Source organism: Lolium perenne, chromosome 4, assembly GCF_019359855.2.
Source record: "Lolium perenne isolate Kyuss_39 chromosome 4, Kyuss_2.0, whole genome shotgun sequence".
NCBI lineage: Eukaryota > Viridiplantae > Streptophyta > Magnoliopsida > Poales > Poaceae > Lolium > Lolium perenne.
The window spans coordinates 280193608-280265696 of NC_067247.2; the positions used below are offsets into that span (position 1 = coordinate 280193608).

The following is a 72089-nucleotide window of genomic DNA, read 5'->3' on the forward strand; positions in this document are numbered from 1 at the left end:
TGACAGCAAAGATATCTGGAACTGTGCAGTAATCCAAATCTAGTACTTACTTTTCTATCAACGGCTTAACTTGGCACAACAAAACACAAAACTAAGATAAGGAGAGGTTGCTACAGTAGTAAACAACTTCCAAGACACAAAATAAAAACAAAGTACTGTAGGTAAAAACATGGGTTGTCTCCCATAAGCGCTTTTCTTTAACGCCTTTCAGCTAGGCGCAGAAAGTGTGTATCAAGTATTATCAAGAGACGAAATGTCAACCTTACCTTGGGCTTTACCCTTACCTTTCTTATTGTTTTTCTCTCCCATTGGTTTAGGAAATGTATGAGTTTCCCCCGGTATAGAGGTGAATTTAAGAGTGCCTTCTCCAACATCAATGACTGCTCCCAATAGTTTCAGCAGGGATCTTCCGAGTGTGAGTTTTCCTGTTTCAACAACAAGATAATCAATGGATATTGTTCTTCCAAGAATGGTTGTATGCACACCTGCGGCTATTCCTTTAGGAATTATAGTAGAGTTATCAATGAGAGTTATTTCTTCTCCTCCTTCCTCGACTCCCCAAAGTTTCAAAGATTTATAAATACTTTCAGGCATAAGGCAAAATTCATACATAATATCACAGTAGGCATGGAGAGTTCGATCACCGATGACAATTTTAACAGCAGGATCCCACAATGAGAGTTTAGAGTTCACTAAAACTTGTTCAAGACGATTACGAACGTGGCAATAATTATCATTCAAGCGAGATGTACTTATCTCAAGATTATTTAATCTACTATATATGCTAGTGAGGACTGAATCAAAGTTATTAGCAGAATCATGTGATGCAACCAACTTCTTTATGGCATTAAAAGCTTGATCCCCATTGCAATGAAGGAAATCTCCTCCCACTAAAGTATCCAAAGCATATCTATAGCGAACCATAAGACCAAAATAAAAATTACTAAGGAGCAAACTTAGAGTCATTTGAGGTTCAGTTTTACGATAAGAAGAAAAAATTCTAGACCAAGCATCCTTAAAACTCTCCTCATCCCCTTGTTTAAAAGTGAAGACTAATTCTTCAGGTGAAGAAGTAACAGGTTCAGATCTAGACATGATAACAAAAGTAACTAATTTTTTTGTATTTTTAATATAGAGTGCAAGACAATAAAGCAAACTAAATAAAGTAAATGCAAGTAAACTAATTTTTTTGTGTTTTTGATATAGCAAACAAGATAGCAAGTAAAGTAGGACTAGCAACTAATTTTTTTGTATTTTGATTTAGTGCAGCAAACAAAGTAGTAAATAAAACTAAGCAAGACAAAAACAAAGTAAAGAGATTGAGAAGTGGAGACTCCCCTTGCAGCGTGTCTTGATCTCCCCGGCAACGGCGCCAGAAAATGTGCTTGATGGCGTGTATTTCACACGTTCGTTGGGCAACCCCAAGAGGAAGGTATGATGCGCACAGCAGCAAGTTTTCCCTCAGAAAGAAACCAAGGTTTATCGAACCAGGAGGAGCCAAGAAGCACGTTGAAGGTTGATGGCGGCGGGATGTAGTGCGGCGCAACACCAGGGATTCCGGCGCCAACGTGGAACCTGCACAACACAACCAAAGTACTTTGCCCCAACGAAACAGTGAGGTTGTCAATCTCACCGGCTTGCTGTAACAAAGGATTAACCGTATTGTGTGGAAAATGATTGTTTGCAGAAAACAGTGGAACAGTATTGCAGTAGATTGTATTTCAGTAAAGAGAATTGGACCGGGGTCCACAGTTCACTAGAGGTGTCTCTCCCATAAGACGAACAGCATGTTGGGTGAACAAATTACAGTTGGGCAATTGACAAATAAAGAGAGCATGACCATGCACATACATATCATGATGAGTATAGTGAGATTTAATTGGGCATTACGACAAAGTACATAGACCGTCATCCAACTGCATCTATGCCTAAAAAGTCCACCTTCAGGTTATCATCCGAACCCCCTCCAGTATTAAGTTGCTAACAATAGACAATTGCATTAAGTATGGTGCGTAATGTAACTAGTGACTACATCCTTGAACATAGCACTAATGTTTTATCCCTAGTGGCAACAGCACAACACAACCTTAGAACTTTCATCACTTGTCCCAGGTGTCAATGCAGGCATGAACCCACTATCGAGCATAAGTACTCCCTCTTGGAGTTACAAGCATCTACTTGGCCAGAGCATCTACTAGTAACGGAGAGCATGCAAGATCATAAACAACACATAAGCATAACTTTGATAATCAACATAACAAGTATTCTCTATTCATCGGATCCCAACAAACGCAACATATAGAATTACAGATAGATGATCTTGATCATGTTAGGCAGTTCACAAGATCCGACAATGATAGCACAATGGGGAGAAGACAACCATCTAGCTACTGCTATGGACCCATAGTCCAGGGGTAGACTACTCACACATCACACCGGAGGCGACCATGGCGGCGTAGAGTCCTCCGGGAGATGATTCCCCTCTCCGGCAGGGTGCCGGAGGCGATCTCCTGGATCCCCCGAGATGGGATCGGCGGCGGCGGCGTCTCTGGAAGGTTTTCCGTATCGTGGTTCTCGGTCCTGGGGGTTTCGTCACGGAGACTTTTTATAGGCGGAAGGGCAGGTCAAGAGGCGGCACGGGGGCCCCACACCACAGGCCGGCGCGGCCAAGGGGGGGGCCGCGCCGCCCTATAGTGTGGCCCCTCCGTGGCCCCTCTTCATCTCTCCTTCGGACTTCTGGAAGCTTCGTGAGAAAATAGGCCCCTGGGCTTTGATTTCGTCCAATTCCGAGAATATTTCCTTACTAGGATTTCTGAAACCAAAAATAGCAGAAAACAGCAACTGGCACTTCGGCATCTTGTTAATAGGTTAGTTCCAGAAAATGCACGAATATGACATAAAGTGTGCATAAAACATGTAGATAACATCAATAATGTGGCATGGAACATAAGAAATTATCGATACGTCGGAGACGTATCAACAAGCAATAGCACAATAATGAATCAATCAACAATAATTTTGGGACTATGCACATTGCACTAAGAATGACAACTATGCTATCTTAATCAGTGCATAAGGTAGAAGGTGGAGACTTAACATAAAAGTAAAATAAAGGCCCTTCACAGAGGGAAGCAGGGATCACCCATGTGCTAAAGCTTTTTATTTTGAAAGCAATAAGAATGTTGAAAATATTCATTTTGAGAGGTGCTACTTATGTCAACAGTAGTGATAAATAGTATGGCTTATGCATAATTACTTCCTATAAATTTGCTTGCCTCATCCATAATATACTAATAGTGCTCACACCTTGTCCTAATTAGCTTGGACTTTCATGGATTTTCATCGCATACATATGTTTTAACCAAGTGTCACAAAGGGGTACCTCCTTGCCTCCTGTACAAAAGTCCTTAGGAGATGAATCTCATTTGATTTCTTAATTTTGATGAATCTCAAATTTTTTTGACATCCATACCGGGAAAACAAGGACAACAGATATTTGGAATTTTGCCCAGCTGAAACTTCCACCATGTGAACATGGCTTTAGTTGGCGGCTCAATGTTCCTCTCTAACAATATGCATACTCCAATCTTTGCAACTCATGGTAAATCTCCCTTACTTCAAACAAGATGAGCATGCATAGTAATTCACATGATATTCAACAAAAGCATATTGATGGTGTTCCCCATGACAGCATGGTTATCACACAACAAGCAACTTATAAGAACTAAAAATGCATAGGACATAATACCTACCACAATAGTTTTTAGACTACTTTCCCATGAGCACAAAATAGGTGATTATTTTTGAAGGTTTAAAGGTATCACACAAGCAATTTACTTTGGAGTGGCGGTGAAATATCACATATAGGTGGATATGGTGGACACAATTGGCAACTTTGGTTTTTTGGTGGTTGTATGCGCGAGTAGAGCTCATACTCAGTATAGGTGAAGACTAGCAAAAAGACTGGAAGCGACCAACTAAGAGAGCAATAATGACCATAATCATGCATAGCGATAAAACATTATCAATCAAAGCATAAAGTGATATTACAAATCAAAAATTAAATGATCATAGAGGCTTTAGTTGACTGGTTATAGTCATAACATGTTATAAGCATGCGCCAAGTCAACCCAATAGAGCATGAAAAGAGAATACCACAATACTATGCTTTTATGATAGAAACAACACATGATTCTTTAAATGACATATTATGCACTCTAAACTATTTGAAACAAGTCATGCTAAAACAATAAATACTAAGCATATGACAAGAATAACATCCAAAATGACATGCCAAAGTCTATGCCACAGTCTAGACAAGCTTCCATTTGCATCACTATAGTCATGAAATATTTTACTCGTATCCAATACCAATCAACTTATTTGAAATAACTCCCAGAGATGAAATACATTATGGACCAGAGAGGTAATAATACACAAATAAATAATACTAACATGCTCTGAACAAAATTCAAGTGAAAGAACAAGAGCTAAACGCAGTACCAGAAAACTAGAACACTCGCTGAACAATAACAGCGAAAACTAGAGCGTTCTATGCAATTAAAAAGGAGCAGGTCTTTCTCCAAAACAAACGTGCCGGGATCCAACATATGATACAGCAAACAAAACAAAACTAAACTAAAAACAAAAATAAAGACCCTCCAAGAACAACACATAGCGTATGAAGCAATAAAAATATAGCGTAGGATCAAGCCCGGGGACTTGATTCTGAGTAGGGTAACGTTGTTTTGCCATCGGCAATTAACTAGCATCGATTTATCGAGTAAAGCTGGGCACGTTACTCCAATCCCTTACGTACTATCATCTTACATGACTTCACTCGAAGTTTTGAAGGACACGATATGGAAAAATATCGGATGATTACGACAACTTGAAGAAAACACCGGCAACAGAATCTTCGAGTAGTACAACTTGATTCTACACACGGTTGCAAGCATTCGTGCCTAGAATCGGGGGCTAATCCCATCGGGAGCGCAAGACACGCACCCGATAAAAATGTGCTTTCAAATTCAAAATGGTAAAAAAGGATCAAGTCTTTTCAGCAAAATGTGGACATTCGACAGAAGGCAATTTTAGCCCATGCCCGAAGCTTTACTTCGGCCAGTCACTCGGGGGGCTACTGATGTGGGCATTACCATTCGGGTAACCAACATTATGCTACCTCCTACGGCCCAACCAGGGGCCCATGAAGATTGCCCAACAACCAAGGTGGGCCAATACGTCGGTTCCAGAAAAGGAGATCCACCCGAAGAAGGATTCTTGATGAACAAGGCAAGAAGACGTTAAAGAAGGAAAGATTAGAAGTAGAACTCTTTGTAACCTAGTCGTGATCGGATAGAACTCTCGAGACATGGCCTGCAATATAAGGGCCAGGAGAGGATCTGCCAAGGGACACAACTACAACAGATAGATTCACCGCAAGTCTAGAGCTAGGTCCTTAGAATCTTAGCCTCTCGACGATATCACAACCATAGACTTCGGTTACCCCATTGTAACCCGATATATTCGATAATCAAGATTACCCCATGGTATTCGATGTCTCATGTCAGCCTGCAGGATTCCGTCAATCCTAAGCCCCTAAAGGTGGGCATTGCCGGGGAGCACCCTCTTCAGACGCTATCAGATTTTCAATCGGTATCTCATGTCTTTTGTGTTTGAAAGTTATGGCAAAGTTCCTCCATGAAGGGGGAAATTTCGTAATAATGCATTCAGCCACAAACTTTTCAAGTAAGACACACTTAAGGAGTTCGAGCTCTTTTGAAATGCAGTATATCTCATGAGATTGTTTAACTATAGAATGGTTGTTCACCATCCTGAAGTCATGAAGGTCTCCATGATGTACATTTCACTACCTGCATCAGCTACACCGAATTTAGCATTCTGACGATCAACAAAAACACTCAGAACACATCCAACTAGTTAAAACTTTTCTAATCTTCGTAAGATATAGTTCCTCCAGGTTTCCCATTACTAACTTCGAACACTTTCAGATGAGTAAGCCAGAGTGTGGCCTTAATCACCCACCTCTTAAAGTGCACACCGGCAAACTTATCTGGCATTGGTGGTCAGCAAAACCAGACATACTTAACTCAAAAAATCCTACAATTAGATTTTTGGATTGTTGGATAATTATGCAAAATTCCCGTGATTAATTCAAAAATATAAAACATAACTACAAAAACGACTAACATATGAAAGTCAAACATACTAGACGTATTAATCAACAAGAAAAGCAGTGGTGCATATGGTACGACAACCATCGCTCAACAGATTGGATCACATGAAAAGTATCGATCTAGTGGAGGTGTAACAGTCATTGACACGACAGTAATGTTGTTGAGGACAAAGTTAGTGAAGGCAGGTCGAAATAGACAGCGTTGAAGACGAAGGTAGGTCACACCGCCCGACTTGTCTAGTAGGCGACCCGTGATGAATAACTTGAGCAGTCACGCAGAGCGCTTCCAAAAAACCTTAATCGCCCTCTCTCGTACATCATCGCAATGGCAAGCGGTTCCGGAGACCTTCTCTCCCGTTCGTCGGTGCACACCGGCGGGCGGGATGGAGTATGCTATGGTGGCGGAGCAAGCATAGAAGAGTGACAAAACCCTAACTCGTGTATCAAATTTGTTTTGAAGTCGGCCGGGCATGAGACTATATAGACTCAGGAAAAACCCTAGGCAACATGGGCTACTCCCACATCGCGCATTTCGAGTCGGTTACAGATAGCCCACAATATGGGGGCGGCGTGAACTGACTAACTGCGATGCGTTCGTCTAGGACTTTGTTTGTTTTCCTGAACAACAAAAAAGAAAGTCTTGGCTCAATCCACTCAACACGACCGCGGCGCGTGACGTGTCGAGACGAGTGAGGAGGAGGAGGGTCGCGCGTGTATCACTTCTCTTCTCACTCACTTACTAGTGGTGGAACAACCCACCTTATAAGGTGGTCTAACTTCCTCCCAACTTTTCATGTGGGACTAAACTTTTCTCCCACTCCGCTGTGAGCTGCCACCAGCTTGTGCTCAAACTCATATGGGTTGCCACATATGTGGGTTTTAGATTTAGCAAAAATCCAAAATACTACATGGGCCAAATTGTTTTAGTCCATTATTTCAACAATTCTTTCAGTGGAAGACGACGTTCCCATTGATAACGAGACGCATGTGGTGACTTCATCAATCTCAAGACCCCCATGATCAGTTTCTTTAACTCAGTCTCTCGGGGGTGGTCATACGGGTAGGGTGTGCGTGCATTCCTAAAAATAAGTGTATGTGTGAGCATATATGATGGTACCGTGTTGCGAAAAATATGCAACAGAGGGAGGAGGAGGAGCACAACACAAGAGACTACTCTTCCATTGCCTCGCCACCGATCGCTTACACAGATGACAGATGGGGAATTGGGATGCACCGATGCAGATACACCCGACTAGTTCGGCGTGTGGCCATGCCAAGGTTGTCAGTATCGAGATACTAGGTAGTATTGTTTTCTTGTCAGCAGAATCGTATCATAGTATCACAATACTATTTATTTTATTTTATTTAAAAATATGTATATGTATTAATAATATACCTCAAGTAATATTAATTTTAATCTTGAATTTGAATTTTGAGGATATTCTATATTAGAGTCTCAACGTGCAAATGATGTATTTATATATAAATATGGTGCATCATCCAAATATAACTAGTAGCGAATCCACTAAACAAAAGAATGTGTATGCTCAAACAGTAGGAACAAATGGTAGGTTACTGCTTTCTTCCAGATACAAACTCCTTTCTAAACCCATCACATTTCCCCCCTCCCCATCTCTCAGTCCTCTACAGTTCCTTGAGAGTCCCCCGTGGTTGGCCGGGCCGATCTAGGGTCCTCTCCGCCGGAATAGCCGGCCGGAGTAGGACTTGGAGAGGTGCCGGAGTAGTTAGGTTTAGGTCTAGGTCTAGGTCTAGTGTTACTCTTTGGCGTCATGCCATCGGGGGTTTGGTCACGGCGGAGCTCGAGCGGCTCCCGGTGGTCGGTGATGGTGTGGATGCTGGTCGTGGTGCTCCAATGGGTGGAGCCGAAGGCAGACGGCGGAAGCGCTTCATCGCCCCCTTCAATAAAGCTCTCTCTCTCCCCCTGGATCTGGGCGGCGCTGCCCTGCTTCTTCCTCCTCCAAGCCACCACGGTGATGGGCAAGATGAGGAGAGGTTGTAAGGTGCGGTCGTTGTTGATTCCATGGAGGGGCAATCTGGAGCTGATGTCCTTCCTTGCGCGTATTACATGACGAACATGTTCGTCGCCGTGATCCTCGGTCATAAGGGTGACCCTTCTTCAACCTTCAGTCTGGAGGCCCTCGAGTTCATCTGCCGGAGCTCGACGCCATTAGAAGGCCAAGTGGTTTGTCCCCGGCCCTCTTCTGGTTGCCAGTAGCTGGATCTACACGCCGGAGAAGAGCTTTCGAGCATTCCGCTCTCGGAGCTCGGTGGAGACGCCTGGAGCTCGCCGGCGGCTGGTGGCAGAGGCACTGTCCTTGATTGCGTTTTCCTCTGTACTTTTAGGGTGCTTTGTGTAAAGTGTGAGGCCTTATCTTCAAATAGTTGGTTCATTAGGGAAAGTGATGATAAAGGGCCTTACTGCAAATTGTATCGTGCTTTAATGAAAAAGCTCCTCTGGGATCGTAGACCCCGCCTTTTGTGCAAAAAAAAAAAACCCATCTCATCCAAACTTATCAAAATTATATTGTTTAAATACTTAGTTAGCCTTGAGACTACAAAATAACTTTTAATCTTCAACTTGCCATTACCACCGTGTCCATATTTTTTAGCATAGGCGTGGGATCGTGCGGTATCACTTTTGTATCATATGCCAAAGATATCACGATACGTATCGGACTACGACTAATATACTAACAGATTAAGATTTATGATACATGTTGTTTGGTCACAGTAGTATTGTAAATTCGTAAGATAGTACGATATGTGTCGGGGTCCAACAACCATGGCCAAGACCAATTACTATCCGGTGACGCCTCACCAGTTCTTGAACGGCCGCCGACCACTGAACCTGCCCTCGCGTATCCGCCCTCCGCCTGTCGCCGTTTCCGAATCGGGGTGATGGCGGCACCATATCCACCACACAAGCTTGGTGTGGTCAAACGACATGTGCCGACTTCTCCCGCGAATTGAGAGCCAAAGAGGTCACGAAATGTCTATTTTGATCCCCGTCACGGTCACGGCACATTCAATTGTCAACGAAATAACTGCGGTTAATTCAAGGTGGCTACGCCTACGGCCACTGTTTCCTTCGATCGAGCCACCTGCTCACCCCACATGTTCATGGCATTGGTGCCCATCCACACGTAGGTGTGCCCGGAACGTGAAAATGACTCGATCGATGATTCATCTTAATTAAGAACGGCAATGCGTAGGATATAACAGGTAGAGCAATATCATACCTATACCGTACAATTAGGAGGGATAATTTTTTACCCATACTCGTACTCACAAGTATAAAATTTTACCTATACCTGTCGGGTACTCGTACACATTGGATACCCGGCAGGTAGATCAAATAGAACACAAAAATATGAATTGTCACAACTCAATAACAAGTAGTTGAGTACATAATAATCATCGAAACATAGAAATTACAATCCCATATTCTAAGTCATAAGTCATAAGTTAATAACAGTAGATATATCACATAAAAAATGATAATAAACAGCCCGTAGGTACAAGGTTATACATGTGCCCTACTCATGACTTAACGGGAGGGTACTATGGATACTATCCATGAGAATTAAAGTGTGCCTATATTCTGCCTACCCGTGAGTAAAATTGACATCCTTAATCTTAATTATGTAGGACGCGGTGAAAGCATGCGAAGCCCTGAGGGCTCCATTTCTAAGGTGTCAATTTATACTAAAAAAAATGCACTAAAAGTGGGATTTAAATGAGATCCCACTTGACACCTACCCATTTCGACCACAAAGTGTCTGGTTTAGTCCATTTATGGTGGGTGCGTGGACATAATTGGACCGTTATACATTTAAGGTGGTCTGCGCTCACATCGGTGATTCCCATTTTAAATTTTCGAAAAAAAACGGTTCAATTTTTTTGATTTTTTTGCATAAAAGGTACACTATACTGGGCAAAAGTAATTATAATTTAAGTGCATAAAAATGATAAAATTGTACAAAATTAAGATTTGTGGGCCACATCCCATAGGCATTAAATGGTCTGTAAATATTTGTGAGGCCGGAAGCACAAACTCTATCCGCCCAGACGTAAACTGGGCCTAAATTTGCTCTCGAAATACGGTTTTGCGGACCAGAAAATAGATAGTTGCCCCCGTTGAGGCTTGGATTTAAACAACACGGATACCAATAGAGATATTCGTATGTGGTCCTTCGTTGAAAATGGAATAAGAGCATCTCCAGCCGTTTGGGCTCTTCATGCCCAAATTCGGCGCTATTTAGCGCTGGATGAATGTAAAGTTTGGTTTGGGGCCCCCGCAAAAAAAAAGTTTGGTTTGGGGAGGTCCATTTTTCCAGCGGTCAGGATGGATGAATTTTTTTGACAAATAACGGTGAATTGAAACAAAATAGGACGAAATTCATTCAAACACAGATAAAATTTAAAGATATTTAACATATATAGTCGAGTTCGTACATATAGGCCGCATTCGTAATATATTTGAATTCGGCCACAGGGAAACAAAAACTAAAATTAATAACCGCGATCTACATGCCGAAATGGCGGTAGAAGGCCGTGTAGTCCGTCGTCGTCGTCGTCGTCGCTCGAGTTGCCGACATCCTCGGCCGGCGGCGCCTCGTACCAACGGCTTGAACCCTGATCAGGGTCGCCGCGTGGGGGCGTAGGACGATAGAGCTCGTCATCGCTGCTCTCCTCGAGCTTGATGAGCGGCACGGGCACGGGCGCAACGGTCGGTACGGTGGTCGGTGCGGTGGCGCAGAAGGCACGTTGCCGCGCGGCAGCCAAGTCCAGCAGGCGCCTCTACTGCTCCGCCTCCTGCCGCTCCCAGTCCCGCCTGCACCAGTCGAGCGCGGCATCCATGGGGAGCGCGTTGTCAGTGGGGACGAGGTCGTTGAGCGACCTGGCGATTGCCTCCGCCACCCCGGCGTCCTCGGCACGCTTGGCCTCCTCCTCGGCGAGCTGGGACGCGGCGGTGGACGCTGCGGCCTCCTTCTTCGAGGTCTTCCTCTTGCGGCCGCGCGAGGGAGACGACGGCTGGTCGCGGATGACGAGGGCGCCGCTGCGGCGCCCTCTGGTCGGCGGTGGAGAGGTCGGCTCCTTCTTAACGATGGCCGACGTCGCAGGTGGAGGAGCCGATCCGCCGGACCTCGACCCAGACGACGAGGAGGACGTCGCCATCCTTCACGGCGTCTAGGAGCTACCATGCCAGTGCGACACGGTAGGCGCCACCGGCGGCGGCATCCCCAGAACGGGGGAATTGCCACCCTCGATGTGCGCAAGCATGTTCTCGAGGGTGCGGCCAGGCCCGCTCCACCATCGGCGGCGGCCGGCGGCATTGTTTCTAGCGGGAGGAGGAGGAGGGCCATTGTAACACCCCATTTTTCAGAACTTGCATTTTTCCTCCTGTCTGAAAATTTTGAACCAACAAAAACTTTTCATTTTATGTCTGCTTGAGTTTTTGATTGAGTTCATGTGTGTTCTGGTCTTGAAATTTTCATTAGGATTATTAAATTAGGGAGTTACCTTGGTTAATATTTTAGTAACCCATTTTAAAATCAGTAGGGTTTGCCCTTTTGGTGTTGACACCAATCCTTATTACTATGTTTCCCTCTCTTATTTGAATGATGCCAACTCATCACCTAGGGTTACATCACCAACACCCTTGATTGTCCTTTTATTTTTTTTCTTCCAACACTTGTGCTTATGCACTTGGTACCAAAACCTAGCACATGCATTGGCATGGCTCTCTTCTCTCTTTTCACCCCTGCCCCTTTATTTTTCTCTTCTCTCTTTTTCTCTCTTGGAGTTTGGCCGAGAGGTAAGAAGAGGGGAGACTTCCCCCTCTCTTCTCTTTTCTTTCCCCTCTCTCTTTTTCTCCCCTGGTTTGGGCCGTGGACAACCCCACCGTCCCTCTCCCTTGCCCTGGCCCAACCCTAACCCCTCCACCTCTCCCCTCTCTGGCCCAAACGCCACCGGCCCCTCTCCCCTCACACGCCCAAAAACCCTAGCCCGCGCGCCTGGTCAAGCGACATGATGGCACGGAGCCTCGCTCGACGCGCCATCACGCCTCGTCTGCAGCGCGTCGCCTCAACTCCCTCCCCCGCTGACGCCACCAGGGCAACGTCACCGCGGGCCCTACGCGTGACGCCTGCCCTCGCGCGCCCGTTGGCCATCGCCACCGCCCACGCCACTGCCTCGCCTCCCTCCGCCTATATAAACCCCACCAGAGGCACGCCTCCCCCTTCAGCTCCCACACCCACTACGCCGCAAGGCTGCTCCACTCCCTCTCTGGCTGCTCGAGCGGCAGCCGAGCCGTTGCCGTCGCCACGCCGAGACGCTCACCGCGGTCACCGCTTGGGTGACGCGCAGGAGGAACACCGCAGGACGCCGCCGCTCTCGACGCTCCGACGCCGTCCGTGACGCAGACGACGCCGAGCGAGGAGGAGCAGCAGCCCCTGGACGCCGCCAGTACACGCACGCCACGCACGCCTACGCCACCGACCCGCCTGCACCGATCCACGCCACCACCAGCCGCCGATACGAACGAGGGAGAAGTTGAAGGGGAGGACTTTGGAGAAGGATTTGAGGAGGACCAGGGACAAGCCAACCAAGGCAAGCCATCTTTGAACTCTGAATGATGTGGTGTTGGATGTCATTTGTTGATATCCCTAAGCATCTTATCTCTTTATGTGATGATCTCTCTATGTTGGTCTATGTATGGTTGTAATAGGAGTAGTTACTTGTGGTGGTTTTTCATCTTGGTTCACACGTGGGAGAGATGCATGGTGTCACTGCCGTGCTACTCCTTTGGGTCTTCATGAGTGCTCAAACCGAGCATGTACTATTCCAAATTAGAGTTTTACACCACACCCCTACTTTGTTGAGTATAGAGGTATCAAAGTCATGATGCTTGGTATATTTCTCAAATTGAGAAAATTATGCCGTGTACCCCCCCCCCCCCCCCCCTTGAATGATGGATGGGTAATAAACCTACACGACCCAAGTTGTATAGTAGCACCCCAAATCTGAAAGTTTGATCCACCCTTTGTTATCATCTTACATGCTTACCTTAAGCAAGTAGGACCCCCTTTATGCCACTCACTTATGCTCTCATGGTATGATGACCTTCATCTCGGCCATGGTACTATAGTAGTTCCTTCTCGTGAAATTATAGGTTGGGAACCCCTCAAGGTTTACCTTGTTGTAAATGTTTATAAAAACCTTGGGTGAGCTAACCCAAGTGTATGGTTTAAGAAAAACAAAGGATCTTGATAAGGATGTTTGGGAAAGTGGTGTATGGCTGTTTGTGGAACACCAAGGTGTTGTGGGAAAAAAGAAATGGTTTCAAAAGGGGCACTGCGTATATGTGTACACCAGCCCAACTTTTATTCGCGCAACCACATTATCCAATATGGGCACGGGCTTAGTCCGTAGTTCGTTGAGATTGGCATAAGCACCCTTCACAACTCTCTAGGGAGGGTCAAGATGACCTCCGACGCCGGGTTGCGCTCTGGAGGAGGCAATACACTGTCTTAACTGATAGCCGGACGATTACTGAGGGTCTTCCGACGTGGCGCCGGAGATACGCTCAAAAGGAGGTATGCTGCCGGGGTGCCGGGAAGGGGTAAGCCCGCAGGGAAGGACTTGTGCCAAAGGAGACGGGCGAAAGACTATGACTGGTTATCCGAGACTCGCATACTCTCGTATGACGATCCGGGGATGATCCCGGCGGATTTATCAGTTCTTGTGGGGAAAGTGCGCACACTCTGCAGAGTTAAATCTATTCGAATAGCCGCGTCCGCGGTCATGGACGGGTTGCAAAGGTCTACCTTTACCGGGGCTTGCGTTTTGTTTTGACAAATGCTTTGCAAAGAAAGTGTTGCGTTTTATATACCAGAAGGGTACGGAAAAAGGGTGTGTGTTGGCCATATGGAGATGGTCGTGGAAAAATTGAGACCAAGTGGGGAACACCTACCTAATGTTTCGTGAAGAGGAACTCTTCTTCAATAAAGATATATAGATGTCATAGAACCTTCCCTCGCATACCCATCAATTGAGATGGAGAAATGCAACTCTTCTTCAATAAAGATATAGAGATGTCATAGAACCTTCCCTCGCATACCCATCAATTGAGATGGAGAAATGCAACTCTTCTTCAATAAAGATATAGAGATGTCATAGGATGTCTTTTGAAGTATCTTCTTCAATAAAGATATAGAGATGCCATAGAACACCAATAGTGTTCCCTTCACTTGAGAAGCCGGGACGCTATGTCGGCACTTGATGTTGATGCATGCTATATCCACAAGAGAAACTGTTCTTCCTCTCTTGTCTCTTCTAGATAGTTTATGTTAGCACCCCTTTGTGATGGTTTGCGAGTACAATTCCAAATGTACTCACGGCTTTGTCCCTGGCTATTAACTTGGCCAGACTATGAGGAGGACTATGAAGACGATGGAGGATACCAGGACGACTATGCAACCTAGGACGATCTCCAAGTCAGACGCCTGTAGGTCTAAGGCATGACTTGGGCCCGACGACGTTGACGTGTATCCGCTGCTATGTGTGTGAACTCGCCCGTTGTGGCATTTATGTATGACTGGGTCATGTGACCCCGCTATTGTAAGACTTATTTATTCGGTATTGTAATGGATGATGTAATTCTGGATATTCAGTTCGGTTATGTGCTCACGGTGCACTGATCATGGGATCGTGAGTTGAAAGCATAACAGGGTATTTCGGACAGTTAGTCCGGGGTCCCCACAGAGCTGGTATCAGAGCCATCCTGACCATAGGAGGCCCTAGTTAGCATGGACGCTAAGATAGTGCAAAAACTATTTTCTATAATAAAAACGAGATGACTATATGCTGAAATAATGCCTAGTCTCTCCCCTACTTTCTCTTAGATATTAACTTTACTTGCATTAATTATTAATGTTTTTACTTTATGCACTTAAAATTTGGCACACTTTGATCATCATACTAATTAAGAACTTAAAATTTTTGTGTAGATGGATCCACCAATGTTCACTGAGAGCATCCAGCTTGGCTTCAAGAAGCCTCCCTACCTGTTTGAGACCGCCCTCGTCGAGGTGTCACAGGCCATTGGACGCCTGGCCCCCGAAGTGAAGGGAGGACAGATGGAGAGCACCAAGGACGGCGAGATGTCCTGGATGGTGGTTTGCACACTTCGTGGCTCTCATGTGAAGCAGCTTGAGGAGATTGAGGTCCAGGTCTTTGACCGCACATGGGAGGATGGACTTGTGAGGGTGCTCCAAGCAGCCCTCTCTCGTCTTGTCTTCCACCACCGTGTCGAGTTGGAGGCCATGGGTCTTCCTCACGCCTTCTTGGGACGCCGCAATGAGGAGGGGGTTCCTACTATGATCCCCTACTTTTGCCCCCTTGGACGCCAGGTGTGCCAGATGGAGAACTTGTTGTTCAAGACTCAGCTCAGCCTTGACTCCAACAGGATGGAGAACGAGGTGTTGAAGCATGAGCTTGAAGGGCTCAAGATGGATCTGAAGTTGGCCAAGCTCAAGCATCGCCGCCAACAGAAGAAGACCCTCCGTATCCGCGAGTCCAACTACATGCTCAAGGTCAAGGTTATGCACCTCAAGGCCGCCCTCCGTGACGCCGAGGACAAGCTCGAGAACGCCCCGGATGATGGCGAGGACATCCGCAAGGAGAACACCGCTCTTGTTAGTGATGATGAGGATTTCATGGAGGAGGAAGGACTTGATGGGCTGGATGATGAAGATGACGAGGACCGCGCCTTCATCAACGACGCGACCGAAGAACCCGCACCACTTCACACCGTGGAGGCTACTCCGGATGATGAGGAGGATCCCGAGGAGCCCCCGTTCGATGGCCCTTCCGCACCACTTGATGATTTCTAGATGTGCACCTTCGAGACTTGGTCTATGTTAGGATGTCCCGTATGATGCGATGAACTTGTTGGTCCTTATGTGACCATGTTGGATGTGAACTTGATGCTTTTGGTAGTACCAACGTTTGTGGTTGAATGTTAGTATTTGTGTTCGCTTTTGTTTCCTTTTATTTTGGAGTTTTCTTTTTTATGCATGCACATTCCTTCCCCTTATTTAACAAGCACTTGAACCCCCGAACTTTTCCATCATCTCATTTCCATGTCTGTCATCTTCACCTCCCCAGATGGTTGAGACCCGCCGTGGAGGTAACACTTCCGACAATCCACCACCACCCCCGGATCCTGACATGACACAAATCTTGCGCCTCTTGATGGAAGACCGCCAACGCGCTCGTGCGGAAAGTGAGGCAAACATCGCCGCACTTAGGCAGATTGCTCAAGCCACCGCAGGAAACCGCAACAACGAAGCAGGAGAAGGACACGGCGAGGAAGCACCAAGGTCACGCCTTAGGGACTTTCAGAATACCAACCCGCCCGTGTTCTCCAAGTGTGTCGCTCCCCTCGATGCGGATGATTGGCTCCGCACCATTGAAAACAACCTTGAAGTCGCCGCGGTAGGAGATCACGAGAAAGTTCTTCTCGCCACTCACTTTCTCTCGGGACCCGCCCGAGCATGGTGGGAGAATGTCAAGGCCATGCAAGCTCCTGATCATGTCATCAACTGGGTGGAATTCACCGCCAAGTTCCGTAAGGCTCACATTCCCACTGGTCTGATCAAGATGAAGCGTGACGAATTTTTCAACCTGATGCAGAACAACTCCAACGTGGTGGATTATCTTGAGAAGTTCAACACCCTGGCCAGGTATGCCCCGCAAGATGTTGACACTGACGAGAAGAAGCGCGACCGTTTCATGAATGGTTTGCATGAAGAAATTCAGAGTATCCTAGTGGTTGTACCTTACCCCGACTTGGAAGCGCTTGTGGATGCCGCTATTATGGTGGAGTCTAAGCGCAAGGCTGCCTATGAAACCAGGAAGCGCAAGATGCAACAGCAGCAGAGTGGACCCAACAACCCCAAGTACCGCAGTCCGCCCCCATCAAGACCCGCCAACCCACCTCAGAGGAGCTCAACACCAGCCCCAGCTTATCGCTCCAACAACTACACCCCCAACCGTTCAGCTCCACAGCACCGTTCCGGAGGAGGAGGGTATAATAACAACCCTCGCCCAAATCCGCCAGCTCGTCCTCAAGGAGATGGATGCTTCGCTTGTGGGAAGCCGGGGCACTTCTCTCGTGAGTGCCCTACCAAGATGAGGACGCCTCAGCGCGCCAACGCACCCAGACCCAATCAAGCTCAAGCTAGGACGGCGTCAGGAAAGAAACCCGTTGTCAAGAAGCAGGCAAATGCCGCCCATGGACATCTGAATCATGCCAGTGCTGAAGAAGCAGAGGAAGCTCCGGACATCGTGATGGGTACGTTCCTAGTCAACTCCACTCCTGCCCGAGTTCTTTTTGATTCCGGAGCATCTCATTCTTTCGTTACCGAACCCTTCGTTAAGAAAAGCGGGCTAAAACCAACCATTATGAAACGCCTCATGTTAGTGCAAATTCCTGGATCCACCGCTAAAACCCGCTTATCTTGCAAACAAGTTCCCATTATTATACACGGAGTACCTTTCCAGGCAGAACTCATAATCTTAGGAGCCCAAGGCTTAGAGGTAATACTTGGAATGGATTGGATGACCAAGTATAAGGGGCACATTGACTGCGTCGAAAAATCCATTACTCTCACCAATGATCAAGGCCTACCAGTAAAATACACCGCCACCGTACATTCATCCAAAGCTTTCTGTAGGAAAAGCGTCTCTGGACCCAACCTTGAACAAGTCCCTATTGTCTGTGAGTACCCTGCTGTTTTTCCGGAGGAATTGCCCGGTATGCCCCCAGACCGTGACATCGAGTTCATCATAGAACTGATCCCGGGTACCGCACCCATAGCCCAGAGACCTTACCGTATGAACCCCCAAGAACTAATCGAGTTAAAGAGACAATTGGACGACATGTTGGCCAAAGGTCTGATCCGACCTAGTGCTTCACCATGGGGATCGCCTGTAATCTTCGTAGACAAAAGAGACAGAACCATTCGCTTATGTGTGGATTACCGGAGGCTCAATGATGTGACCATTAAGAATAAGTATCCTCTGCCCAAGATCGATGATTTGTTTGATCAGATGAATGGAGCTAAATTTTTCTCCAAGATAGACCTTCGCACTGGGTATCACCAACTCAAGGTTAGAGAATCCAACATTCCCAAGACTGCCTTCACTACCCGTTACGGATTGTATGAGTACACCGTAATGTCTTTTGGACTCACCAATGCCCCCGCCTACTTCATGAATCTCATGAACAAGGTCTTCATGGAATACCTAGACAAGTTTGTTGTGGTGTTTATCGATGACATCTTGGTTTACTCCAAAACTGAGGAAGAACATGAAGAGCATCTGCGACTCGTTTTAGGTACCCTTAGGCATCATCGACTGTATGCTAAGTTCAGCAAATGCCAATTTTGGCTCAAGGAAGTTGGATTTCTTGGCCACGTATTGTCAGCCGAAGGACTCTCTGTTGACCCCTCTTTGATCAAGTCCATTGTGGACCGACAACCCCCTAAGAATGTTACAGAAGTGAGGTCTTTCCTCGGATTGGCGGGATATTACCGCAAGTTCGTTGAAGGATTCTCGAGTATCGCCAAGCCAATGACCCTCCTACTTAAAAAGGGTAAGAAGTTTGAATGGACAGAAAAGTGTGAAGAAAGTTTTCAAGAGCTTAAAAGACGACTTGTTTCAGCCCCCATCCTAACCATGCCCGACGTCACCAAGGACTTCGTGATCTATTGTGATGCTTCCAAACTTGGTCTTGGAAGTGTCTTAATGCAAGAAGGAAAGGTGATCTCTTACCTCTCCCGACAACTTAAACCTCACGAGGCCAATTACCCCACCCATGACCTGGAGTTAGCCGCCGTAGTTCACGCTCTCAAGACTTGGCGCCATTATCTCATAGGAAACAGGTGTGATATTTACACTGATCACAAAAGTCTCAAGTATATCTTTACCCAGAGGGAGTTGAACATGCGACACAGGAGATGGATTGAGCTCATCAAGGACTATGATCTTAGTATCCATTATCACCCTGGAAAAGCCAATGTAGTTGCCGACGCCCTCAGCAGAGAACCCTGTTCCCTCAACTACCGTTTGAAAGTCGAGCAACCCCTGCTTTATCGAGAGTTTGAAGAATTTGGATTAGAATTGGTTAGCCATGGATTCCTTGCTGCCATGGAAGCCAGACCTACCCTACGAGATCAGATCAAGGAAGCCCAAGTAGGACATAAGAGTATTGAAGGGATCAAACGCCGCATGGGCAAAGAAATAGTAGAAGGATTTTCAATAGATTCCAATGGAGTACTATGGTACAATGGACGTCTCTGCGTGCCAAACATTCCAGAATTGAAGAATCTTATAATGGAGGAAGCCCATAATACTCCTTATTCTATTCACCCTGGAGGATCTAAAATGTATCAAGATTTGAAGGACACCTTTTGGTGGCATGGGATGAAGAGGGATATTGCCTTCTTTATCGCTCGATGTGATGTCTGCCAGAAAGTTAAAGCTGAGCACCAACGCCCCGCCGGATTACTGCAACCTTTGAAGATACCGGTGTGGAAATGGGAAGAAGTGGGAATGGACTTTATCACCGGACTTCCCAGATCTAGCCGTGGACATGATTCCATTTGGGTGATAGTCGACCGTCTCACCAAAGTCGCTCATTTCTTACCTGTCAAGACCACCGATCGCGGAAGAGCGTTAGCCGATCTGTACATCTCAAGGATCGTCAGTCTTCATGGAGTTCCCAAGGTCATCGTATCCGATCGAGGAACCTAGTTTACCTCTCATTTCTGGAAACAGCTTCACGAAGCCATGGGCACCAAACTATCTTTCAGCACAGCCTACCATCCTCAGACCGGAGGACAGACCGAAAGGGTGAACCAGATTCTGGAAGACATGCTCCGAGCATGCGTTCTCGCTTATGGAACCAAATGGGAGGATTGCCTGCCATTCGCCGAGTTCTCTTATAACAACAGTTATCAGGCCAGTCTTCGGATGGCACCCTTTGAAGCCCTCTATGGGAGGAGATGCCGAACCCCTCTCAACTGGACCGAGACCGGAGAAAGCCAAGTGTTCGGTCCAGATATACTTCGAGAAGCAGAAGAACAAGTTCAGCTTATCCGTGACCGTCTAAAGGCTGCACAGTCCCGCCAGAAGAGTTACGCCGACAGCAAGCGTCGGGAATTAACTTTCTGCACCGGAGATTTCGCTTATCTCCGGGTAATCCCTCTCAAAGGAATGAAACGTTTCCATGTCAAGGGCAAGCTTGCGCCCAAGTATATTGGTCCTTTCAAAGTGCTAGGACGGAGAGGAGAAGTGTCCTACCAACTTGAACTGCCCCCTGAATTGTCGGAGTTCCATGACGTTTTCCATATCTCTCAACTTCGGAAATGTCTCCAAGCACCTAACAAGACGGAAGTCTTCAAGGATATCGATTATCGTGCAATCGACCTCAATCACGACTTAACCTACCGAGAGAACCCCATTCGTATTTTGGAAGAAGCCATTAGGGTTACCCGCCGAAGGAAGATTAAGTTCTTCAAGGTCCAATGGAGTAACCACTCTGAAGACGAAGCCACCTGGGAAAGAGAGGACTATCTGAGACAGGAGTTTCCCCATCTGTTCAAGCTCCTAGCCATGGAATCTCGGGACGAGATTCTTCTAAGGGGGGAAGGTCTATAACACCCCATTTTTAAGAACTTGCATTTTTCCTCCTGTCTGAAAATTTTGAACCAACAAAAACTTTTCATTTTATGTCTGCTTGAGTTTTTGATTGAGTTCATGTGTGTTCTGGTCTTGAAATTTTCATTAGGATTATTAAATTAGGGAGTTACCTTGGTTAATATTTTAGTAACCCATTTTAAAATCAGTAGGGTTTGCCCTTTTGGTGTTGACACCAATCCTTATTACTATGTTTCCCTCTCTTATTTGAATGATGCCAACTCATCACCTAGGGTTACATCACCAACACCCTTGATTGTCCTTTTATTTTTTTTCTTCCAACACTTGTGCTTATGCACTTGGTACCAAAACCTAGCACATGCATTGGCATGGCTCTCTTCTCTCTTTTCACCCCTACCCCTTTATTTTTCTCTTCTCTCTTTTTCTCTCTTGGAGTTTGGCCGAGAGGTAAGAAGAGGGGAGACTTCCCCCTCTCTTCTCTTTTCTTTCCCCTCTCTCTTTTTCTCCCCTGGTTTGGGCCGTGGACAACCCCACCGTCCCTCTCCCTTGCCCTGGCCCAACCCTAACCCCTCCACCTCTCCCCTCTCTGGCCCAAACGCCACCGGCCCCTCTCCCCTCACACGCCCAAAAACCCTAGCCCGCGCACCTGGTCAAGCGACATGATGGCACGGAGCCTCGCTCGACGCGCCATCACGCCTCGTCTGCAGCGCGTCGCCTCGACTCCCTCCCCCGCTGACGCCACCAGGGCAACGTCACCGCGGGCCCTACGCGTGACGCCTGCCCTCGCGCGCCCGTTGGCCATCGCCACCGCCCACGCCACTGCCTCGCCTCCCTCCGCCTATATAAACCCCACCAGAGGCAAGCCTCCCCCTTCAGCTCCCACACCCACTACGCCGCAAGGCTGCTCCACTCCCTCTCTGGCTGCTCGAGCGGCAGCCGAGCCGTTGCCGTCGCCACGCCGAGACGCTCACCGCGGTCACCGCTTGGGTGACGCGCAGGAGGAACACCGCAGGACGCCGCCGCTCTCGACGCTCCGACGCCGTCCGTGACACAGACGACGCCGAGCGAGGAGGAGCAGCAGCCCCTGGATGCCGCCAGTACACGCACGCCAACGCCACCGACCCGCCTGCACCGATCCACGCCACCGCCAGCCGCCGATACAAACGAGGGAGAAGTTGAAGGGGAGGACTTTGGAGAAGGATTTGAGGAGGACCAGGGACAAGCCAACCAAGGCAAGCCATCTTTGAACTCTGAATGATGTGGTGTTGGATGTCATTTGTTGATATCCCTAAGCATCTTATCTCTTTATGTGATGATCTCTCTATGTTGGTCTATGTATGGTTGTAATAGGAGTAGTTACTTGTGGTGGTTTTTCATCTTGGTTCACACGTGGGAGAGATGCATGGTGTCACTGCCGTGCTACTCCTTTGGGTCTTCATGAGTGCTCAAACCGAGCATGTACTATTCCAAATTAGAGTTTTACACCACACCCCTACTTTGTTGAGTATAGAGGTATCAAAGTCATGATGCTTGGTATATTTCTCAAATTGAGAAAATTATGCCGTGTACCCCCCCCCCCCCTTGAATGATGGATGGGTAATACACCTACACCACCCAAGTTGTATAGTAGCACCCCAAATCTGAAAGTTTGATCCACCCTTTGTTATCATCTTACATGCTTACCTTAAGCAAGTAGGACCCCCTTTATGCCACTCACTTATGCTCTCATGGTATGATGACCTTCATCTCGGCCATGGTACTATAGTAGTTCCTTCTCGTGAAATTATAGGTTGGGAACCCCTCAAGGTTTACCTTGTTGTAAATGTTTATAAAAACCTTGGGTGAGCTAACCCAAGTGTATGGTTTAAGAAAAACAAAGGATCTTGATAAGGATGATTGGGAAAGTGTTGTATGGCTGTTTGTGGAACACCAAGGTGTTGTGGGAAAAAGAAATGGTTTCAAAAGGGGCACTGCGTATATGTGTACACCAGCCCAACTTTTATTCGCGCAACCACATTATCCAATATGGGCACGGGCTTAGTCCGTAGTTCGTTGAGATTGGCATAAGCACCCTTCACAACTCTCTAGGGAGGGTCAAGATGACCTCCGACGCTGGGTTGCGCTCTGGAGGAGGCAATACACTGTCTTAACTGATAGCCGGACGATTACTGAGGGTCTTCCGACGTGGCGCCGGAGATACGCTCAAAAGGAGGTATGCTGCCGGGGTGCCGGGAAGGGGTAAGCCCGCAGGGAAGGACTTGTGCCAAAGGAGACGGGCGAAAGACTATGACTGGTTATCCGAGACTCGCATACTCTCGTATTGTAGCGACCTCACCTTTTTAGGGTGCCGATCTCTGTGTGTATCTGTGCTAGTCCCTGGATCAATCGCTAGCACACACAGTACAAGATGTAATACCAAGAAACAAAGGTCTTTATTACATCGTATGATCCATAAATTACATAATGTATTACAAATTGCATAGCACAAGGCTAGCATATCATCAGAGTTTCACAACGAACAAACATAGACAGCATGGAGTCCTTCGTCTTCATGTGCCACAGGCGAGCATGTTGAGGATAGACTCGTAACCCTAACCATCGTAACTCACTCGTCCTTTAAAACATCTGCAACATGAAACGTTACAGCCACGAATGGTCAATACTTTGAATGTATTGGCAAGATGACACTATAGTGGACTCAAATGGCAACCTAACACTTAAGTGTACATTTGGCTGGTAGAGCTCTGGCAATTTTGCGTAAAGCCAATTTTTCCCTATCATTTATCAAAACATTTTATTTCAATCTAATTAGCAGTAACATTGGTAAAACCCCAATGTACCAAATTAACAGTAGCATTGGTAAAGCCCCAATGTACCATCCTACCCTTGTTCACCCATTCAAATTTTTTTATTTAAGAAATTGGGATGAGGAGATCTTCGAACAAGGACTTGTCAGTTCGCTCAAGTTGTCCATAACCGGGGACACGGCTAAGTACTTAGATTTTACACTCTCGAGAGGTTGTACACCTTTACCCACATGGCCAGGTCAATCCTTCTACCTCGTTGCACATTTTGCTTAAGGACAGGTGTAGACCGTGGCCGAGACCTTCTGTGTGTAATCGCCCGAACCATTCTCTAAGGGCCACGCCCCCAACTACAGTATCCCTCTACCACCACCTGGCCCCTAGGATCCGGGTTCATACAACATACTTTGTCAAGCCAGAGCCATAGTAGCATGTGGTTGTACGGAAAGCTAATGAGCAAGATTTGTCTACAATCTCTTTAAGCCTGGGTGACTTTCCGCAAGTGTGCACTAGCACCAGGGTCTTGCCCCCTGATACAGCCACCCTCTCCATAACTCCACCGTTCACCCAGGTAATTCATTAAACTTAGTTGTTTTTCCTTAACCTCTATCAAAACCTTTTTGCATGGCATAGCAGGTAACAACTAAATTTAATGGCGGCTAGGGAGTCTAGGAGTGGTGTAGCTAAACTACTAGGATTTAATAGCAAGCAAAAAGCATAAACCCTAGACATGTCTACTATAAAAACACTACGGTGCAAGAATTAAAACTGGGACTTTTGGTGTGTGTCACTTGCCTTTTTGGTAGTCGAAGAACGTTCACTTCTCTTAATCAAAACATGCAGCTCTCCGTACAAACTATAAGATGAAAGATAGCACAACATAAACACACATTCCAACAACAACAAAATCAAGCAAGGCAAACAACAAGTTGTTATTTATTTTTATTTTAGTCCTTAGATATGGAAGATATGGCATGAGGGCATGGCTTGCAAGATATAGCTTTGGGAGATTGAATTGGAATGGACAAAGTCAAATACTTATATGGATCATCTAAGATATATGAGAAAGAATTGATAGGCTACAAAAGCATGAAGAATAAGTATGATCTTGGAACATGAAAAGAATGTAGGAATAGTTTTGATAGATAGGTATGGTCATAAGGATCATTTTGGAAAAAGGAACTATGTTGAAAATATTTATAGGATTAAACCTATGGTGAAAAATACTCAAATTCACATATTTTGAAATAGTTCAAAAGTCAAATTTTATCATTCCAATATGTTGTTCATATTTTTGTGAGTTCAAGGTATAATTTTTGCACGATTTGGATAAAAAGAACAAAAGATATTGATTTTACGAAACTAAACATTTCGCGGTTAAATTTTGATGACGTATGAAAAGTCGTCGGAAAAACTTGCTCTGATGGAGAGACTTTCTAAACGAAAGTTGTAGAGAATTTAGTTATAAGCTCATAGCAAAAAGAATCATCTAAAACCGAGCTATAGATTTAAAGATATAAAATTTTAAAGTTTATTTACGTGAGCTAGCTAGCACAATCAGAGTGATCGATCTGTCCCAGGGAGGCTGAACCGGTTGAGTTAGTTGGGCTATACGTGGACGCTTAGATTAAGATCTAATGGCCTAGGATGCTAATGCTCAGCTGCTATGATTAAGTATGAACTGTGTCTGGTCGATTCGAGTGAAGGAAAGCGCCGGTGACTTACATTGGTAGTCTGGCAGAAGTACGACCCTTGTGAGTCGGGCGCGAATGGCGACGGCGTTCTGGTGGTCACCGGAGATGCAGGAGTAGTAGAAGATGATCGACGTGATGATTCCGACGGTACAGTTTATGTGTTCAGGAGCTTCCTGGAACAACGACGAAGAACGACCGGAGTTCCGTGCGACGTCGGCGATGGCGCTCGGGAGTTTGCGGAGGCGGAGTTCTGGTGCTCCTTGGCGATGGAGAAACAGACAAAGGCTCTTAGCTTGACAGGATGAACTTGATGGCGAAGTCACGGACGTCGTGGTGCACTGGTTCACGCGCAGTCGCTCGCCGAAAAACCTTCTCGCGGACTGCAGTTGAATATGGCGTCGTCTCTGTGATGCGCCAAAAATTTCGAAACAAAGCCTGAGATGTGCGTACTGAAGAAATAGGAAGTTTGGAGAAAATTAGAGGCAAAAAGATGGACTGTGCTCACCGGAATCGTCCCGGGAAGTTGCCGGTACCGCGGACTTGCGAGCTCAAATTCGAGCAGCCTGGGGGCTATCGGTCTGTGTGATTTGAGGGGAAATGAAGAGGAGAGAATGGGGCTTAAATAGGAGGAAACGGTGCGTCAAATGGTGGCTTAAATCGCCTGTAATCAAATCGGGAGTAAACACGGGAAACCGACTGTATGTTCGTGCGTGTGCTGTGCGACGCTTCATGACTGGGCTTGAAGACGAGCTGAGGTGGCAGTAGGACCCACTCGTGTCAGCCAAAAGAAAAAAATGAAAATAGAAGCAACGTGACTATGTGAGGATGTGCTTGCTGGTTGATACGTGGCCTAGAGCTTGGTCTTGGCCGCTCGGCCTGTCCCGTGCGCGGCTCTGGCTGGGCAGCTCGTTGAGTTGCTTGGCTGGTGCCCCGCTTTTTTTTTTTTTTTTTTTTCTTCTATTTCGTTTTCTGATTTAGTATTTGGAAATAATTTAAAAACCAAATTTGATTAAAAGTAAGTCAAAACAAGTTAGACAAATTTAGATAAAATATCAGTGGATTCCTTATTCAATGAAGAATGCTTTGGAATCAGTTTTAAAACATTTTGAAAAGAAATCGGATTTGGCACAAAGGCCTATATAATTTTTATTTGCATTCCTTTGGGTTTAAGGTTTCTTTATAAACTTGAATTTCGCTCAAAATTCCTATGATATGCAAAGATGCCATGATGCTTATGAATGCAATGCATGTTTTTTTTTTTGAAAACTCCATTTTTGGAAAAACTTTTTAGAAAGTTTTAGTTCCTTGTCAATTTTTCAACCAAGACAAACAAACAAGCTTAGATTTTATTTTTATATCACATTCCAAAATTTGGAAAATTATGGGATGTGACAGACTACCACCCTTAAAAGAAATCTCGTCCCCGAGATTTGAAAAGGTTAGAAAGAAAATAGGTTTAGCATATGTCGAGGTGGGCTACCACCCTTAAAAGAAACTTTGGTTGCTTAGACTAGGTCTTGGGTTCATGCTGGGTTCATCCTAGGTATGACTTGGCATGGGGTCGTCTCTTGGAATACCTATGGCTTCTGACCTCCAATAGGGTTGTTTACATATAATGAACAACATATATCTTCAAGGTGAGTCGTGTAGGTTTCCATGTCGAGGTGTCGTCAATGGTCTTCCACTATTCTTCAGCTAGAGGTTGGACCTTCAAACTAAACATAGTTCTACGTTTGGCAACACTTGCCATACTATAGGGGTATTATTTTCCACCCTAAGGTTTAAGCTTATCAGCGACGTCTCTCTTGTAGGTATGTCTCTCTAGATTTACCATACCTTATAACAAGAGCAAACAATATGAGTAGTCGTCATGGGGGCCAATCCATGTCGCACCCAATCATTACCTTGTATTCAGTTTGGTATATCTCGTATTCTAACTCTTGGCAACCTCACAAGTTTGATAAAAAAAATCATGGAGAATTGAATCAATGTTTCAATCCCCATGATTGAATTGTTTTGAAAAAAATTCTACCGATCCTTAACTAGGGTTTTGCGTATCTCACATCCTATGCTTCTTCATCTTGATGGGAACCATCATGGTTGGTTTCACTACTGATGTCTTCATGGCGATTTGCCGAGAAAACATTTGATGGGTTGGGTATACATGAGAATAGATAGAAAGATTCTAAAGAAGATTCCTACCCAAACACCGCAAATCAAGGCAATTCAGCAAACAACAAACATCTAACAAGCATCAAGAAATACTAATTCAAACACACACACAAACTAGTATGGTCATACCACAATTTGGTAAGATCAATACTTTATTAGGATATCGCCGGTTCAACAAAAGAGAAGAATGGTGGTCTGGTCTATTTCTATTTTGGATGTTCAAGTTTCTATTCTACTCCATCAGTGTATCTTCGTGTGTTGTGAAGTCTACATCGAAGTCTTTATTGAAGTCCTTCATTGGTCTCCCATGCAACCCTTCTAGCAAAGTCGAAGAATGTCACATGAAGTAGCAGTCCCTCACTTCAGGCACAAGGTCATCATCTCTACTTCCTTGATGGTTTCATAAGGTAGGTCATCTAAGGTAAGAGGAAAACATTTTTGAAGATGGAGTAGATGAGAATACTAGAAGTTCACAAATCAACCGTCTTTTTAATAGAAGTAGGATTATATAGATATTTCATCCTAGGGTCTTCCTATGTTCTAATCCAAACCTAGGGTCACGAACCTATGGTCAACACAATGCTCTGATACCATCTGTAGCGACCTCACCTTTTTAGGGTGCCGATCTCTGTGTGTATCTGTGCTAGTCCCTGGATCAATCGCTAGCACACACAGTACAAGATGTAATACCAAGAAACAAAGGTCTTTATTACATCGTATGATCCATAAATTACATAATGTATTACAAATTGCATAGCACAAGGCTAGCATATCATCAGAGTTTCACAACGAACAAACATAGACAGCATGGAGTCCTTCGTCTTCATGTGCCACAGGCGAGCATGTTGAGGATAGACTCGTAACCCTAACCATCGTAACTCACTCGTCCTTTAAAACATCTGCAACATGAAACGTTACAGCCACGAATGGTCAATACTTTGAATGTATTGGCAAGATGACACTATAGTGGACTCAAATGGCAACCTAACACTTAAGTGTACATTTGGCTGGTAGAGCTCTGGCAATTTTGCGTAAAGCCAATTTTTCCCTATCATTTATCAAAACATTTTATTTCAATCTAATTAGCAGTAACATTGGTAAAACCCCAATGTACCAAATTAACAGTAGCATTGGTAAAGCCCCAATGTACCATCCTACCCTTGTTCACCCATTCAAATTTTTTTTATTTAAGAAATTGGGATGAGGAGATCTTCGAACAAGGACTTGTCAGTTCGCTCAAGTTGTCCATAACCGGGGACACGGCTAAGTACTTAGATTTTACACTCTCGAGAGGTTGTACACCTTTACCCACATGGCCAGGTCAATCCTTCTACCTCGTTGCACATTTTGCTTAAGGACAGGTGTAGACCGTGGCCGAGACCTTCGTGTAATGTGTCCTTGGGAACCATTCTCTAAGGGCCACGCCCCCAACTACAGTAACCCTCGACCACCCCCTGCCCCCTAGGATCCGGGGTCATACAACTGACTGTGTCAAGCCAGAGCCATAGTAGCAGGTGGTTGTACGGTTTGGTAATGAGCAAGATTTGTCTACAATCTCTTTAAGCACAGGTGACTTTCCGCAAGTGTGCACTAGCACCAGGGTCTTGCCCCACGATACGGCCACCCTCTCCATAACTCCACCGTTCACCCAGGTAATTCATTAAACTTAGTTGTTTTTCCTTAACCTCTATCAAAACCTTTTTGCATGGCATAGCAGGTAACAACTAAATTTAATGGCGGCTAGGGAGTCTAGGAGTGGTGTAGCTAAACTACTAGGATTTAATAGCAAGCAAAAAGCATAAACCCTAGACATGTCTACTATAAAAACACTACGGTGCAAGAATTAAAACTGGGACTTTTGGTGTGTGTCACTTGCCTTTTTGGTAGTCGAAGAACGTTCACTTCTCTTAATCAAAACATGCAGCTCTCCGTACAAACTATAAGATGAAAGATAGCACAACATAAACACACATTCCAACAACAACAAAATCAAGCAAGGCAAACAACAAGTTGTTATTTATTTTTATTTTAGTCCTTAGATATGGAAGATATGGCATGAGGGCATGGCTTGCAAGATATAGCTTTGGGAGATTGAATTGGAATGGACAAAGTCAAATACTTATATGGATCATCTAAGATATATGAGAAAGAATTGATAGGCTACAAAAGCATGAAGAATAAGTATGATCTTGGAACATGAAAAGAATGTAGGAATAGTTTTGATAGATAGGTATGGTCATAAGGATCATTTTGGAAAAAGGAACTATGTTGAAAATATTTATAGGATTAAACCTATGGTGAAAAATACTCAAATTCACATATTTTGAAATAGTTCAAAAGTCAAATTTTATCATTCCAATATGTTGTTCATATTTTTGTGAGTTCAAGGTATAATTTTTGCACGATTTGGATAAAAAGAACAAAAGATATTGATTTTACGAAACTAAACATTTCGCGGTTAAATTTTGATGACGTATGAAAAGTCGTCGGAAAAACTTGCTCTGATGGAGAGACTTTCTAAACGAAAGTTGTAGAGAATTTAGTTATAAGCTCATAGCAAAAAGAATCATCTAAAACCGAGCTATAGATTTAAAGATATAAAATTTTAAAGTTTATTTACGTGAGCTAGCTAGCACAATCAGAGTGATCGATCTGTCCCAGGGAGGCTGAACCGGTTGAGTTAGTTGGGCTATACGTGGACGCTTAGATTAAGATCTAATGGCCTAGGATGCTAATGCTCAGCTGCTATGATTAAGTATGAACTGTGTCTGGTCGATTCGAGTGAAGGAAAGCGCCGGTGACTTACATTGGTAGTCTGGCAGAAGTACGACCCTTGTGAGTCGGGCGCGAATGGCGACGGCGTTCTGGTGGTCACCGGAGATGCAGGAGTAGTAGAAGATGATCGACGTGATGATTCCGACGGTACAGTTTATGTGTTCAGGAGCTTCCTGGAACAACGACGAAGAACGACCGGAGTTCCGTGCGACGTCGGCGATGGCGCTCGGGAGTTTGCGGAGGCGGAGTTCTGGTGCTCCTTGGCGATGGAGAAACAGACAAAGGCTCTTAGCTTGACAGGATGAACTTGATGGCGAAGTCACGGACGTCGTGGTGCACTGGTTCACGCGCAGTCGCTCGCCGAAAAACCTTCTCGCGGACTGCAGTTGAATATGGCGTCGTCTCTGTGATGCGCCAAAAATTTCGAAACAAAGCCTGAGATGTGCGTACTGAAGAAATAGGAAGTTTGGAGAAAATTAGAGGCAAAAAGATGGACTGTGCTCACCGGAATCGTCCCGGGAAGTTGCCGGTACCGCGGACTTGCGAGCTCAAATTCGAGCAGCCTGGGGGCTATCGGTCTGTGTGATTTGAGGGGAAATGAAGAGGAGAGAATGGGGCTTAAATAGGAGGAAACGGTGCGTCAAATGGTGGCTTAAATCGCCTGTAATCAAATCGGGAGTAAACACGGGAAACCGACTGTATGTTCGTGCGTGTGCTGTGCGACGCTTCATGACTGGGCTTGAAGACGAGCTGAGGTGGCAGTAGGACCCACTCGTGTCAGCCAAAAGAAAAAAATGAAAATAGAAGCAACGTGACTATGTGAGGATGTGCTTGCTGGTTGATACGTGGCCTAGAGCTTGGTCTTGGCCGCTCGGCCTGTCCCGTGCGCGGCTCTGGCTGGGCAGCTCGTTGAGTTGCTTGGCTGGTGCCCCGCTTTTTTTTTTTTTTTTTTTTTTCTTCTATTTCGTTTTCTGATTTAGTATTTGGAAATAATTTAAAAACCAAATTTGATTAAAAGTAAGTCAAAACAAGTTAGACAAATTTAGATAAAATATCAGTGGATTCCTTATTCAATGAAGAATGCTTTGGAATCAGTTTTAAAACATTTTGAAAAGAAATCGGATTTGGCACAAAGGCCTATATAATTTTTATTTGCATTCCTTTGGGTTTAAGGTTTCTTTATAAACTTGAATTTCGCTCAAAATTCCTATGATATGCAAAGATGCCATGATGCTTATGAATGCAATGCATGTTTTTTTTTTTGAAAACTCCATTTTTGGAAAAACTTTTTAGAAAGTTTTAGTTCCTTGTCAAATTTTCAACCAAGACAAACAAACAAGCTTAGATTTTATTTTTATATCACATTCCAAAATTTGGAAAATTATGGGATGTGACACGTATGACGATCCGGGGATGATCCCGGCGGATTTATCAGTTCTTGTGGGGAAAGTGCGCACACTCTGCAGAGTTAAATCTATTCGAATAGCCGCATCCGCGGTCATGGACGGGTTGCAAAGGTCTACCTTTACCGGGGCTTGCGTTTTGTTTTGACAAATGCTTTGCAAAGAAAGTGTTGCGTTTTATATACCGGAAGGGTACGGAAAAAGGGTGTGTGTTGGCCATATGGAGATGGTCGTGGAAAAATTGAGACCAAGTGGGGAACACCTACCTAATGTTTCGTGAAGAGGAACTCTTCTTCAATAAAGATATAGAGATGTCATAGAACCTTCCCTCGCATACCCATCAATTGAGATGGAGAAATGCAACTCTTCTTCAATAAAGATATAGAGATGTCATAGAACGTTCCCTCGCATACCCATCAATTGAGATGGAGAAATGCAACTCTTCTTCAATAAAGATATAGAGATGTCATAGAACCTTCCCTCGCATACCCATCAATTGAGATGGAGAAATGCAACTCTTCTTCAATAAAGATATAGAGATGTCATAGGATGTCTTTTGAAGTATCTTCTTCAATAAAGATATAGAGATGCCATAGAACACCAATAGTGTTCCCTTCACTTGAGAAGCCGGGACGCTATGTCGGCACTTGATGTTGATGCATGCTATATCCACAAGAGAAACTGTTCTTCCTCTCTTGTCTCTTCTAGATAGTTTATGTTAGCACCCCTTTGTGATGGTTTGCGAGTACAATTCCAAATGTACTCACGGCTTTGTCCCTGGCTATTAACTTGGCCAGACTATGAGGAGGACTATGAAGATGATGGAGGATACCAGGACGACTATGCGACCTAGGACGATCTCCAAGTCAGACGCCTGTAGGTCTAAGGCATGACTTGGGCCCGACGACGTTGACGTGTATCCGCTGCTATGTGTGTGAACTCGCCCGTTGTGGCATTTATGTATGACTGGGTCATGTGACCCCGCTATTGTAAGACTTATTTATTCGGTATTGTAATGGATGATGTAATTCTGGATATTCAGTTCGGTTATGTGCTCATGGTGCACTGATCATGGGATCGTGAGTTGAAAGCATAACAGGGTATTTCGGACAGTTAGTCCGGGGTCCCCACAGCCATCGTACACGGCAAGTTCTCGCTCATACCTTCGCCGGAAGAACTCCGTCCAGGCGTCGTAGTTATCCGGGAAGAAGCGTTCCTTCGCGCTCTGCTCGTCAGTGAGGGTGACGAGCACCACGTCGATCTCCGCCTCCAGAGCGGTGATGACGCGTGAAGCACACGTCCGTTGGGAACCCCAAGAGGAAGGTGTGATGCGTACAGCAGCAAGTTTTCCCTCAGTAAGAAACCAAGGTTATCGAACCAGTAGGAGATGAAGGCCACGTGAAGGTTGTTGGTGAAGGAGTGTAGTGCGGCGCAACACCAGGGATTCCGGCGCCAACGTGGAACCTGCACAACACAATCAAAATACTTTGCCCCAACTTAACAGTGAGGTTGTCAATCTCACCGGCTTGCTGTAAACAAAGGATTAAACGTATGGTGTGGAGAATGATGTTAGTTTGCAAAGAACAACAGAGAACAATGATTGCAGTAGGTTGTATTTCAGATGTAAAAGAATGGACCGGGGTCCACAGTTCACTAGTGGTGTCTCTCCAATAAGATAAATAGCATGTTGGGTGAACAAATTATAGTTGGGCAATTGACAAATAGAGAGGGCATAACAATGCACATACATATCGTGATGACTACTATGAGATTTACTTAGGGCATTACGACAAAGAACATAGACCGCTATCCAGCATGCATCTATGCCTAAAAAGTCTACCTTCGGGTTAGCATCCGCACCCCTTACAATATTAAGTTGCAAACAACAGACAATTGCATTAAGTACTGTGCGTAATGTAAACAATACAAATATCCTTAGACAAAGCATTGATGTTTTATCCCTAGTGGCAACAGCACATCCACAACCTTAGAACTTTCTGTCACTGTCCCAGATTCAATGGAGGCATGAACCCACTATCGAACATAAATACTCCCTCTTGGAGTCACAAGTATCAACTTGGCCAGAGCCACTACTAGCAACGGAGAGCATGCAAGATCATAAACAACACATATATGATAGATCGATAATCAACTTGACATAGTATTCCATATTCATCGGATCCCAACAAACACAACATGTAGCATTACAAATAGATGATCTTGATCATGATAGGCATCTCACAAGATCTAAACATGATAGCACAAGAGGAGAAGACAACCATCTAGCTACTGCTATGGACCCATAGTCCAAGGATGAACTACTCACGCATCAGTCCGGAGGCGGGCATGGTGATGTAGAGCCCTTCGGTGATGATTCCCCTCTCCGGCAGGGTGCCGGAGGCGATCTTCAGAACCCCCCGAGGTAGGGTTGACGGCGGCGGCGTCTCTGGAACTTTTCTCGTATCGTGGCTCTCGGTACTAGGGTTTTCGCGATGGAAGGAATAAATTGTTGGAGATATGCCCAAGAGGCAATAATAAAAGTGGTTATTATATATCTTTATGTTTATGATAAATGTTTATATACCATGCTATAATTGTATTAACCGAAACATTGATACATGTGTGATATGTAAACAACAAAGAGTCCCTAGTAAGCCTCTTAACTAGCTTGTTAATTAATAGATGATTAGTTTCATAATCATGAACATTGGATGTTATTAATAACCAAGATTATATCATTATATGAATGATGTAATGGACACACCCAATTAAGCGTAGCATAAGATCACGTCATTAAGTTATTTGCTATAAGCTTTCGATACATAGTTACCTAGTCCTTTCGACCATGAGATCATGTAAATCACTTATACCGGAAAGGTACTTTGATTACATCAAACGCCACTACGTAAATGGGTGGTTATAAAGGTGGGATTAAGTATCTGGAAAGTATGAGTTGAGGCATATGGATCAACAGTGGGATTTGTCCATCCCGATGACGGATAGATATACTCTGGGCCCTCTCGGTGGAATGTCGTCTAATGTCTTGCAAGCATATGAATAAGTTCATAAGAGACCACATACCACGGTACGAGTAAAGAGTACTTGTCAGGAGACGAGGTTGAACAAGGTATAGAAAGATACCGATGATCAAACCTCGGACAAGTAAAATATCGCATGACAAAGGGAATTGGTATCGTATGTGAATGGTTCATTCGATCACTAAGTCATCGTTGAATATGTGGGAGCCATTATGGATCTCCAGATCCCGCTATTGGTTATTGGTCGGAGAGAGTACTCAACCATGTCCACATAGTTCACGAACCGTAGGGTGACACACTTAAGGTTTGATGTTGAAATGGTAGTATTTGAATATGGAATGGAGTTAGAAGATTTGTTCGAAGTCCCGGATGAGATCCCGGACATCACGAGGAGTTCCGGAATGGTCCGGAGAATAAGATTCATATATAGGAAGTCATTTTATGTGTTTGAAAATGATCCGGTGCATTTATGGAAGGTTCTAGAAGGTTCTAGAATATTCCGGAAGAAAGTCACTTTGGAAGGCGGAGTCCCGAAGGGACTCCACCACCATGGCTGGCCAACCCTAAGGGGTGGAGTCCCAGGTGGACTCCACCTAAGGTGGCCGGCCACCCCCTCCCAAGGGAAGGTGGGAATCCCACCTCTAGTGGGAGTCCTAGCTTGGGTAGGTTTCATGTCATATGGAAGGTTTTGGTTTGGGGTCTTATTCGAAGACTTGTAGACCAACTCTTGGGTGTTCCACCTATATAATGAGGGACAAGGGGAGGGGGCCGACCACCCCAACACAACAAGGTGGCCGCACCACCTAGATGGCCGGCGCCCCCTCTCCCCAAACCCTAGCCGCCCCACTCCTCCTTCTTCCCCGGACGCTTAGCGAAGCTCCGCCGGGATTCTCCACCGCCACCGACACCACGCCGTCGTGCTGTCGGATTCAAGAGGAGCTACTACTTCCGCTGCCCGCTGGAACGGGGAGGTGGACATCGTCTTCATCAACAACCGAACGTGTGACCGAGTACGGAGGTGCTGCCCGTTCGTGGCACCGTGATCAAGATCTTCTACGCGCTTTTGCAAGCGGCAAGTGAACGTCTACCGCAGCAACAAGAGCCTCATCTTGTAGGCTTTGGAAATCTTCAAGGGTGAGTCTCGATCATCCCCTCGTTGCTACCGTCTTCTAGATTGCATCTTGGCTTGGATTGCATGTTCGCGGTAGGAAAATTTTTGTTTTCTATGCAACGTTATCCTACAGTGGTATCAGAGCCGTGTCTATGCATAGATGGTTGCACGAGTAGAACACAATGGTTTTGTGGGCGTTGATGCTTTTGTTATCTTTAGTTTGAGTACTTTGCATCTTTGTGGCATAGTGGGATGAAGCGGCTCGGGCTAACTTTACATGACCGCGTTCATGAGATTTGCTCCACGCTCGACATGCAACTTGTATTGCATAAGTGGCTTTGCGGGTGTCTGTCTCTCCTACTATAGTGAAGATTCAATTTACTCTTCTATTGACAACACTAGTATCACCGTTGTGGTTCATGTTCGTAGGTAGATTGGATCTCACTCGAAAACCCTAAACCACGTAAAATATGCAAACCAAATTAGAGAACGTCTAACTTGTTTTTGCAGGGTTTGGTGATGTGATATGGCCATAATGTGATGATGACTATGTATGAGATGATCATTATTGTATTGTGGCAACCGGCGGGAAACCTTATGGTTGTCTTTAAATTTCATGTTGAGTAGTATTTCAAAGTAGTTGTAATAGTTGCTACATGGAGGACAATCATGAAGACGGCGCCATTGACCTTGGTGCTTCACCGACGATGATGGAGATCATGCCTGTTGATGATGAAGATCATGTCCGTGCTTTGGAGATGAAGATCAAAGGCGCAAAGACAAAAGGGCCATATCATATCACATATGAACTGCATGTGATGTTAATCCTTTATGCATCTTATTTTGCTTAGATCGCAACGGTAGCATTATAAGATGATCCCTCTCACTAAAATATCAAGATAATAAAGTGTTCATCCTTAGTAGCACCGTTGCCAAGACTTGTCGTTTCGAAGCATCTCGTGATGATCGGGTGTGATAGACTCAACAAGTGCATACAACGGGTGCAAGACAGTTTTGCACATGCGGATACTAAGGTGGCCTTGACGAGTCTAGCATGTACAGACATGGTCTCGGAACACGTGATACCGAAAGGTAGAGCATGAATCATATGATTGATATGATGAACACTTTGAGTGTTCGCCATTGAAGTTACATCTTGTCTCGTGATGATCGGACTTGGTGTGGTGGATTTGGTTCGTGTGATCACTAAAACAATGCGAGGGATATTGTTTTGAGTGGGAGTTCACCTAGTTTTTAATTATGTTGAATTAAAATTTGAACTCAATTTATCATAAACATTAGTCTAAACTATTGCAAATATATGTTGTAGATATGGCGTCCCCAATCAATTTTAACCAGTTCCTAGAGAAAGAAAAGCTTAAGAGCAATGGTAGCAACTTCACCGACTGGTTCCGTCATGTGAGGATTTTCCTCAATGGCAGAAATCTGCAATATGTGCTTGATGCACCGCTAGGTGACCCTCCTGCAGAAACTGAAACCGATGAAGTAAAGAATGTTTACGCGACTCGGAAAACTCGGTACTCTCAAGTTCAGTGTGCCATCCTGTGCAGTCTGGAAGCCGATCTTCAAAAACGTTTTGAGCACCACGATCCACATGAGTTAATCAATGAGTTAAAAACTATTTTTGAAACTCATGCGGCCGTGGAATGCTATGAAGCATCGAAACACTTCTTCAGTTGCATGATGGAAGAAGGCAGCTCCGTTAGTGAGCACATGCTCGCCATGACCGGGCATGCGAAGAAACTCAGTGATTTGGGAATAGTGATTCCTAACCGACTGGGGATTAATCGTGTCCTTCAATCATTGCCACCTAGTTACAAGAACTTTGTGATGAATTACAATATGCAGAACATGAACAAAGAGTTACCTGAACTCTTCTCCATGCTAAAATCTGCTGAGATTGAGATCAAGAAAGAGCACCAAGTGTTGATGGTCAACAAGACCACCAGTTTCAAGAAACAGGGCAAGTCTAAGGGAAAATTCAAGAAGGGTGGCAAGAAAGCTGCCACGCCTCCTGTGAAACCTAAGACTGGCCCTAAGCCTGATGCTGAGTGCTATTACCGCAAGGAGAAGGGACAACTGAAGTGTAATTGCTCCAAGTATTTGGCGGATCTGAAGAGCGGCCTTGTCAAGAAGAAGAAAGAAGGTATATCTGATATACATGTTATAGATGTTTATCTTACTGGTTCTCGCACTAGTACCTGGGTATTTGATACTGGTTCGGTTGCTCATATTTGTAACTCGAAACAGGAACTAAAGAACAAACGAAGACTACTAAAGGATGAAGTGACGATGCGCGTTGGAAATGGATCCAAAGTCGATGTGATCGCTGTCGGCACACTTCCTCTACATCTACCTTCGGGATTAGTTTTAAGCCTCAATAACGGTTATTTTGTACCCGCGTTGAGCATGAACATTATATCTGGATCTTGTTTAATGCAAGACGGTTATTCATTCAAGTCTGAGAATAATGGTTGTTCTATTTTTATGAATAATATCTTTTATGGTCGAGCACCTGAAAAGAATGGCTTATTTCTATTAGATCTCGATAGTAGTGATACACATATACATAACATTGATGCTAAACGAATTAAATTGAATGATAATTCTACTTATATGTGGCACTGTCGTCTTGGTCATATTGGAGTGAAACGCATGAAGAAACTCCATACCGATGGATTACTTGAATCACTTGACTTTGAGTCAATTGATAGATGCGAAGCATGTCTGATGGGAAAAATGACTAAGACTCCATTCTCTGGTATTATGGAGCGAGCTACTGACTTATTGGAAATCATACATACCGATGTGTGCGGACCAATGAGTGTAGCATCGCGCGGTGGTTATCGTTATGTTCTAACCTTCACAGATGATCTGAGTAGATATGGGTATATCTATTTCATGAAACATAAATCCGAAACTTTCGAGAAGTTTAAGGAATTCCAAAGTGAAGTAGAAAATCAACGTAACAAGAAGATTAAATTTCTACGATCTGATCGCGGAGGTGAATATCTGAGTTATGAGTTTGGCATGCATTTAAAGAAATGCGGAATACTTTCACAATTGACACCGCCGGGAACACCACAACGAAACGGTGTGTCCGAACGTCGTAATCGAACTCTCTTAGATATGGTTCGTTCTCTGATGTCTCTTACTGATTTACCTTTATCTTTTTGGAGTTATGCATTAGAGATAGCCGCATTCACTTTAAATAGAGCACCATCAAAATCCGTTGAAACGACACCGTATGAATTATGGTTTAATAAGAAACCTAAGCTGTCGTTCCTTAAAGTTTGGGGTTGCGAAGCCTATGTAAAAAAGTTACAACCGGACAAGCTAGAACCCAAAGCGGAGAAATGCTTCTTCATAGGATACCCTAAGGAAACTATAGGGTACACTTTCTATCACAGATCCGAAGGCAAGATCTTTGTTGCTAAGAACGGAACCTTTCTTGAGACAGAATTTCTCACTAAAGAAGTGACTGGAAGAAAAGTAGAACTCGATGAGATTGAAGAATCTTTGCTCGTTGATCAGAGTAGCGCAGTATCGGAAGAAGTTCCTGTGCCGCCTACACCGGCAACAGAGGAAGCTAATGATAATGATCATGAAACTTCAAATGAGATAGCTACTGAACCTCGCAGATCGACAAGGGAACGTGCCACTCCTGATTGGTATGATCCTTGTCTAAATGTCATGATTGTGGACAACAATGATGAAGACCCTGCGACGTATGAAGAAGCGATGATGAGCCCAGATTCCAACAAATGGCAAGAAGCCATGAAATCTGAAATGGGATCCATGTATGATAACAAAGTGTGGACTTTGGTAGACTTACCTGATAGCCGAAAGGCTGTCGAGAGTAAATGGATCTTCAAGAGAAAAACAGATGCTGATGGTAATATTACTGTCTATAAAGCTCGACTTGTCGCAAAGGGTTTCCGACAAATTCAAGGTGTTGACTACGATGAGACTTTCTCACCTGTAGCGAAGCTAAAATCTGTGAGGATTTTGTTAGCAATAGCTGCATTTTTCGATTATGAGATTTGGCAGATGGATGTCAAAACGGCGTTTCTTAATGGAGACATTGAGGAAGAGTTGTATATGGTACAACCCAAAGGTTTTGTCGATCCTAAAAATGCTGACAAAGTATGCAAACTTCAGCGTTCAATTTATGGACTGAAGCAAGCATCAAGAAGTTGGAACCGACGCTTTGATAAGGTGATCAAAGACTTCGGGTTTATACAGTGTCATGGAGAGGCCTGTATTTACAAGAAAGTGAGTGGGAGCTCTGTAGCATTCCTGATATTATATGTAGATGACATATTATTGATTGGGAATGATATAGAACTATTAAGCAGTGTAAAGGGTTATTTGAATAATAGTTTTTCAATGAAAGACCTTGGTGAAGCATCGTATATATTAGGCATCAAGATTTATAGAGATAGATCAAGACGTCTAATAGGGCTATCACAGTACATACACTGGACAAGATTCTAAAGAAGTTTAGAATGGACGAAAGTAAGAAAGGATTCTTACCTATGTTACTGTGCAAGGTCTTGAGTAAGACTCAAGGTCCGGCTACGGCAGAAGAAAGAGAAATGATGAGTCGGATCCCTATGCCTCGGCGATAGGCTCTATCATGTATGCCATGCTATGTACAAGACCAGATATAGCACATGCTTGTTAGTTTGACTAGCGAGATATCAAAGTGATCCGGGAATGGAACATTTGGACAGACGGTCAAGAATATCTGAAATACTTGAAAAGAACTAAGGATATGTTTCTTTGTTATGGAGGTGACCAAGAGCTCGTTGTAACAAGTTACACCGATGCAAGTTGGAACAACGATCCCGATGACTCTAAGTCACGGTGCGGGTACGTGTTTATATTGAATGGTGCTGCGATGGCTGGGCAAGCTCGAAGCGGTGCACGGTGGCGAAATCCTCAACAGAATCGGAGTACATAGCGGCCGGAGGCTTCATCAGAAGCGGTATGGATGAAGAGGTTCATTGTAGAGCTCGGTGTGGTTCCTAGTGCATTGGACCCATTAGTCATCTATTGTGACAACATGGGTGCCATCGCCAATGCACAAGAACCAAGGTCACACAAGAGGCTGAAGCATATCAAGCTGCGTTATCATTCGATTCGCGAGTACATCGAAGATGGAGAAGTAAAGATTTGCAAAGTACACACTGATCTGAATGTAGCAGATCCATTGACTAAAGCTCTCCCTAGGGCAAAGCATGACCAACACCAGAATGCCATGGGTGTTAGGTACCTTACAATGTAATCTAGATTATTGACTCTAGTGCAAGTGGGAGACTGTTGGAGATATGCCCAAGAGGCAATAATAAAAGTGGTTATTATATATCTTTATGTTTATGATAAATGTTTATATACCATGCTATAATTGTATTAACCGAAACATTGATACATGTGTGATATGTAAACAACAAAGAGTCCCTAGTAAGCCTCTTAACTAGCTTGTTAATTAATAGATGATTAGTTTCATAATCATGAACATTGGATGTTATTAATAAACAAGATTATATCATTATATGAATGATGTAATGGACACACCCAATTAAGCGTAGCATAAGATCACGTCATTAAGTTATTTTCTATAAGCTTTCGATACATAGTTACCTAGTCCTTTCGACCATGAGATCATGTAAATCACTTATACCGGAAAGGTACTTTGATTACATCAAACGCCACTGCGTAAATGGGAGGTTATAAAGGTGGGATTAAGTATCCGGAAAGTATGAGTTGAGGCATATGGATCAACAGTGGGATTTGTCCATCCCGATGACGGATAGCTATACTCTGGGCCCTCTCGGTGGAATGTCGTCTAATGTCTTGCAAGCATATGAATAAGTTCATAAGAGACCACATACCACGGTACGAGTAAAGAGTACTTGTCAGGAGACGAGGTTGAACAAGGTATAGAAAGATACCGATGATCAAACCTCGGACAAGTAAAATATCGCGTGACAAAGGGAATTGGTATCGTATGTGAATGGTTCATTCGATCACTAAGTCATCGTTGAATATGTGGGAGCCATTATGGATCTCCAGATCCCGCTATTGGTTATTGGTCGGAGAGAGTACTCAACCATGTCCACATAGTTCACGAACCGTAGGGTGACACACTTAAGGTTTGATGTTGAAATGGTAGTATTTGAATATGGAATGGAGTTAGAAGATTTGTTCGAAGTCCCGGATGAGATCCCGGACATCACGAGGAGTTCCGGAATGGTCCGGAGAATAAGATTCATATATAGGAAGTCATTTTATGTGTTTGAAAATGATCCGGTGCATTTATGGAAGGTTCTAGAAGGTTCTAGAATATTCCGGAAGAAAGTCACTTTGGAAGGCGGAGTCCCGAAGGGACTCCACCACTATGGCCGGCCAACCCTAAGGGGTGGAGTCCCAGGTGGACTCCACCTAAGGTGGCCGGCCACCCCCTCCCAAGGGAAGGTGGGAATCCCACCTCTAGTGGGAGTCCTAGCTTGGGTAGGTTTCATGTCATATGGAAGGTTTTGGTTTGGGGTCTTATTCGAAGACTTGTAGACCAACTCTTGGGTGTTCCACCTATATAATGAGGGACAAGGGGAGGGGGCCGACCACCCCAACACAACAAGGTGGCCGCACCACCTAGATGGCCAGCGCCCCCCTCTCCCCAAACCCTAGCCGCCCCACTCCTCCTTCTTCCCCGCATGCTTAGCGAAGCTCCGCCGGGATTCTCCACCGCCACCGACACCACGCCGTCGTGCTGTCGGATTCAAGAGGAGCTACTACTTCCGCTGCCCGCTGGAACGGGGAGGTGGACGTCGTCTTCATCAACAACCGAACGTGTGAGCGAGTACGGAGGTGCTGCCCGTTTGTGGCGTCGTGATCAAGATCTTCTACGCGCTTTTGCAAGCGGCAAGTGAACGTCTACCGCAGCAACAAGAGCCTCATCTTGTAGGCTTTGGAAATCTTCAAGGGTGAGCCTCGATCATCCCCTCGTTGCTACCGTCTTCTAGATTGCATCTTGGCTTGGATTGCATGTTCGCGGTAGAAAAATTTTTGTTTTCTATGCAACGTTATCCTTCATAAATAGGCGATGGGGCAGAGTCGGGGGGCGCCCGAGGGGCCCACCCCATATGGCGGCGCGGCCAGGGGTGGGCCCGCCCCCCCCTATGGTGTGGCCGCCTCGTGGCTCCTCTTCGTCTCCTCTTCGGTGTTCTGGAAGGCTCCGTGGAAAATAAGACCGTGGCCTTTTGTTTCGTCCAATTCCGAGAATATTTCCTGTGTAGGATTTCTGAAACCAAAAACAATGACAGCAATGGCGCTTCGGCATCTTGTTAATAGGTTAGTACCGGAAAATGCATCAAAATGATGTAAAGTGTATATAAAACATGTGAGTATTGTCATAAAACTAGCATGGAACATAAGAAATTATTGATACGTTTGAGACGTATCAAGCATCCCCAAGCTTAGTTCCTACTCGCCCTCGAGTAGGTAAACGATAACAAGGATAATTTCTGAAGTGACATGCTACTATCATAATCTTGATCAATACTATTGTAAAGCATATGAGATGAATGAAGTGATTCGAAGCAATGGTCTATAGTTTGTTAACAAATAGATAATGACTAAACAATTGAATCATATAGCAAAGACTTTTCATGAATAGTACTTTCAAGACAAGCATCAATAAGTCTTGCATAAGAGTTAACTCATAAAGTAATAGATTCTTAATAGAAGGTTTTGCAGAACACAAAGGATGATTAAAGTTTCAGCAATTGCTTTCAACTTGTAACATGTATATCTCATGGATAGTTATCAACATAATGTAATATAACAAGTGCAATAAGTAAACATGTAAGAATCAATGCACACAGTTGACACAAGTGTTTGCTTCTAAGATAGAAAGAAGTAGGTAAACTGACTCAACATAAAGTAAAAGAAAGGCCCTTCGCAGAGGGAAGCAGGGATTACTCATGTGCTAGAGCTTTTTATTTTGAAAACATGGAAGCAATTTTGTCAACGGTAGTAATAATTCATATGTGTTATACATAAAACCTCCTATAAGTTGCAAGCCTCATGCATCGAATACCAATAGTGCCCGCACCTTGTCCTAATTAGCTCGGACTTCCATGGATTATCATTGCATTACATATGTTTCAACCAAGTGTCACAAAGGGGTACCTCTATGCCACCTGTACAAAGGTCCAAGGAGATAGATCGCATTTGATTTCTCAATTTTGATAGATCTCAACTTGAGGACATCCATACCGGGACAACATAGAAAACAGATAATGGACTCCTCTTTTATGCTTTAAGCATTCAACAACATATAATATTCTCATAAGAGATTTGAGGATTAATGTCCAAGCTGAAACTTCCACCATGATACATGGCTTTGGTTGGAGGCCCAATGTTCTTCTCTAACAATATGCATACTCAAACCATTTAATCATGAGAAATCTCCCTTACTTCAGACAAGACGAACATGCATAGCAACTCACATGATATTCAACAAAGGTGTAACAGGTTGATGGCGTCCCCAGAAACATGGTTACTGATGCGTGCAATTAACACACGTCCGTTGGGAACCCCAAGAGGAAGGTGTGATGCAGACAGCAGCAAGTTTTCCTTCAGAAAGAAACCAAGGTTTATCGAACCAGGAGGAGCCAAGAAGCACGTTGAAGGTTGATGGCGGCGAAGTGTAGTGCGGCGCAACACCAGTGATTCCGGCGCCAACGTGGAACCTGCACAACACAACCAAAGTACTTTGCCCCAACATAACAGTGAGGTTGTCAATCTCACCGGCTTGCTGTGAACAAAGGATTAACCGTATTGTGTGGAAGATGATTGTTTGCGAAGAACAGTAAAGAACAAGTATTGCAGTAGATTGTATTTCAGATGTAAAGAATAGGACCGGGGTCCACAGTTCACTAGCGGTGTCTCTCCCATAAGATAATTAGCATGTTGGGTGAACAAATTACAGTTGGGCAATTGACAAATAAAGAAGGCATAACAATGCACATACATATATCATGATGAGTACTATGAGATTTAATCAGGGCATTACGACAAAGTACATAGACCGCCATCCAGCATGCATCTATGCCTAAAAAGTCCACTTTCAGGTTATCATCCGAACCCCTTCCGGTATTAAGTTGCAAGCAACAGACAATTGCATTAAGTATGGTGCGTAATGTAATCAACACAAATATCCTTAGACAAAGCATCGATGTTTTATCCCTAGTGGCAACAGCACATCCACAACCTTAGAACTTTCTGTCACTGTCCCAGATTTAATGGAGGCATGAACCCACTATCGAGCATAAATACTCCCTCTTGGAGTCACAAGTATCAACTTGGCCAGAGCCTCTACTAGCAACGGAGAGCATGCAAGAACATAAACAACACATATGATAGATTGATAATCAACTTGACATAGTATTCAATATCCATCGGATCCCAACAAACACAACATGTAGGATTACAAAGAAACGATCTTGATCATGATAGGCAGCTCACAAGATCGAGCATGATAGCACAATTAGGAGAAGACGACCATCTAGCTACTGCTATGGACCCATGGTCCAGGGGTGAACTACTCACACATCAATCCGGAGGCGATCATGGCGATGAAGAGTCCTCCGGGAGATGATTCCCCTCTCCGACAGGGTGCCGGAGGCGATCTCCTGAATCCCCCGAGATGGGATTGGCGGCGGTGGCGTCTCTGGAAGGTTTTCCGTATCGTGACTCTCGGTACTGGGGGTTTCGCGACGGAGGCTTTAAGTAGGCGGAAGGGCAGGTCAGGGGGCCACACGAGGGCCCCACACAACAGGCCGGCGCGGCCAAGGCCCAGGCCGCGCCGCCCTAGTGTGTGGCCGCCTCGTGGCCCCACTTCTTATCCTCTTCGGTCTTCTGGAAGCTTCGTGTGAAAATAGGACCCTGGGCGTTGATTTTGTCCGATTCCGAGAATATTTCCTTACTAGGATTTCTGAAACCAAAAACAGCAGAAGACAGCAACTGGCTCTTCAGCATCTCGTCAATAGGTTAGTGCCGGAAAATGCATAATAACGACATATAATGTGTATAAAACATGTGAGTATCATCATAAAAGTAGCATGGAACATAAGAAATTATAGATACGTTTGGGACGTATCAAGCATCCCCAAGCTTAGTTCCTACTCGCCCTCGAGTAGGTAAATGATAACAAAGATAATTTCTGAAGTGACATGCTATCATAATCTTGGTCATACTATTGTAAAGCACATGAGATGAATGCAACGATTCGAAGCAATGATGAAGATAATGAGTAAACAAATGAATCATATAGCAAAGACTTTTCATGAATAATACTTTCAAGACAAGCATCAATAAGACTTGCATAACAGTTAACTCATAAGCAATAAGTTCTTAGTAGAAAGCTTTGAAACAACACAAAGGAAGATGTAAGTTTCAGCGGTTGCTTTCAACTTCAACATATTTATCTCATGGATAATTGTCAACACAAAGTAATATAACAAGTGCAATAGGTAAACATGTAAGAATCAATGCACACAGTTGATACAAGTGTTTGCTTCTAAGATAGAAAGAATAGGTAAACTGACTCAACAATAAAGTAAAAGAATGGCCCTTCGCAGAGGGAAGCATTGATTACTATTTTTGTGCTAGAGCTTTTATTTTGAAAACAAGAAACAATTTTGTCAACGGTACTAATAAAGCATATGAGTTATGTATAAGACATCTTATAAGTTGCAAGCCTCATGCATAGTATACTAATAGTGCTCGCACCTTGTCCTAATTGGCTTGGGTTAACACGGATTATCATTGCATAACATATGTTTCAACCAAGTGTCACAAAGGGGTACCTCTATGCCGCCTGTACAAAGGTCTAAGGAGAAAGCTCGCATTGGATTTCTCGCTTTTGATTATTCTCAACTTAGACATCCATACCGGGACAACATAGACAACAGATAATGGACTCCTCTTTTAATGCTTAAGCATTCAACAAAAGGTAATATTCTCATAAGAGATTGAGGTTTTATGTCCAAACTGAAACTTCCACCATGAATCATGGCTTTAGTTAGCGGCCCAATGTTCTTCTCTAACAGTATGCATACTCAAACCATTTGATTGTGAAAACCGCCCTTACTTCAGACAAGACGAACATGCATAGCAACTCACATGATATTCAACAAAGGTAAAAGAGTTGATGGCGTCCCCAGAAAACATGGTTACCGCACAACAAGCAACTTATTAAGAAATAAGACACATAAGTACATATTCTTCACCACGATAGTTTTTAAGCTATTTTGTCCCATGAGCTATATATTGTAAAGGTAAAGAATGGAATTTTAAAGGTAGCACTCAAGTAATGTACTTTGGAATGGCGGAGAAATACCATGTGGTAGGTAGGTATGGTGGACACAAATGGCATAGTTTTGGCTCAAGGATTTGGATGCACGAGAAGAATCCCTCTCAATACAAGGCTAGGCTAGCAAGGTTGTTTGAAGCAAACTCAAGTATGAAATGGTGCAGCAAGACTCACATATAAACATATTGTAAGCATTATAAGACTTTACATTGTCTCCTTATTGTTCAAACACCTCAACCAGAAAATATCTAGACTTAGAGAGACCAATCATGCAAACCAAATTTTAACAAGCTCTATGTAGTTATTCATTAATAGGTGCAAAGTACATGATGCAAGAGCTTAAACATGATCTATATGAGCACAACAATTGCCAAGTATCACATTATTCAAGACATTATAACAATTACCACATGCGGCATTTTCCGTTTCCAACCATATATCAATGAATGAGGTAGTTCAACTTTCGTAATGAACATTAAAGATAAAGCTAAGAACACATGTGTTCATACGAAACAGCGGAGCGTAATATCTCCAATATAAAGGATTGTGGGATCCGACTTTATTCAAACAAAACAAAAACTAAAGCAAACAGACGCTCCAAGCAAAGCACATAAGATGTGACTGAATAAAAATATAGTTTCATTAGAGGAACCTGATAATGTTGTCGATGAAGAAGGGGATGCCTTGGGCATCCCCAAGCTTAGATGCTTGAGTCTTCTTGAAATATGCAGGGATGAACCACGGGGGCATCCCCAAGCTTAGACTTTTCACTCTTCTTGATCATATTGTATCATCCTCCTCTCTTGACCCTTGAAAACTTCCTCCACACCAAACTCGAAACAAACTCATTACAGGGTTAGTGCATAATTGAAAATTCACATATTCAGAGGTGACATAATCATTCTTAACACTTCTGGACATTGCACAAAGCTACTAAAAGTTAATGGAACAAAGAAATCCATCGAACATAGCAAAACAGGCAATGCGAAATAAAAGGCAGAATCTGTCAAAACAGAACAGTCCGTAAAGACGAATTTTACAGGGGCACTTAACTTGCTCAGATGAAAATGCTCAAATTTAATGAAAGTTGCGTACATATCTGAGGATCACGCACGTAAATTGGCAGATTTTTCTGAGTTACCTACAGAGAATTCTGTCCAGATTCGTGACAGCAAGAAATCTGTTTCTGCGCAGTAATCCAAATCTAGTATTGACTTTACTATCAAAGACTTTACTTGGCACAACAATGCAATAAAATAAAGATAAGTAGAGGTTGCTACAGTAGTAAACAACTTCCAAGACTCAAATATAAAACAAAGTACTGTAGTAAAAACATGGGTTGTCTCCCATAAGCGCTTTTCTTTAACGCCTTTCAGCTAGGCGCAGAAAGTGTGAATCAAGTGTTATCAAGAGATGAAGCATCGACATCATAATTTGTTCTAATAATAGAATCATAAGGTAACTTCATTCTTTTTCTAGAGAAGTGTTCCATACCTTTCTTGAGAGGAAATTGATATTTAATATTACCTTCCTTCATATCAATAGTAGCACCAACAGTTCGAAGAAAAGGTCTTCCCAATATAATGGGACAAGATGCATTGCATTCAATATCCAAGACAACAAAATCAACGGGGACAAGGTTATTTTTAACCATAATACGAACATTATCAATCCTCCCCAAAGGTTTCTTCATAGTATTATCAGCAAGATTAACATCCAAATAACAACTTTTCAATGGTGGCAAGTCAAGCATATCATAGAGTTTCTTAGGCATAACAGAAATACTTGCACCAAGATCACATAAAGCATTACAATCAAAATCATTGACCCTCATCTTAATGATAGGCTCCCAACCATCTTCTAACTTCCTAGGAATAGAAGTTTCAAGTTTTAGTTTCTCTTCTCTAGCTTTTATGAGAGCATTTGTAATGTGTTTTGTAAAGGCCAAATTTATAGCACTAGCATTGGGACTTCTAGCAAGTTTTTGTAGGAACTTTATAACTTCAGAGATGTTACAATCATCAAAATCTAAACCATTATGAGCTACAACAATGGGATCATTGTCCCCAATGTTGGAAAAAATTTCAGCAGTTTTATCACAAGCAGTTTCAGCAGTTTTAGCAATTTCAGACAGTTTTGCACTAGGAGTAGAAACATTGCCAACACCAATTATTTTACCATTGATAGTAGGAGGTGTAGAAACATGTGAATCATTATTATTAGTGTTTGTGAAGTCACACAACTTAGTATTTTTAGGGGTATTCATTTTAGCAGTAGTAAATAAAGCAAACTAGATAAAGTAAATGCAAGTAACTAATTTTTTTGTGTTTTTAATATAGAGAGCAAGACAGTAAATAAAGTAAAGCTAGCAATTAATTTTTTGTGTGTTTTGTTTAAGTGCAGCAAACAAAGTAGTAAATAAAATAAAGCAAGACAAAAACAAAGTAAAGAGATTGGAAGTGGAGACTCCCCTTGCAGCGTGTCTTGATCTCCCCGGCAACGGCGCCAGAAAAAGAGCTTGATGCGTGCAATTAACACACGTCCGTTGGGAACCCCAAGAGGAAGGTGTGATGCAGACAGTAGCAAGTTTTCCCTCAGAAAGAAACCAAGGTTTATCGAACCAGGAGGAGCCAAGAAGCACGTTGAAGGTTGATGGCGGCGAAGTGTAGTGCGGCGCAACACCAGGGATTCCGGCGCCAACGTGGAACCTGCACAACACAACCAAAGTACTTTGCCCCAACGTAACAGTGAGGTTGTCAATCTCACCGGCTTGCTGTGAACAAAGGATTAACCGTATTGTGTGGAAGATGATTGTTTGCGAAGAACAGTAAAGAACAAGTATTGCAGTAGATTGTATTTCAGATGTAAAGAATAGGACCGGGGTCCACAGTTCACTAGCGGTGTCTCTCCCATAAGATAATTAGCATGTTGGGTGAACAAATTACAGTTGGGCAATTGACAAATCAAGAAGGCATAACAATGCACATACATATATCATGATGAGTACTATGAGATTTAATCAGGGCATTACGAAAAAGTACATAGACCGCCATCCAGCATGCATCTATGCCTAAAAAGTCCACTTTCAGGTTATCATCCGAACCCCTTCCGGTATTAAGTTGCAAGCAACAGACAATTGCATTAAGTATGGTGCGTAATGTAATCAACACAAATATCCTTAGACAAAGCATCGATGTTTTATCCCTAGTGGCAACAGCACATCCACAACCTTAGAACTTTCTGTCACTGTCCCAGATTTAATGGAGGCATGAACCCACTATCGAGCATAAATACTCACTCATGGAGTCACAAGTATCAACTTGGCCAGAGCCTCTACTAGCAACGGAGAGCATGCAAGAACATAAACAACACATATGATAGATTGATAATCAACTTGACATAGTATTCAATATCCATCGGATCCCAACAAACACAACATGTAGGATTACAAAGAAACGATCTTGATCATGATAGGCAGCTCACAAGATCGAGCATGATAGCACAATTAGGAGAAGACGGCCATCTAGCTACTGCTATGGACCCGAGGTCCAGGGGTGAACTACTCACACATCAATCCGGAGGCGATCATGGCGATGAAGAGTCCTCCGGGAGATGATTCCCCTCTCCGGCAGGGTGCCGGAGGCGATCTCCTGAATCCCCCGAGATGGGATTGGCGGCGGCGGCGTCTCTGGAAGGTTTTCCGTATCGTGGCTCTCGGTACTGGGGGTTTCGCGACGGAAGCTTTAAGTAGGCGGAAGGGCAGGTCAGGTGGCCACACGAGGGCCCCACACAACAGGCCGGCGCGGCCAAGCCCCAGGCCGCGCCGCCCTAGTGTGTGGCCGCCTCGTGGCCCCACTTCTTATCCTCTTCGGTCTTCTTGAAGCTTCATGTGAAAATAGGACCCTGGGCGTTGATTTCGTCCAATTCCAAGAATATTTCCTTACTAGGATTTCTGAAACCAAAAACATCAGAAAACAGCAACTGGCTCTTCGGCATCTCGTCAATAGGTTAGTGCCGGAAAATGCATAATAACGACAAATAATGTGTATAAAACATGTGAGTATCATCATAAAAGTAGCATGGAACATAAGAAATTATAGATACGTTTGGGACGTATCAGTTACCGCTCAACAAGCAACTTATAAGAACTAAAATACATAAGCGACATATTCATTACCACAATAGTTTTTAGGCTACTTTCCCATGAGCTATGTATTGAAAAGACAAGGAATGAAATTTTTAAAGGTAGCACGCAAGCAATTTACTTTGGAATGGCAGAAAAATACCACATAGTACGTAGTTATGGTGGACACAAATGGCATAAGTTTTGGCTCAAGGTTTTGGATGCACGAGAAGCATTCCCTCTCAGTACAAGGCTTTGGCTAGCAAGGTTGTTTGAAGCAAACACAAGTATGAACCGGTACAACAAAACTTACATAAGAACATATTGCAAGCATTATAAGAATCTACACTGTCTTCCTTGTTGCTCAAACACTTTTACCAGAAAATATCTAGACTTTAGAGAGACCAATCATGCAAACCAAATTTCAACAAGCTCTACGGTAGTTCTCCACTAATAGGTTTAAACTACATGATGCAAAAGCTTAAACATGATCTACTTGAGAGCTCAAAACAATTGCCAAGTATCAAATTATTCAAGACAATATACCAATTACCACATGAAGCATTTTCCGTTTCCAACCAAATAGCAATAAATGAAGCGACTTTCAGCTTTCGCCATGAACATTAAAAACGAAGAACACAAGTGTTCAAATGAAAAAGCGAAGCGTGTCTTTCTCCCACACAATGAATGCTAGGATCTGATTTTATTCAAACATAAACAAAAATAAAAACAAACATGCGCTCCAAGTAAAGAACATAAGATGTGACGGAATAAAAATATAGTTTCACTTGAGGTGACCTGATAAGTTGTTGATGAAGAAGGGGATGCCTTGGGCATCCCCAAGCTTAGATGCTTGAGTCTTCTTGAAATATGCAGGGATGAACCACGGGGGCATCCCCAAGCTTAGACTTTTCACTCTTCTTGATCATATCATATCATCCTCCTCTCTTGATCCTTGAAAACTTCCTTCACACCAGACTCAAAACAATCTCATTAGAGGGTTAGTGCATAATAAAAAAATTCACATGTTCAGTGAGGACACAATCATTCCAAATACTTCTGGACAGTACCCAAGGCTACTGAAAGTTAATGGAACAAAGAAATCCACTCAACACAGTAAAAGAGGCAATGCGAAATAAAAGATAGAATCTGTCAAAACAGAACAGTCCGTAAAGACAAATTTTTTCAAGGCACTTAACAGGCTCAGATGAAAAATCTCAAATTGAACGAAAGTTGCGTACATATCTGAGGATCATGCATGAATTTTTTCAGGATTTTATGAGTTTCCTACAGAGAGATCAACTCAAATTCGTGACAGCTAAAAATCTGTTTCTGCGCAGGAATCCAAATCTAGTATCAACTTTACTATCAAACACTTTACTTGGCACAAAAATGAAATAAACATGATAAGGAGAGGTTGTTACAGTTGTAACAACTTCCAAGACAAAACAAAACAGTAGCAAAATAAAAAACAACATGGGTTATCTCCCAAGAAGTGCTTTTCTTTAACGTCTTTCAGCTAGGCGCAGAAAGTGCAAATCAAGTATTATCAAGTGAAGAAGCATCAACAGAGGAGTTTGGAGTTTTCTCAACTATGCATTGTATATTATCTATGTAAGAAACTCCTCTTTCGTTACTCTTAGGCTTACTATCCTCCTCAAACAAATTTTCAAGAACAATCCAATCAAAATTCTTTTCTAGTGCCTCATGCATTCCTATGAGTTTATGAGTGTTGGAGATATTCCCAAGAGGCAATAATAAAATGGTTATTATAATATATCTTTGTGTTTATGATAATGTTTACATACCATGCTATAATTGTATTAACCGAAACATTGATACATGTGTGTTATGTGAACAACAAGGAGTCCCTAGTAAGCCTCTTGTATAACTAGCTTGTTGATTAATAGATGATCATAGTTTCATGATCATGAAAATTGGATGTTATTAATAACAAGGTTATGTCATTATGTGAATGATGTAATGGACACACCCAATTAAGCGTAGCATAAGATCACGTCATTAAGTTATTTGCTATAAGCTTTCGATACATAGTTACCTAGTCCTTTTGACCATGAGATCATGTAAATCACTTATACCGGAAAGGTACTTTGATTACATCAAACGCCACTGCGTAAATGGGTGGTTATAAAGGTGGGATTAAGTATCCGGAAAGTATGAGTTGAGGCATATGGATCAACAGTGGGATTTGTCCATCCCGATGACGGATAGATATACTCTGGGCCCTCTCGGTGGAATGTCATCTAAATAGCTTGCAAGCATATGAATGGTTCATAAGAGACCACATACCACGGTACGAGTAAAGAGTACTTGTCAGGAGACGAGGTTGAACAAGGTATAGAGATACCGATGATCAAAACTCGGACAAGTAAAATATCGCGTGACAAAGGGAATCGGTATCGTATGTGAATGGTTCATTCGATCACTAAGTCATCGTTGAATATGTGGGAGCCATTATGGATCTCCAGATCCCGCTATTGGTTATTGGTCGGAGAGAGGTCTCAACCATGTCTACATAGTTCACGAACCGTAGGGTGACACACTTAAGGTTTGATGTCGTTTAAGTAGATATGGAATAAGGAATGGAGTTTGAAGTTTTGTTCGGAGTCTCGGATGGGATCCAGGACATCACGAGGAGGTCCGGAATGGTCCGGAGAATAAGATTCATATATAGGAAGTCATATTCCAAGTTTGGAAATGATCCGGTGCATTTATGGCAGGTTCTAGAAGGTTCTAGAAAAGTCCGGAAGAAATCACCATGGAAAATGGAGTCCCGGAGGGACACTCCACCTTGTATGGCCAGGCAACCCTAAAGGGGAGGAGTCCAAGGTGGACTCCCCAAGGGTGGCCGGCCAACCCCCCAAGGAAGGGGTGGGAGTCCCACCTTGAGTGGGATTCCCCCCTTGGGTAGGTTTTGTCCCTATGGAAGGTTTTGGTTTCGGGTTTTATTCGAAGACTTGGATACCAACACTTGGGGATTTCCACCTATATAATGAGGAGGAGAGGGAGGGGCTGCCCACTCTTGGCCGCACCACCTAGGGCTGCCCATGGCCGGCGCCCTAGCCACCCCCTCTCCCAAACCCTAGCCTCTCCTCCTCCACCACTTCTCCTGCATACGCTTAGGCGAAGCCCTGCTGGAGTTCTCCACCACCACCGCCACCACGCCGTCGTGCTGTCGGGATTCCAAGGAGGATCTACTACTTCCGCTGCCCGCTGGAACGGGGAGAAGGACGTCGTCTTCATCAACACCGAACGTGTGACCGAGTACGGAGGTGCTGCCCGATTGTGGCACCGTCAAGATCTTCTACGCGCTTTTGAAAGCGGCAAGTGATCGTCTACCGCAGCAACGAGAGCCTCCTCTTGTAGGCTTTGGAAATCTTCAAGGGTTAGTCTCGTTCATCCCCTCGTTGCTCCCATCTTCTAGATTGCATCTTGGCTTGGATTGCGTTCTCTCGGTAGGAAATTTTTTGTTTTCTATGCTACGAATCCCTACAATGAGGTATTGGTATTTTAATCTCCCCCTCACAATTGGCTTTATTAGTGTATTTTAGCCTATTTTTTTTCCATCTTTTCAAGGGTATTTGCAAAATTGGTATAAAATCCAAGCATCTTATGTTTAATAAAGACTTTCCTAGCCGAGATCACCAAATTCTCTAAGAAGGGTTTCTAAAACAAAATCTTTCTTTTCTCCTTCTTCCATATCACAGAGTGTAAGAAACATATGTTGCATTATAGGATTAAGATTAACAAATCTAGCTTCCAACATGTGCACTAAAGAGGCAGTAGCAATTTCATAATTAGGAGCAAGTTCCACCAAGGATCTATCTTCAAAATATTTAACCGTACTAACATGAGTGAAAAAATCTTCTATATTATCTCTTCCAATGATAGACCCATGCCCTACCGATATATCTTTCAAAGTAAACTTAGGGAGAAGCATGATGAAATAAACAAAGTTAAACTAATAAATAAAGTAAATGCATGTAACTAATTTTTTTTGTGTTTTTGATATAAAGAAAGCAAACAAGACAGAAAATAAAATAAAGCAAGACAATAAACAAAGTAAAGAGATTGGATGTGAGAGACTCCCCTTGCAGCGTGTCTTGATCTCCCCGGCAATGGCACCAGAAAATATGCTTGATGACGTGTGAAGCACACGTCCGTTGGGAACCCCAAGAGGAAGGTGTGGTGCGTACAACAGCAAGTTTTCCCTCAGTAAGAAACCAAGGTTATCGAACCAGTAGGAGATGAAGGCCACGTGAAGGTTGTTGGTGAAGGAGTGTAGTGCGGCGCAACACCAGGGATTCTGGCACCAACGTGGAACCTGCACAACACAATCAAAATACTTTGCCCCAACTTAACAGTGAGGTTGTCAATCTCACCGGCTTGCTGTAAACAAAGGATTAAACGTATGGAGTGGAGAATTATGTTTGTTTCCAAAGAACAACAGAGAACAATGATTGTAGTAGGTTGTATTTCAGATGTCAAAGAATGGACCGGGGTCCACAGTTCACTAGTGGTGTCTCTCCAATAAGATAAATAGCATGTTGGGTGAACAAATTACAGTTGGGCAATTGACAAATAGAGAGGGCATAATGATACGTCTCCAACATATCTATAATTTCTTATGTTCCATGCTAGTTTTATGACAATACCTACATGTTTTATTCATACTTTATATCGTTTTGATGCATTTTCCAGAACTAACCTATTAACAAGATGCCGAAGTGCCAGTTCCTGTTTTCTGCTGTTTTTCGTTTCAGAAATCCTACAATGATGGAGATCATGTCCGTTCTTTGGAGATGAAGATCAAAGGCGCAAAGACTAAAGGGCCATATCATATCACATATGAATTGCATGTGATGTTAATCCTTTATGCATCTTATTTTGCTTAGAACGTGACGGTAGCATTATAAGATGATCCCTCACATTAATATCAAGATAATAAAGTGTTGTCCCCTCGTATGCACCGTTGATATAGTTCGTCATTTCGAAGCATCTCGTGATGATCGGATGTGATAGACTCAACGTTCACATACAACGTGTGTAAGCCATGTTGCACACGCGGAATACTTGGGTTTGCTTGACGAGCCTAGCATGTACAGACATGGCCTCGGGACAACGGAAACCGAAAGGTTGAACACGAGTCATATGGATGATATGATCAACATGTTGATGTTCACCATTGAAGCTACATCATCTCACGTGATGATCGGTTTTGATGTAGTGGATTTGGATCGTGTACCACTTAACAACTATGAGGGATGTTGTATTAAGTGGGAGTTCATTAGTAATTAGACTAAAACATGAACTAATTATCATAAACATAGTCTGAGTAGTATTTTGAATTAATTTTTAGTATTGGCATCCGTTTTTCTACCAAGCGCTAGTCTTGTAATTGATATAGAAATACTGTTAAAATCTGACAAGAAACTTTACGGACTGGTACCGTATTGTTAAAGAATCAAGAAATGATTAAGTCCTATTGCAAACTTTTAGTAAACCTCACATTGTTGATTCAAAGAGCTATGATTTCAATTAGTACCTAAAGTTATCTTGTCTCCATGAAACTTGAAGTTCAAATCTGTTTGAAAAAGTAAGGAGCTGAAAATTTAGTTTTCAGAAATAAGCAAGGTATGAGATATATGTGATATCTAAGACCTTATTGCAAGATGATAGAATATAATCTAGTGAGACTACATAAACTCATAAGTTTTATGGGATTGTACGAAGGTTGAAGACGCAAGGCGTCCCAATCCTCCAACTATTGGGGCACTAACGATATTCGCATATCCATGAAGTGATCATCCTTAGTATGCACCGTTGCTAAAGACTCGTCGTTTCGAGTACTAAGGTATAGATTCTACGTGTGCATACAACGGGTGCAAGCCAGATTTGCACATGCGAATACTGATGTTAAACTTTACGAGCCTAGCATGTACAGACATGGTCTCGGAAAAGTCGTCATGATATGATGGATAAAATTATGAGTGAAATTGTTCATCGTATTACAAAGTTACTAATAGTGAAATCTGAAACACTTGTCATATGATGATCAACTTCAAAGTAAGAACCTCAAGGTTATTGGTATTTGACCAACAAACCTAGAAGTTAATGATGTTAAAAGTGTTTTTCTGAATAATGAGGAAAGCTAAAAGAGAAACTACAAAAGATATTTTGGCAGAAAGAAAAGAAAAGACTAAAAAGTCTAGCTCAGGTGTATATAAATGATATACATCTTATGGATGTATTCCTTGTTTGGTCACACAATGAAATTCTTGGGTATTTGTACCATATTGGTTGGTATGAAGTGTCATACAAAACAACGCAATACAAGAATACAATGGCCTAAGTGACTAACAAGGAATATGATAGGAATGCACGTCTGGAACAAAAATAAAGTGTTATTATGTTCGTCGTTGGCATTCTATCTAGCCCTTAGAATTTATAATAAAGAACTTAATAATTGTTATTATGCTCTGGTCAAATAAAAACAATGAGTTGTTCAAATTATGACATTACTCCATGTACGATAGATAAGTTATTATAAATCTTAATGGTGAAACACACATACATAACACTGACGCTAAAATTCCATGAGGCAAATGATTTGAATTCCACTTATTTGTGGAACCGCCATTTAGGTCATGTTAGAAAGGAACGCATGAAGGAACTCCATGCAAATGGAATTTTGGAGTCATTCGATTTTTGAATCGTTTGGCGCTTGCAAATCTTTTCTAAAGAGAATGACTGAAATACCGTTCATAGGCCAAGAGTTGAACGGGAAACTAACTTAGTGGAAACATACATGATGATATATGTGGTTCACTGGGCATAGTTGTGTGCGGGAGATTCTTCTACTTCATGAAAACTTCCAACAATGAATTGAGTATATATATGTGGATATATTCGATAAGGAAGAAGTTTGAAACATTTGAATAGATTCAAATAAATTTCAGCATGAAGTTGAAATCATCGTAATAGAAAAGTCAAATATCTATGATTAGATCATAGTGGAAATATTTGAATTACGAGTTTTAGCGAACATCTAAGAGAGTTATGAAGTTGTTCTACAACTCACATTTCTTGGAGTATCATAGTGATGATGAAGTATCCGAGAGACGTATCCAAACCTTGTTGGATTAATGATGAGATAAAATGAAGCCATTATATTTTTGTGGATTATGCTTTAGAGACTACCGCTTTTACACTGAATAGAGCATCATCATGATCCGTTGAAATGACACCATACGAGTTATGGCATGGGTATGAACCCTAATAGTCCTTTCTTAAATTTTGGTATGCATAGCATAAGATAAATAAGTTTACAACCAAAATCGGATGAATGTCTTTGTTGGTTATCCCAAAGAATTGATTGGGAATTATTTTCACTATAAAGTAAAAGACAAAAGTGTTTGTTAATGTTACTTGCTTATTTCCAAGAAATTGTTTTCTAGCGAAGTATTTGAGTGGGAGGACAATAGAACTTGATAAGGTTTATGAACCTGAGCATAATGATCAGAGTAGCGCAGCATTGGAATTGGTTCCGGAAGCGGTCACGATGATCATAGCTCTCATGACTACAAAGTGTTTTAGTCATGAAGATCGAAGTACATATTGAACCTTGTAGGTATGGTTTACTTTGTGATCAAATAAATGATTTGTGAACAAAGGATTGATTTTGAACAATGATAAATCAACTACAAACAAAGAAGTTATGATGGGCCCTGACTCCGTTAAAATGGCTATACGCCATGAAATCCAAGATAGATGAATACTTTTTGAAAGTAAATAAATCTATGAAATTGATAGACTTGGATGAAATGTCCTTAAAGAAGCTAGGCTTGTCGAAAAGTTGTTTACGACAAAGTTCAAAGAGTTGACTACGATAAGATTAGATCTTCCGTAGCAATGCTTATAGTCTATGTGGATTATTCTAGTAATCACTACATATTTCTTTTATGAGATATGTTAGTAGGATGGCAAAATATATTACTTAACAGAAGTGTGTATTAAAGGTGTATACAAGATACAACCAAGAGTTTTGCTAGTCCGTAGAATACTAGATAGGAATACAAACTTCAATTGGATGAAGTGAGTATTGCGGAGTTGGAATATTCACCAGATGAAATGATCAAAGAGTTATGATTTCATCAGAGACGATGAAGAGGCTTGCATTTGCAAGAAATTAAGTGGGAGCGCTGAGACATATTTGTAATACTTTATGTAGGTGACATATCGTTGATTATAAATAATGTAATTATATAATTGATTAAAAAGGTTTCATTGAGAATTAAACTTCAATGAAAGGATATGAACTGAAACATATTTAGTGTCAAGATCTATGAAGATGGATTGAAACACATAAAAGTTTAAGTTAAAAAGTACATAGAATGAATATTGAAGTAGTTCAATATAAAGAAGGTGTTCTTTTCATGTGAAGGTTTTACAAGACTTGAGTGTATTTGACACTCAATGAGTAAAAACACATGAGTGATTTTAGATCACGAATAATATGTACAATATCAGATGTCCTATGCTCTAAATGGTTAGGAGCATATACCAGAATGATTCATGTGATGATCATTGGATAAACCGTAAAGAATATCCCTGAGTACTTTAGAAGAACCAAGGATATATAGTTTTGTATGAGTAATGACAAACAAATCGCTGTAAGGTGTTGCACCGATATTAATTTGGTCACATATAAAAATAAAATTTCAATCTCAAATTAGGCTAAGTGTTGTTTAAAAGGTAGCACAATGAGCTAGAATTTGTCTATGCTAGATTTAGATGAGTTCTAAATGTTGTGACGGATTCTACAAATGAAGGCAGAATATGTCATTGTTTTGACAATGACTGAGGATGTTAAGTCAAGAGGTTCTTTGAGAACTTGGTGTAGTTCCGGTAGTGTCAGAACTTTTAAACTATATTGTGTATGACAATATTAGTGACATATTTCAGACTGCGGAATTAAGGTTCCACCAGAAGACCAAACATATTTAATGCCGACTCATTTAGAAAATGAGTGATGTGTTGAGACGCAAATGAATTGCAAAATACATACGTTTCTGAGCATGTCAGATCCGTTGACTAAAACTTCTCCCGTGAGCAAAACATGATAAAGCACCGGAAGGCCAAGGTGTTATATCTTTACATATGTAAACTAGATTATTGACTCTAGTGCAAGTGGGAGACTGTTGGAGATATGCCCAAGAGGCAATAATAAAATGGTTATTATAATATATCTTTGTGTTTATGATAATGTTTACATACCATGCTATAATTGTATTAACCGAAACATTGATACATGTGTGTTATGTGAATAACAAGGAGTCCCTAGTAAGCCTCTTGTATAACTAGCTTGTTGATTAATAGATGATCATAGTTTCATGACCATGAACATTGGATGTTATTAATAACAAGGTTATGTCATTATGTGAATGATGTAATGGACACACCCAATTAAGCGTAGCATAAGATCACGTCATTAAGTTATTTGCTATAAGCTTTCGATACATAGTTACCTAGTCCTTTTGACCATGAGATCATGTAAATCACTTATACCGGAAAGGTACTTTGATTACATCAAACGCCACTGCGTAAATGGGTGGTTATAAAGGTGGGATTAAGTATCCGGAAAGTATGAGTTGAGGCATATGGATCAACAGTGGGATTTGTCCATCCCGATGATGGACAGATATACTCTGGGCCCTCTCGGTGGAATGTCGTCTAAATAGCTTGCAAGCATATGAATGGTTCATAAGAGACCACATACCACGGTACGAGTAAAGAGTACTTGTCAGGAGACGAGGTTGAACAAGGTATAGAGATACCGATGATCAAAACTCGGACAAGTAAAATATCGCGTGACAAAGGGAATCAGTATCGTATGTGAATGGTTCATTCGATCACTAAGTCATCGTTGAATATGTGGGAGCCATTATGGATCTCCAGATCCCGCTATTGGTTATTGGTCGGAGAGAGGTCTCAACCATGTCTACATAGTTCACGAACCGTAGGGTGACACACTTAAGGTTTGATGTCGTTTAAGTAGATATGGAATAAGGAATGGAGTTTGAAGTTTTGTTCGGAGTCTCGGATAGGATCCAGGACATCACGAGGAGGTCCGGAATGGTCCGGAGAATAAGATTCATATATAGGAAGTCATATTCCAAGTTTGGAAATGATCCGGTGCATTTATGGCAGGTTCTAGAAGGTTCTAGAAAAGTCCAGAAGAAATCACCATGGAAAGTGGAGTCCCGGAGGGACTCCACCTTGTATGGCCAGCCAACCCTAAAGGGGAGGAGTCCAAGGTGGACTCCCCAAGGGTGGCCGGCCAACCCCCCAAGGAAGGGGTGGGAGTCCCACCTTGAGTGGGATTCCCCCCTTGGGTAGGTTTTGTCCCTATGGAAGGTTTTGGTTTCGGGTTTTATTCGAAGACTTGGATACCAACACTTGGGGATTTCCACCTATATAATGAGGAGGAGAGGGAGGGGCTGCCCACTCTTGGCCGCACCACCTAGGGCTGCCCATGGCCGGCGCCCTAGCCACCCCCTCTCCCAAACCCTAGCCTCTCCTCCTCCACCACTTCTCCTGCATACGCTTAGGCGAAGCCCTGCTGGAGTTCTCCACCACCACCGCCACCACGCCGTCGTGCTGTCGGGATTCCAAGGAGGATCTACTACTTCCGCTGCCCACTGGAACGGGGAGAAGGACGTCGTCTTCATCAACACCGAACGTGTGACCGAGTACGGAGGTGCTGCCCGATTGTGGCACTGTCAAGATCTTCTACGCGCTTTTGAAAGCGGCAAGTGATCGTCTACCGCAGCAACGAGAGCCTCCTCTTGTAGGCTTTGGAAATCTTCAAGGGTTAGTCTCGTTCATCCCCTCGTTGCTCCCATCTTCTAGATTGCATCTTGGCTTGGATTGCGTTCTCGCGGTAGGAAATTTTTTGTTTTCTATGCTACGAATCCCTACAATGAGGTATTGGTATTTTAATCTCCCCCTCACAATTGGCTTTATTAGTGTATTTTAGCCTATATTTTTCCATCTTTTCAAGGGTATTTGCAAAATTGGTATAAAATCCAAGCATCTTATGTTTAATAAAGACTTTCCTAGCCGAGATCACCAAATTCTCTAAGAAGGGTTTCTAAAACAAAATCTTTCTTTTCTCCTTCTTCCATATCACAGAGTGTAAGAAACATATGTTGCATTATAGGATTAAGATTAACAAATCTAGCTTCCAACATGTGCACTAAAGAGGCAGTAGCAATTTCATAATTAGGAGCAAGTTCCACCAAGGATCTATCTTCAAAATATTTAACCGTACTAACATGAGTGAAAAAATCTTCTATATTATCTCTTCCAATGATAGACCCATGCCCTACCGATATATCTTTCAAAGTAAACTTAGGGAGAAGCATGATGAAATAAACAAAGTTAAACTAATAAATAAAGTAAATGCATGTAACTAATTTTTTTTGTGTTTTTGATATAAAGAAAGCAAACAAGACAGAAAATAAAATAAAGCAAGACAATAAACAAAGTAAAGAGATTGGATGTGAGAGACTCCCCTTGCAGCGTGTCTTGATCTCCCCGGCAATGGCGCCAGAAAATATGCTTGATGACGCGTGAAGCACACGTCCGTTGGGAACCCCAAGAGGAAGGTGTGGTGCGTACAACAGCAAGTTTTCCCTCAGTAAGAAACCAAGGTTATCGAACCAGTAGGAGATGAAGGCCACGTGAAGGTTGTTGGTGAAGGAGTGTAGTGCGGCGCAACACCAGGGATTCTGGCACCAACGTGGAACCTGCACAACACAATCAAAATACTTTGCCCCAACTTAACAGTGAGGTTGTCAATCTCACCGGCTTGCTGTAAACAAAGGATTAAACGTATGGAGTGGAGAATTATGTTTGTTTGCAAAGAACAACAGAGAACAATGATTGTAGTAGGTTGTATTTCAGATGTCAAAGAATGGACCGGGGTCCACAGTTCACTAGTGGTGTCTCTCCAATAAGATAAATAGCATGTTGGGCGAACAAATTACAGTTGGGCAATTGACAAATAGAGAGGGCATAATGATACGTCTCCAACGTATCTATAATTTCTTATGTTCCATGCTAGTTTTATGACAATACCTACATGTTTTATTCATACTTTATATCGTTTTGATGCATTTTCCAGAACTAACCTATTAACAAGATGCCGAAGTGCCAGTTCTTGTTTTCTGCTGTTTTTGGTTTCAGAAATCCTACAAAGGAAATATTCTCGGAATTGGACGAAATCAACGCCCATGATCTTATTTTCCACGGAAGCTTCCAGAGAGCCAGAGAGGGACCAGAGGGGAGCCCTGGGGGCCCCACCCCACCTGGCGGCGCGGCCAAGGGGGGGCGCCCCCCTATGGTGTGGCTCCACCAGGACTCCTCCGAGGCTGCCCTTCCGCCTATATAAAGCCTTCATCGCGAAAACCCTAGAACAAGAAGCCACGGGACGAGAAAAGTTACGCAGCCGCCGCCATCGCGAAGCCAAGTTCGGGGGACAGAAGTCTCTGTTCCGGCACGCCGCCGGGACGGGGAAGTGCCCCCGGAAGGCATCTCCATCGACATCACCGCCATCTTCATCGCCGCTGCTGTCTCCTATGATGAGGAGGGAGTAGTTCTCCCTCGAGGCTAAGGGCTGTACCGGTAGCTATGTGGTTCATCTCTCTCTCCCATGTGATCTTTATGTGATCATGAGCTTTGTATCACTATTAATCTATGTGCTACTCTAGTGATGTTATTAAAGTAGTCTATTCCTCCTTCATGATGTAAAGGTGACGGTGTGTGCATCATGTAGTACTTGGCATAAGTTATGATTGTAATCTCTTGTAGATTATGGGGTTAACTATTACTATGATAGTATTGATGTGATCTATTCCCCCTTTCATAGCTTAAAGGTGACAGTGTGTATGCTATGTTAGTACTCGGTCTAAATTGCAACGGTCTATTATGCTCTAGAGGTTACTTAAATATGAACTCCGAATGTTGTGGAGCTTATTTACTCCGGCTTGAGGGAGCTCTTGTAGCCCTATACAATGAATGGTGTTTGTTATCAAACAAGAGAGTGTATGTAGCACAAGTGAGGAGAAGTTATTTATTTGTTATGTGATCAATGTTGAGAGTGTCCACTAGTGAAAGTATGATCCCTAGGCCTTGTTTCCAAATATCGAATCACCGTTTATTTACTGTTCTACTGCATGTTTACTTGTTGCCATATTTATTTCAGATTGTTATTACCACTCATATTCATCCATATCACTTGCATCTTACTATCTCTTCGCCGAACTAGTGCACCTATACATCTGACAAGTGTATTAGGTGTGTTGGGGACACAAGAGACTTCTTGTATCGTAATTGCAGGGTTGCTTGAGAGGGATATCTCTGACCTCTACCTCCCTGAGTTCGATAAACCTTGGGTGATTCACTTAAGGGAAACTTGCTGCTGTTCTACAAACCTCTGCTCTTGGAGGCCCAACACTGTCTACAGGAATAGAAGCGTGCGTAGACATCAAGCTATTTTCTGGCGCCGTTGCCGGGGAGGTAAGGTAAAAGGTATTCACATCCTCCGACTACTAAGCTATTTCCTAGCACTGTTGCCAGTGTGTGAGTGCTCGAAGCTATCTCCTTTAGATCCTGCAATTATATCTTTTTGTCTCTTGTTTTTATTTTCACTAGTTAGGCTTAATGGAAAACAACAAAAATATTAAAGATCTTTATAGTATTTATCTTGAGTTAGGACATGAGGTGTTTGAAGAGAAAATTAAAAAACCTATGGAACTTTATATGCATGCTAATGGCAATGTTATTAGTATGAATGCTTTGAACACCATTGTTGCTAATGCTATGGAAAATTCTAAGCTTGGGGAAGCTGGTTCTGAGGAGCATGATATTTTTAGTCCCCCAAGCATGGAGGAGGAAATTTACTTTGATGACACTTTACCTCCTATATATGATGATTACAATGATGACTATCATATTTTCAGTCCACCTACTATTGAGGAGAAAATTAATTATGATTACAATATGCCTCCTATATATGATGATTATGGTGATGAGAATAATAATGATAGCTATCTTATTGAATTTGCTCCCACTACAATTAATAGTAATGATTATGCTTATGTGGAGAGTAATAATTTTATGCATGTAGCTCATGATAAGAATGTTTCATGTGATAGTTATATTGTTGAGTTTGTTCATGATTCTACTGAAAGTTATTATGAGAGAGGGAAACATGATTCTACTATCTCTTCGCCGAACTAGTGCACCTATACATCTGACAAGTGTATTAGGTGTGTTGGGGACACAAGAGACTTCTTGTATCGTAATTGCAGGGTTGCTTGAGAGGGATATCTCTGACCTCTACCTCCCTGAGTTCGATAAACCTTGGGTGATTCACTTAAGGGAAACTTGCTGCTGTTCTACAAACCTCTGCTCTTGGAGGCCCAACACTGTCTACAGGAATAGAAGCGTGCGTAGACATCACATAACAATGCACATACATATCATGATGACTACTATGAGATTTACTTAGGGCATTACGACAAAGAACATAGACCGCTATCCAGCATGCATCTATGCCTAAAAAGCCCACCTTCGGGTTAGCATCCGCACCCCTTCCAGTATTAAGTTGCAAAGAACAGACAATTGCATTAAGTACTGTGCGTAATGTAAACAATACAAATATCCTTAGACAAAGCATTGATGTTTTATCCCCAGTGGCAACAGCACATCCACAACCTTAGAACTTTCTGTCACTGTCCCAGATTCAATGGAGGCATGAACCCGCTATCGAGCATAAATACTCCCTCTTGGAGTCACAAGTATCAACTTGGCCAGAGCCTCTACTAGCAACGGAGAGCATGCAAGATCATAAACAACACATATATGATAGATCGATAATCAACTTGACATAGTATTCCATATTCATCGGATCCCAACAAACACAACATGTAGCATTACAAATAGATGATCTTGATCATGATAGGCAGCTCACAAGATCTAAACATGATAGCACAAGAGGAGAAGACAACCATCTAGCTACTGCTATGGACCCATAGTCCAAGGATGAAATACTCACGCATCAGTCCGGAGGCGGGCATGGTGATGTAGAGCCCTCCGGTGATGATTCCCCTCTCCGGCAGGGTGCCAGAGGCGATCTTTAGAACCCCCCGAGGTAGGGTTGGCGGCGGCGGCGTCTCTGGAACTTTTCTCGTATCGTGGCTCTCGGTACTAGGGTTTTCGCGACGGAAGGAATAAATAGGCGAAGGGGCAGAGTCGGGGGGCGCCCGAGGGGCCCACCCCATATGGCGGCGCGGTCAGGGGTGGGGCCGCGCCCCCCTATGGTGTGGCCGCCTCGTGGCCCCTCTTCGTCTCCTCTTCGGTGTTCTGGAAGGCTCCGTGGAAAATAAGACCGTGGGCTTTTGTTTCGTCCAATTCCGAGAATATTTCCTGTGTAGGATTTCTGAAACCAAAAACAGCAGAAAATAGGAACTGGCGCTTCGGCATCTTGTTAATAGGTTAGTACCGTAAAATGCATCAAAATGATGTAAAGTGTATATAAAACATGCGAGTATTGTCATAAAACTAGCATGGAACATAAGAAATTATAGATACGTTTGAGACGTATCAAGCGGCGCGACCGATCGGCGCCGGCGGGATCGGGACGCCACCCGCGCTCAGTCACCAGCCTCCGGGTGCGCGGAAGTCCGGCGGAGCGGGGTAGCCCACCGTGTGCAGGAGCCTCCCTCCCATTGGTGGAGAGAGCGGTGGTCGAAGCCATTGTTCGCCGCGCCGTCGTTCGCCATTGATCGCTAGCTCACTCGATGAGATTGGGGAAGAGAGGAGGTGAATAGGGAGACATCCTGGTGAACGCGGCCAGACGCGGTAGTTCCGCGATAAATAGAGGGCGACGTGTGTCAAACCGAGGCGACGACATTAACACGTCGCGTGGAAGCAACGCGTCCGGCGAAGACTGATCGGCGGCAGACTTTTACAGCGCGCGGAAGACGATGCGATGAGGACGACGATCGGCCTTTCTCACCGACAAGTCAGGGCCACCAGCCGCGCGGGAAGTTTCATCGGCGTTTTCCGCGCTTTTGTTTCGTCCGAACTCCTCGAGGGCTTCCCGGGGGGCCGGGGCAAACCTGGGCTCCCCGGATAGATGAAAGCGCAAATCCGGACGAAAACGAGGATCCGTCCTAGAAAGCCTTCCCAAAGAGACAGCTAGAGATGCTCTAAGGATTCAGATATATGGGCAATTGTTCACCTGGCTAGCAGTGAATGTAAACTAGTACTACTTCCTCCCCTAAGTGTCGCTAATTTAGTACAAAGCTATATTAAATCAGTGACATGGTTTGTCTGGCTTGGGTGGTGATGGAGGAGTGAGGACGGTGGCTTCTTCTGCTCACGCTAGTGTTTATAGTTTTCTTTATGTGCTTCAAAAACTTATTTGTAATTTTATTAGTTTTGAGTTGTCTGTATTTCTATTGATGATTGTTAATATAACGATGATTTTTTTCGTAAAAAAACTTCTACTAAATCAGCGACACTTAATATGGGTTGGAGGGATTTGTGTAAACATATATGAAAATATAAACTACCAAGATTTTTATTTGTTATAGAAGTAAAATTCATGTCAAACAATAATATCATCATGAAAGTTGAACTTATATTCGGGCATACACGATGGTGATATTCTAGGAGTGCGACGTAGAACAAATATTGAGATGAAGAAACGAGAAAGTTGACAAAAAGATTTGCCTTCGGTTATCCTTTATCAACAATCTCTATAACCACGTATTCAGACATATTTGATTACTAAAGATAAGACTAAAAAAACCCTATCGTGATGACCCAACGTACCACTGCATGGTGTAGTACACAAGTCATTGACATAACACAAGTGAAACACCGTTTCACTCATATTACATCTCTCAGAGTGGTACAACAGAAACATATGCGAGTCCAAGGTATGTCTATAGAAGGATACACAAACTGTTTACAGAAGATCAACACAGTCTCCTACTTTACAGTGAGGTAAAACTTCAGATAAAGCTCCAGAAGAACGACTCGTAGTCTAACTTATTGCTAACTCAAGCTTTAGAGCTACTTGGCTTGCTATAGAACTCTAGCTACTTAGGTGCTAGGATTAGGAAAATGGTTCCCTTCTAATGCTAGACTAGGTTTCCACTCTAGCTGATGCAGAAGTTGACTCCATCGACTTCTTTGCTTGGATTCTTCATCTTGTTGCAGTTGACTCCTTTGTCTTCGAGTTCCACGGTAGTTTATCCTCCGGTGCCTCCATAGCTAAGCAGGAGATTTAAGAGTGGTATGAGTACGAGCGTACTCAACAAGTTCATATTAGGAAATAGGTGTATCATGCACTAGCTACAGCCACAGACCAGAAAGTCATAGGCGAATGCAAGTTTTCATAAACATTTCTTCAAAAGTTTTATTTTATTCTGAAAACTATGCCCGTCAGTCTTCACAGGTTGACTAGAACTTCATGGAGTTCCTTTCCTACCGCGTTCGTAGTTCCCTTCCCGGAACAGGGAGTGACAGTCACAATTCAATACACTCTGCAGAGGTGTGTTACTTTTCTCATAAGAGACCTTATCCTTGTTGCCAACCAGGTGTATACTTTCCCGTCCACACTTCCTTGGTGTGAGGCCAGGTGTAAGATCCAAGCCCACACTGCCTTCTTCGCGACCCTGCAAACCCACCCTTTTGTCCATCCGTACACCCCCGGTAGACATCTCCCGATCATACGGCTTTACCCCCGGTGTACTATGGATAATCCTTCATAGACGGTAGAGCCTCTTGATACGTCTCCAACGTATCTATAATTTCTGATGTTCCATGCTAGTTTTATGACAATACCTACATGTTTTGCTCACACTTTATAATGATTTTATGCATTTTCCGGAACTAACCTATTAACAAGATGCCGGAGTGCTAGTTCCTGTTTTCTGCTGTTTTTGGTTCCAGAAATCTTACACAGGAAATATTCTCGGAATTGGACGAAACAAAAGCCCAAGGCCTTATTTTCCACGGAAGGTTCCAGAGCACCGAAGAGGGGCCAGAGGGGAGCCAAGGGGGCCCCACCCCACATGGCGGCGTGGCCAAGGGGGGGGGGGGGGCGCCCCCTATGGTGTGGGACCCTCGGGACCCCTCCGAGGCTGCCCTTCCGCCTATAAAGTCTCTCCGTCGCGAAAAACCTAAAAAGTTAAGCCACGATACGAGAAAAGTTACGCAGCCGCCGCCATCGCGAAGCCAAGTTCGGGGGACAGAAGTCTCTGTTCTGGCACGCCGCCGGGACGGGGAATTGCCCCCGGAGTCATCTCCATCGACATCACCGCTATCTTCATCGTCGTTGCTGTCTCCCATGATGAGGAGGGAGTAGTTCTCCCCCGAGGCTGAGGGCTCTACCAGTAGCTATGTGGTTCATCTCTCTCTCTCATGGTGTGATCTTTATGTGATCATGAGCTTTGTATCACTATTAATCTATGTGCTACTCTAGTGATGTTATTAAAGTAGTCTATTCCTCCTCCATGATGTAATGTTGACAGTGTGTGCATCATGTAGTACTTGGCGTAGGTTATGATTGTAATCTCTTGTAGATTATGAAGTTAACTATTACTATGATAGTATTGATGCGATCTATTCCCCCCTTTCATAGCTATTGTTGACAGTGTGTATGCTATGTTAGTACTCGGTCTAAATTGCAACGGTCTATTATGCACTCTAGAGGTTACTCTAATATGAACTCCGGATGTTGTGGAGCTTGTTTACTCCGGCTTGAGGTGTGCTTTTGTAGCCCTACACAATGAATGGTGTTTGTTATCCAACAAGAGAGTGTAGATAGTAGCATTTATTTATTCAGTTATGTGATCAATGTTGAGAGTGTCCACTAGTGAAAGTATGATCCCTAGGCCTTGTTTCTAAGCATTGAAACACCGTTTCCAACAAGTTCTGCTACATGTTCGCTTGTTGCCATTTTTATTTCAGATTGCAATAACTACTTATAATCATCCATATTACTTGTATTTCACTATCTCTTCGCCGAACTAGTGCACCTATACATCTGACAAGTGTATTAGGTGTGTTGGGGACACAAGAGACTTCTTGTATCTTAATTGCAGGGTTGCTTGAGAGGAATATCTCTGACCTCTACCTCCCTGAGTTCGATAAACCTTGGGTGATTCACTTAAGGGAAACTTGCTGCTGTTCTACAAACCTCTACTCTTGGAGGCCCAACACTGTCTACAGGAATAGAAGCGTGCGTAGACATCACCTCTCATCCACACGGATGGGGATTTTAATGGATTTCCCAACCTACGGCAGTGTTCTCCCAACACCCCGCCAGGCTCTATCAAGTCCGTTGGCGTGCAGGAGGGAAAAGATACAGCTGGCTACCCCAGAGCCATTATAGATCTTATGGTCAACGCGATATGTACGGCGCTAGAATCACTGGACGACATTGGTATTAATCCTAGGTTAATAAAACCCATGCAATGTAACCTCCACCATATCAACACATACCATGGTTCCATTGCCCACCACATAGTCATATTCATAATTGTAAAATAATATTTTGCTTTTCAATGCATGAGTGATAAGTATAGTACTTTGCATATAGTTTGATAAAAATTATCAAATGACATGAGCAAGCGATGAACTTGCCTTTCTTGACTGCAAGATTATGCAGGCAAAAGCTTCGATACGTGAGAACTCCAAATGCTGAAATACCATCATCGTCCGGTAAGGACAATGTTTAAAGAACTGGCAAAGATGCTATAATGCATGGTATGAGATGCAATCGTCCCGAGCGTAACCTAATCTCGATGATTTAGGATGTATAAGTAATAAAGATTTCTTTAGGGTGTGTTTCACTTTAGAATGGTTCTCAAACAAGGCTCTTATTAGGGTTTGGTTAACAGAGCATCATGAACAAGTGAAATAATGCATCATAACAAGCATACACACAAAGGAATGGTGGTTGTATAACAAGTCAAGAGTAGTTGTCAGTTTTAAGTTTAATAGGACATGGTTGATGTTTACTTATATTATACTTCAAAAGAATAACTTTTGAAGAACATGTTAATTAAGAAGTAATAAGTATTTCAAATAATAACTATGGCTTCTATGGTTTGATTTATATTTACACTTCAAAAGAATAACTTTTGAAGAACAGGTTAAATAAGAACAAGAACTATTATAAATAGGAGCTAAGTGCTATTAGAGTTTACTAATAGAGCTAGTTGGTACTTAAGTAGAAGTGATCTACATGTAGCAAGTATTGGTAGGTTTATTACTATGGTTTCTCCTAGACATCACATCAAAGGATGGTTGAAGGTGATACTATGGGTTAGGGTTTACTATAACTTTCTATTTATTTCACTAAGGAATCACTAATGGTTTCTAAGCTAAGTGGCTTATGATCCTTAAGTAGGGTTTAGTGGGATAGGAGCATGTTATATTTGTTGCCTAGCAAGGTGCTATAAGTAAAGTGGAGTTTATATGATCATATGGCTAATCCTCTAGGGTTTTAGAATTGA

General features: G+C 43.2%; 1 protein-coding gene and 2 long non-coding RNA genes across 3 annotated transcripts; 1 reads left to right on the plus strand and 2 right to left on the minus strand.

The window, feature by feature from the left end:
- The first annotated feature begins 16387 nt into the window (after window positions 1-16387).
- LOC139830170 (uncharacterized) lies at window positions 16388-20038 on the plus strand. The gene is made up of 2 exons (XM_071818171.1): window positions 16388-17576; window positions 19161-20038. The coding sequence occupies exons 1-2, from the start codon at window positions 16388-16390 to the stop codon at window positions 20036-20038; spliced, it is 2067 nt and encodes a 688-aa protein (XP_071674272.1).
- A 3295-nt stretch (window positions 20039-23333) lies between these two features.
- Window positions 23334-26124, minus strand: LOC127295540 (uncharacterized). The gene is made up of 3 exons (XR_007847911.2): window positions 25948-26124; window positions 25474-25846; window positions 23334-24604 (listed from the first exon to the last, which is right to left on the minus strand). It is a non-coding gene; the product is annotated as an uncharacterized lncRNA (long non-coding RNA).
- A 3220-nt stretch (window positions 26125-29344) lies between these two features.
- Window positions 29345-31071, minus strand: LOC139839107 (uncharacterized). The gene is made up of 3 exons (XR_011756804.1): window positions 30895-31071; window positions 30421-30793; window positions 29345-29551 (listed from the first exon to the last, which is right to left on the minus strand). It is a non-coding gene; the product is annotated as an uncharacterized lncRNA (long non-coding RNA).
- Window positions 31072-72089: the final 41018 nt, after the last annotated feature.

Coding starts and splice junctions, on each gene's coding strand:
- LOC139830170 (XM_071818171.1), top strand. CDS start 16,388: ATGGTTGAGACCCGCCGTGGAGGTAACACTTCCGACAATCCACCACCA. Junction 17,577..19,160: donor AGCTCCGGACATCGTGATGG/GTACGTTCCTAG, acceptor ATTATCTCATAG/GAAACAGGTGTGATATTTAC.